Raw genomic sequence first — 72,089 nt, 5'->3', positions numbered from 1 at the left:
TGCAGTCTGTGTGGGTGAGTGAAAAAGACACAGAGGGCCTGTTTAAAAAAAAAAATTTAAAAAAGATCTGAGATGAAATAAAAAGGGAAAAGGGGAAATTGGGTAAATATGCAGAGCCTAACTAACAAGAGTAAGGGTAAACAAATTTGTATGCATGATAGGGAGGCTGAGATGGGGAGGCAGATGGAGGAAGAGAGAGAGTGAGAGGCAAAAAGAGGAGCGAATTCACTGACATCATTGGAGTTGGTTTGTGTCAGCATGCATGTGTTGAAAGTAGATGTGAGTGTACTGGAGCGTGCGCTGGGCAGGAGGGGAGGGCTCAGAGCAAAGTAGTGACGTATTGTAATCTGGAATACCGAGAAGCCCAGCTGTGCAGAATCTGGGCATAGCGAGGGCTTATGTTACGTCATACAAACCCACGCACACACATGCAGAAAAGCACACAAATGCACACGTAGCCTGTCGTGAGTCCTGAAGGAACACAACTGTTACTTGGGAGAAAGGTCAGGAGGGTTAATGCACGTGTGTGTGTACATGCTGTGTGAGCAGTTTCTTGTTCCCTGCCTTATTGTTTTTACTACCTGATATTAGTAAATATTGAGGTTTTGCTTCTGAACCATCCCCTACCTTCAGTGAACCCTTCTTCTTCTACTACTACTTTTTCTTCTTCTTCGTCTTCTCCTTCTTCTTCTTCTCTGCTGATATGCACCCAGGGGAAGGACTCAGTGATGCCAGGTGAAGATGCACAGCCTCATGTTTTGAGCCGCAGTTTGGACCCCTCTCTCTTGCAGCAATTTGCCCAGGGTTGAAATGACTCTCTCCTGGACTGGAATACAGTATGTTTCTAATGCACCTCAACCCAAATGACTGATGGTACAGTCTCTCCAAAGAGCTGGAAGATGCCTATTTCTAGCTCCATGACCATATTTGGCACTGACCTCAGGAAAAGGAAATAATGCTACCCATGTCACCCTCCCTTCTTTGCTGGTTATTTTTGACCATCCCCCTTACAGCTCCCTTAACCCTCAAGCTCTTTTGTACTCCTTTTGATAAACATCAAATGGCCTTTTTAAAAGAAAAAAAAACTCCTTACAAAATGACTTTTATGGTCCGAAGAGTCCAAGCAGGAGAGACTTCTGAGATGAGTGCAGTCATGTACATTAATGTATCCCCAGTGGTTAACCCTTTAGGCTGGCTCGTGCCTCGATAGTTTATTTTTACTCACATGTTACATCAGGGGCATGTTTCTCCTTGGGGTTCTAACAAAATTAAGTCTTGCATAATTATTTGCATGCACCGCATATTGAGCACAAGTCTATTTATAGAACACATTTATATTTCCTGACGCACATTATGTGTCACCCTGATTTATTTGTACTGTCTCAATACTCCTGGTGTCATTTATAAGGACTGACAATAGCAGAATAGTTTGATCATTTAAAAAGAGGCCTTGCGATAGATGTTTTTGAAAATATTCAGGGTCATTTTTCTTTCTTGCATTAAATGATGGGCACAGGGCTGTCGTTTCTCACATATCATTAACACGCTTCAGATAAAAGCAATCCTGATTCTGGTCACGGTATCAGCAACTCTGGTGATGGCCCCAGCTTTGGGATACTTTGCAATTTAAATTAGTACAACAGAGGGCCTGTTGACCTGTTGAGGTGTACTTACTGCAAATTGATTTTCAGTTTGAAACTACGGTAATGGTTGCCAAAGTTGGGTCTGCAGTGGAAGCTGAACCCCCAGCTGACTGTTTAGCAGAGGACACAGGGCACACTCAGACTGGGTAGTGAGCTGCATGTCATACAATAGTCCCCAGAGACCACAAAATATTACTACAGTTATGTGCAAGAGGCATAAAAATATGTTTTGCATGTATTCATAGACAGATAGATAGAATGAATATGCCAAATTACACAAGAACTGGACTGAAAGACAGTGGCAAACCAAATTTTTAATTGTTGTTGCAAATTATTGTCAATGTGTACAGAGGAGGTCAACACTGATTGGCAACAACATAATTTTTTAGCATGACACTGAAGAAAAATTAAAAGCACACAATCAGTCGTGGATTGGCCTCCTCTGAGCCTGGACCTCAACATTTCTGAAGCCAGTGGAGGATCATCTTGGCAGAGAATAGAGCAAAAGGCAACCAGCATCCACAACTGAGTATCAAATGTCCAAGAAGCCTGGAGAACTAATCCTGAAGTCTTCTTAAAGAAATTACAACAAAGCTTGCCTAAGAGAGTTCAGGCTGTGTTGAAGAACAAAGTTGGTCATGCTTTCAAGCATGTTAGAATTGCAAGAAATGTTTCCCCTTGTATACTCTATTTTCCTGTTTGCATATCTTTTAACAGATAACTGCACCTATTTCCTATTTTCCTTGAAAAATATAAGGAAACAAGGGGTGGCTCAAGACTTTTGTATAGTACTGTATTAAAACAGATACTTGCTGGCACAGAAACTTTTATAAAGGCTTTTTTTTAGTAAAATGTTAACCATAATTACCAGCTTATAATCATAAACTGTTACATCATGCATTTATCAGGATTCTTCCACTTGGCACTACAAATGTTTGTACAAGTAATATAGCGGTTTCAGTTTGAATCAAAGTAGTGGGTCAGCAGACAGGCAATAATGTCACAGTATCAGTGTGTTAACTGAGCAGTTAAGTCATCTAGTGGCCGAGTCTCCACTTTAATGTAATCTTTTCTACATTCTCAGTGAATCCATTCGTGTTTCAGGGCCAAATGCAAAGCTTTAACCTAATGAGACCATTAAAATACACAGCACACTGTCTGCCTGATTCCGCCTCGAGATCCTGAAATTGTACCAGTTTTGGAACTTTGCAAGTTTGTAAGTGAACAGAAAGAGGCAGGATGAATAGTGGAGAGTAGGTGAACTCATTACTCAGTTAAAGAACACTAGTGCATTAGTGGTTGCACGTTATAATAGAGGGTCTTCAAACATTTAATCTCTCCCCAAGAAGAACAACTTTGTCCCCAGGAGCTAACTGTACTAAAAGGTTGTGCATGTGTGTTTGCATGTGCTGCCCTTTGATTTGATCTCCTCAGCCTTATCCACCTATCGCCATGGTTGTTGGTCCCAGCGTGTTTTTGTCCTGCGTCTCCCCTCAAGTTTTCAGTGGAAAATAGCATCCGAAGTTGGGAGTCTTTCCTCAAATGACGCCCTTAATACCACAGTGACTGGTTCGTTCCTGTGCAGTATCAACACTTCCTGTCATTAGCGGGAAGTCTGTATGTGACTGAAACAGATGGACACTGGAGAACTATTGACATAGACAGAGACAGTAGGATCATTAATGCTTTGCCCAGAGGAACGAGACCTCTCTCCGGGTCTCTTAAGCGCCTGTTCTATTTTACCCTCATCAAAATCGTCTTGTCAGTGCTAGCTGTCTGAGAGACAGGCTCCATCAAAATAAGAGTTGTATTGAGATATGTCAAAGTCACAGCAGGAGATGCCTGTCAGAGCTACAGAGTTCTCATAGGCCAACGTCACAGGTAATCACACTCACTGCCCTTGTCAAGCATAGGGGGATCTGAGTGGTTTATCTTTAGAAAACACAATCGACCAGGATTCACTCATATGGGATCATAAGGAAGACAAAAAAGTTTCCATGCAACTCCTCCTCCATCTCAGTACGAGAGCAGCAGCGGCTGCTGACGGAGGTTTATAACTTGCCATACGAACACCATGTTTGAACCCACAGTGCTCACGCTTGACTGTGTTTGTGCTCGCAGGCTAGCTGTGTGCTCACATACCATAATTAGCGTAATGAGTTATTTATAGCCAGCTGTGGAATTAGCTGTGGAATTGCCAGGCAGCCGCAGGGCTGATTAAGCCACTTGCCAATCAATTATTTATGGCTTCCTGGAGAAGAGTAGCTTGTCCTCTTTTGTGTGCAGCACCATGGCAACACAACAGGAAGCAGAAATCCTGTGGAGAGGAAGTAGACCCTATGACAGAATCAGCTGTGGCACCCCTGTCTGCACCATGGTTCTCTCTCTTTCTCTCTTATATTCACACTCACTCCTCTAATATAAACCATACTTTTATGAGGAGCCGTCTATGAACTCCCTCGACTCAATAAAAGGTGTTTATGCTCTCCATTTCAGGGAAAATAAATAAACTGGACGGATGAAAGTAGATTATTCCCAACTGTTGAAATGAAGGACCAGACTGAATGTGGCATAGGAACTGTGCCTTTCATCCAGTCACTGCATGAGCAGGTACACAGTAAATGAGGTCCTCGGGGTCATTTTTGCTTTTTTACACTTCCTAATTGTAGGGGGAAACGCTCCAGAAGTTTTGTTTTTTAAGTCATAAAAGGTTTTCTGCTTTGCTCCAATGTACAGCAATATGACCACCATAACTGAGGGTACTTTTTGCAAAAATACAATAGCGTCTGTCACTATTTCCTACAACAAAACTGTTGCAAAATCCTTTCTGTGAGTAAGCATGAATCACTGTCTTGACAATCAGCAGCTAAAGATGGACTGTTTTAAATTTCAAAATGTGAAGTTAAGCCCAGCTGCAAAATTTACCAGCAAAATTTTTTTTTTTAGGATTGGTAAATATGCACTTTAATATCCTTTTTTCCTGTGTGTTCCTGCATGTTTCTCACCTTCCTACCACACAAACTTGCACTGCATCCCACATATAAAGGCAGATGCATTAAGTAAAAAAACAAAACAAAGAAAAACAGTACATAACAGTCCAATTAAAGTCTGCGCAGCCTGTTCTCTTTCACCTAATAAAGTAACCGGACGAATCTACCCTCAGCATGTCAGACAGAGGGCAGAGTGACGCTTTGAGGCGAATTTCAATCAGTCTGTCTCACTCCTACACAGCAAGTTGGCTTCTGGCTGTGTGGGAGGCCCACAGGACATAGCCATGGGCTTCATCTACACAGATCTGCCACCCAAATTGAATCTAAAATCCTCTGCAGTTTTTCCTTATCCACTTTTTTTTCTCCTCTGTTTGTGTAAATCGGGTCCCTGCAGAGACTGCTACGCTTGAACTTTTCAAACTAAATCAGTAAAAGTTCCAGGGAGCAAACAACAAAAACTGCATAACTGAAATCCAACTTGTGAGGCCTTTGTTAGAGTCGACACGAGAGAAAATTGACTTACCAAATGAAATGGTGAAAGTACAATAGGTGACAATTAAAGCAATAAATGCATTACTGCTCTTAAAGGAGAACAGAAAATTAGTAGACAGTTTTTGTTTTTTTTCATTTAAAAGTTAATCTCTCTTGGGATTTCAATTGAAAATTGAGCAAACAAGCATCTGAACATTTTGCAATGTCTTGCAGCTTTCTCACATTTATATATTTCAAAGGTACACTTGGGCACCACTTACATGTTTGCATTCCAGGCTTAAAAGCTATTACCTCTCACAAAATGTGGGTATTACTTGCAGTTAAAGGTGGAGTAAAGTTAGCTGTTCCAAGCACCAATCAAATCCCATTATGCAGATAGGCAGGAAGATGCAGATGTAGCCTAACGCTGAAATGAAAAGTGGTCATTGCAGTGGGTAATCAACCAAGTTTTCATTGAAAAACTTCACACTACCTGCTAGTAACCAAAGCAATCATAAATAGATTTTTGGTGCAGCTCATTCTGTGTGATCAATTTCACCTAGCAACAGCCAACAACCTCCAGCAACCACTCACTATCCAGTCAGGGAATACACAATTTTCCCTAGCAACTGGAAGTTGTGATGGGACCACTGACCGGTCTCTAGGTATGTGCGGCTAAGGCTTTAGTCATGGCTAGCTAATTTCATGGTAACTGCTTATTGAGGCTCCTTTAGCTTGCCTTGTGTGTTTGGAAAAATATGGTTGGCTGTTGTCAATATGACAATATCTTCGGCAAAAATGCCCCTCAATCATCAAGCAACCATTTTTGGATTCTGTTAGAGCTGCAGTTTAAAATAATACGGAGCTCTGGTACAGGTTCTTAGTTCATACACTCCCATATGGAAAAGATATATATAAATCTTATAAAGTTTGTATCTGTCTTGTGTGAAACTTGTATGAAAAGCAAACAAGGGTGAAAACAGATATAAGATCCCTTGAGAAATTATATAATGAAACTTGTATGTTTTGGATACTTACTAAAACAATATATGAAAGTAATGAGAAAGTGGCCACTTTCATGAGTAAATCATATAAGTTTTTACTATTTCTTTTCCATATGGGCTGTCTGAAAGCCATTTTACCCCCCTGCTCACACTCAGGGCTGGGCACCAAAGATGACCATATTAAGTGCATCCCTTCTCAGTGATATCATACAGATCAAACAAGTGTCTGAAATACTGCAGTGAGTGCAATCTGAAGCCTGCATTTTTCCCTGACAGGGATTACTTCCATATACACTGACCTCATTATTTAAACTTAGACCATATTTAAAATGAGTATCTACCACTGTGGAAGAGTAAGTATGACAGAAAATATGAGGCACATAATCAAAACATTGTCTTGTTTCATCTTTATATATCCGTACAAATGACAGCTGGTCATTTTACTGGGGGTTATATGTTGGTCTATGTGTAAAACATAATACCAAAACACATAACAAAGATGAGCCGAATGCCTCCTCCCTCCCTCATTCCACAGAAAGAAATTTTCAGTGTTAAACACATTGCTATCGCAAACTCCCGTGTGTATTTTTTATCACTTCCTCCCTCCTTTTCTCACTTTCTTTCACACATTTCTCTTCTCTAAGCACTATATTCCTCGCCTCAGTTCTTCTGGAAGGACATCTGTTTGCCCACGGAGTCATCAATCCCAGCATGCCTGGCTGTTGCCCAACCTTGGCTATGTGTGTTTTTTTTTTGTTTGTTTTGTTTTCTACCTGCTGTCTGATCTTTTGCTGAACAGTCATCACTTTCTCATTTTACAGCATTTATCGAGAGGATGTACGAGTAGATGGAGTTGATGCAAAGACAAACATGCATTTCGAGCGCGATGACACACAACCGCATTCAAATACAGATATAGCATATTGTTCGCATCGACTCACTAAGCTTTCAGTCTTTTCCTGAGGACTCCACATATATGCACACAAATCAAGGATTTCGTGAATAGGAAATGCATATTCAACAATACTTTCAAAGACCTCTGTGTGTGTGTATGCAGACATATACCTAAACAGAGGAGTGTTATCTACAAGGACAAATGAATGAGTAATGTTTGCTGTTGCAGGAAGCTGAGGTGATAGTGTGTTTTTGCCTCACGTGGTGTGAACATGCAGGCAGTGTACTGGCACAGACATTGAGTGCAGAACAAACTCAATGCCTTTTTTTGAGTTATCTTTATGGAATATAATCAATCAATCAAAGCTTTATTCGCCACATGCAGGTTGCCCTGCAGTGAAATGGAAACACCCCCCCCCCCCCCCCCCCCCCCGACCTTACACACACAACACAGACATTACATGGGGATACAGGTTTACAGTTAAATTTTTTTCATTGCTGTTAACCACTCTTCAGTGTCAACTTTCTGGAAAAATCTCAGAGAATGCAGGATATTATTATTATTATAGTTTTGGTATGTGCTCTCTCGAGAAACAGCTGCACCCAAGAAGCTTACAAACCCATAGCAGGCCTGCACCTGTTAGTGTGGTCGATCACTTTGCAGGCACTCTGCCTAGTTCTTTTTAAACACAGCGGCTTTTATTTTCACGTTTTTGTGTTGAGGACATTGAAAGTTTATCATCCCACCATGAAGCATGGAGCCACGAAGTCAAAGATTTGCTCAGGTCTACGCCATGACCTAAATGATTACTGTTTTCCCTTTGGATGTCCAGCTCATATTTTGATTCATTTTTTTCTCCCTCTCTTTTTATTGTTATTTAGTTGCATTATGTCCTGTCACCCTTCCTGTGTGCACATTTTTGGAAAATTTCCCTCTGCAGTACGCATACACACACATGGACACACTCATGCACTGCCTGGCCTTCACCCCTTACATCATGTTTCCATTGCTCAATGAAAGATGACCTGTACCATATGCAGCCATTGGGTTTATTTGTCACTCAAAGACAAACCTTCGCTCCAATCCTTTATTTCCATCTGTTCCTTCCTGCTTCTCTTTTTATTGTGATAGGTCATATTTAACAGTGAGATTTGGAGAGCGGGGAAAAAAAGCATAAATTGGCTTGACATCGTCCAGGTTGACATCTTAAAAGGTCTGAACCCCTAAGATGTTTGGTTTACTCTTACATACGTTAAAGAAACGCGTCAGCCTCACACAATTGAGAAACAGTAACCAGTAAATGTTTAGCATTCCTCTTCATATTTCCACATCTTATTTCTGTGAATCAGCAATTTTAAAACCATATGAATTTTATGAACCTTTTCATGCAATGTTTATTATATTAACAAGGACTTTATTCAAATCGTATTTGCTTCTTTTCCCCTCCCATCTGAGCATAAATGTGCCTTGCGGGGCTCCACAGGCCGTTTCTGTCAATTTACTCTGTTAATTAGTAATCAATAGCCACCCAAACAGCTGTAAAAAGAAGTGCGCACTCTCATACGCACACATTCACATAAACACATGTTCCCCCTGCTCATTCTGTCCAATTAAATCCATCATAAAGATTCCAAAGCAAGTGTATAATAGGAGCACAATATTTCAGCAGTCATTACCCAAACCGAGTTGGCCTGGTTCTCATTACCTGGAGTCCTTGCAGGAGTTGCCAGCTCTGCACGTGTGCATACACACACACATAAGCACACAAACGTGAATAAATATGCTCATGACTGGCTTCTCGCTAATTTGAGACCTGGTTGAAATGTTTTTGAGTGGAAAATGCTCGGTGTCAGCACGGCAGCTCGTAAAATGTCCTCTAGATTACTGTATCAGCAGCTCGCAGACGTGCACAGAGGGCAGTTGCAGAAATGTATTACATGCTATCTGTTCTGTTTATTCCAGCAATCATACTGTGATTGCATTTGTTTGTGTGTTTACGTATGTTTGTGGGTTTTTTCTTTTACCCTGAGACTCTGTGAACCTGTTGGCTGTCACACTGATGCACACAAATATGTATTTACCTATGTTACATTACAGAGAAGATACGAAATATTGACTTATTCACCGCTGGAGCTCATGGACAGCACAAACTGATGAGGACACTGTTCATATATACACACACTACCACTCACATGTACTATAGGTATATGCAACAGCAGCAAACCCTCACACATCTTGTAATGCATTTGAGGTGGAATGTGAATGGGCCTGTTCATTGCCTTGGAAACGGCAGGCTAGCCGGTGGGGGTGGCAGCTCCACAGAGTAATGATGTTATCTCCCAAATGGGTTCAGTTCAGGACAGACCCCCACACACCTACTGTACATACACACTGAAACGCATATGTCCGCCTGTCTCCTGCATTTTACTTTAACAGATGGCTGAATTCTTCCTGCGCTCCAAGCAGCATGTTGTAAGTGACAGGGTGTAGATGCAGTGAATAAGGTTAGGGAATCTCACTAATCTGATCCAAAGGCATATGGTACTTATAGTACTTTTTCATAATTCACGTGACAACAGCAGCTCTCCTGCAAAGTATTGTTCTGTACAGAACAAAAATTAATGTGTTTTCATTTCTTTATACAAGGTGTGAAATAAATGCCCCCAAAACACACAATATATGTGGGTTTTGTGTTTTGATATTTGGTCATGGGCTGCACATTTACTTTAAGTTTAGGTCACTCTGAAAATTAACTTACACTGAGAAAATCTATGTTACTTCGTGGAGATACAATACATGCCATTTATGTCAGAAGGTTTGTGTGTAAATTGCATTCAGTGAAAATGGATACTTTAGTAAGTATACTTTGCAAGTACCTGGAACCGTTTTGGTACAGATTCAACTCATTCCCCAGAGGTTTTGGTCCATATCGACATGACAGACACTCACACAGTAGAAGATTTATTAGCCACACATACGTGGTGAAAACTACCATTCCACCACATCCCAAAGGAGCTCCGCTGGACTGAGATCTGTTAACTGCGGAGACTGTGGGGAACAGTGAACTCATTGTCATGTTAGAGAAACCATTTTGAGATGATTTGAGCTTTGTGACATGGTGCATTGTCCCACTGGAAACAGCCATCAGAACATTGTGGTCATAAAGGGGTCAGGGATCAACATGGCCAACAACGAAATTCACATCCAAGGTATACCAAGAAAATATCAGAGAACATTACACTACTAACAGCTCGAACCACTCATACAAGGCAGGTTGGATTCATGCGTTCATGTTGTTTACACAACATTCTCACCCAAACATCCAATGTCCCAGCAGAAATTGAGATCAACTTTGCTGCTGATTTGGTGAGCCTGCTTAAATTGTAGCCTTAGTTTCTTGTTCTTAGCTGACAGGAGTGGCGCCCAGTTTGGTCTCCTGCTGCTGTTTCAAGGTTCGATGTGTTGTGCATTCAGAAATGCTCTTCTTCATACCTTGGTTATAACAAGTTGTCATTTGCTCAGAGACAATCTGAGCATTCTCTGACCTCTAGCATCAAAAAGGCATTTTATCTCAGATAGCTGCCGCTCACTGGGGATTTTCTCTTTTTTGGATCATGTAATCCCCAGAGATGGTTGTGTGAGTAAACCCCAGTAGATCAGCAGTTTCTGAAATACTCAGACCAGCCCATCTGGTACTAACCACCATGCCACATTCAAAGTGACTTAAATCGCCTTTCTAATGCTTGGTTTGAACTTATGAATGTACATGTTTAAAATACATTGAGTTTTGAAAAAATAAAACTAAAATCTTTGGATTAATGCATGTAAACACTAAAGATGGCTGTTATCCTGCCCCTGCTACCAAACACCAGAAACTGTGACTGAAATCAACACCAGAAGCAGGAACAGTGTTTGATTGGCTGATTTCTTGCCCATATAACTTAATCATCTGATTGGTAATTGTACACATTGGAGCCTTTGCAAAGATTACGTCTAGAAAAATTTTAATATGCTTGATGCTAGAGATCTATTGATCAATTAAGCAGCTGAAAGACTCTTTTACAAAGTATTGAATCAAGCAGGGTAAATCATTTAATTTGCAACTCTTCTTTTCGATTATTTGCTTATTTGTACAGTTTACAATCACTGATGTCACTGGATGCCTCTATGCATATATCTGCATACATCTGCAATACATTGAATTTGCACTGTCAGACAATATCTTAAAAATGTGTTGGAAAATTTCTCAACTCGGGTCAAAAACATTTTTTTGTTTCTCTGGACATCTTTTTTTGTCCAGACAGCCTGTGTAAGTGGAACCTTGTTTACGCATGGTAAATGGTAAATGGTAAATGGCCTGCATTTGTATAGCGCTTTTCTAGTCCCTAAGGACCCCAAAGCGCTTCACACTACATTCAGTCATTCACCCATACACACATTCACACACTGGCAATGGCAAGCTACATTGTAGCCACAGCTGCACATGGTGCTCCTCTACCTCCACTGTCTGCCAGTGGGCTCTCCATTCTTCGCTACCCCCCTATCCTGCAGCTGCCTCTCTGTTCCATTCTCCACTACACTCCCCCCACCCATTCTGCAGCTGCACCCCACTTCTCATATCTCATTTCAAGACAGCAGAGACTCACATATGTGCTTGTTGTGCTTATATGCACATCATATTTGATCCACTTAATTTGGAATGTAAACTGGTGTTTATTTGCTTCTCTTAGGGGTATTCATTTTGGATTACACTGCAGCAAAATGATCCCCACACCAGTCCTTATTTCTTTTATTTCACATTGCTACATTCCCTTTTTCTCTAAGTGGCCATTCTTCCAGTCACCGTGGTCGAGTTACACTAAATGGTCCCTGCTTCAGCAAGATTGCTCTAAGACCAGTTTGTATTCATGTTCCTTCTCTTCCTTTCTTTGTCCTTTCCTTTCTCATAGTAGTATTAAACTATTTGTTTTTGAAGACGGCAAGTTAGTGTATGTTAAGTTTAAGAGAATTGCTTCAACAGTATGTATTTTTACAGTGTTATATTGCAAATTTCACCATGTCCAGAGTATGAATTCTATTGACTTTCCCATAAAAGCTTGACATTCGTGGTATGAGGAAGAAGTTAAGATGAACAGTCTCTCTGAAATTTGTTACATACCTTTGTGTGGACCTGAGGAGGAACCGTAAAAACTGTGGTGTCACTGTGATGTTTCATAAGCATCACTACTTTGGTGTATGCAAAGTTTGCATTGTCGTTGTTACTTTTAATTTAAAACTATAAACTGTATATAAAAATGGAGGCAGCTTCCAGGTCTGAAAAATGAAGCCAATGCAGAAATGCTGTAATCCAGCATTCTTTCAAATGGCCAGCAGGGGCAATCTCTAAGACTGCAAAAAGAAGCCCGATTGTATAGCTCATCAATTAACACTTCCTGGTGTGTTTACGGTTTCAGTGTCTTGTCTCAGATTTTGTTGAATTCAGCACGGTATGCATTTTATAAATTATGGTCTCTTGAAGCAGGGTGTGTTTTAAAGTTGGCATACAACTTTAAAACATAACCCGTGTTGTGTAATTTACGTGTGACCATGTAGTTCCTCATGTCTGTTGTCTGATTTAAAAACACTAAGATGGTAACGGCAATGAAACTCAGCTACGTCCATCTTTTATATACAAGCTATGCTCAAAACCTGCAGACTGTAATTGAAGCTTATTAAGATTGCCTATGGCTGAATTTCTGCAGGTTTCAGAAGGCTATAATTTACAGACCTTTTCAAGACTGTTATGAATGCAGTTTGTTTCATACCTGTGTATGCAAAAGAGGTAGAAGTAGAATTAGATTGCCAGTATGTCTTTATTACTTATAAAGTTACTTATAAATAAACTTTTATTTGGCAGTTCTTTAGGGCTTCACATTTGATATTGGCAAATGGGCTGGGCTGTTTAGCCATATTTCGTTTAATTTTATCTTACCCATATAAGATTAAAGTAACATCAACAGAAACAACTTGAAATAAATACTCACTGGACAGCAGTTAGAATTTTTTTTTCTAATTCCTTTTGTTGTTTTATTGCAGTGTGAGCAAAAAAGATATTTCTCAAAAATATTTGTTACGTGAAACTGAGTTTAATGCGAGTGCCGAAGTTGCACGTAACATATTTTAGGATGCTTTTTTAAAATTCACATACTAATTGAAATGTGTCTTTTCAAGGTAGCAAAAGTGAATGTGTTCAGACAGAAATGAGTGCATTTTTACTTTTATCATTTATTTAGGCCATTTGTCTAAATTAGTGTCAAAATGACGTATAAAGCAAAGCTTTTTATTGATGCTTGCAGGCAGCAGCATTTATAAGTGCAAATAAATTAAGAGAAGTGAGCTACTGTCCTTGATGGCACATTTCCTAATTTCAAGTGTGAATCTATTGCCACAAGGTGCCAGTAGCAGCAGCAGCAACAGCATTATAATGGAATAGTAATGACACATTCAAATACCCAATGACACAATGGTGATGGAAACCTTATTTATTTAGCACATAACATGTAAACTCAACGTGCTTAGCACAAAAGATAAAATAACTCCTTCAGACTTTATTTTAACAATAACTAAATTAAACTAATATTTTAACTCTACAGGAGCTGCACAGTTTTTTATTGGGTTGAGCTTTATAACCAGCCTACTTATGGCCGGCTTATCTGCTGTCTAACCGCATCAACAATTTGGTGTTCTTGTCATATGGAGCAGCTAATGGGCGATCGTGGCTCAGGGGGTTGGGAATCGCATCTGTAACCGGAAGGTCGCCGGTTCGATCCCTGGGCTCTCTGTCCTGGTCGTTGTGTCCCTGAGCAAGACACTTTACCCTACTTGCCTACTGGTATTGGCCAGAGGGGCCGATGGCGCGATATGGCAGCCTCGCTTCTGTCAGTCTGCCCCAGGGCAGCTGTGGCTACAACTGCAGCTTGCCTCCACCAGTGTATGAATGTGAGAGTGAATGAATAGTGGTATTGTAAAGCGCTTTGGGTGCCTTGAAAAGCGCTATATAAATCCAATCCATTATTATTATTATTATTATTATGAATAAAACCAGCAAGTACTCCTTCAATGCTTTTTTTGTTGTTGTTTGTTTGTTTACTTCTGGTTCACACAACACGTAGGTCACACACCTCCTTCGTAGCTTGGTTGGGCTCAACGGTATGTTTACCTGATGTGGTGAAACAACTTTGTTGCTTTCATCTTTAGTGGGGGGTTTTGCCTATTTTGCAAACATTGTTGGAGATTGGTGAAATATTTGATGATGAATTATTATTATTGTTGTTGTTTTTAGGTACTGAATCATTATCTGAAGCTGTGACACGTGGCTCTTGCTCTCAGATATACCTGGGCTTGAACATAAACACTTGGCATTGCTATAGCAATGATATTACACTTTCATATTATGTAAAAATTTGTACTGACATTACCACAGACAACGTGACTGGGCGATGGCCCAGCCTGTATGTGCGTTTGTGTTCATCTCATTCTTTGATCTCAGGACTCAGGACTCCTTTTTTCTTCTTACCACTCTTTGTTTTTAATCATAATGACAGCAACACATATGAAGTCCTCTTTAATTGGCACCTCACTTAGTGTATAAGTAGAGGGAAAGCTGTGATTTTCAAGTCACCTAAAATGAACTATAAGTCCATTTGAGGTCTTGATCCGACTAACTTACCGCATAAGCTTCTCTACATTTACTTCATATTAGAGCTGGGCGATAGAACGATAACGATATGTATCGCGATATAACTTTTTCTCGATAGAAAAATTAACCTATCACGATAGACCTCGCCACTCTTGTCCTCTTAAAAAACAACAACAAAAAAAACAGCCAATCCAAATTAAGTAGCGCAGAGCCGAACCAATCACAGCCGCAGCGTCACATCACGTGACTTGTTACGTACAGCACAAGTGCCAAGCCGCACATGTGTATTTGTTTGGGAAGCAGCCAGCCACCGTACCGCCCGGGTAATGGAGGAAATGAGTGTGCCGACTAGAAAAATCAACCGAGCGTGACCGAAGGTTACCGAAGAGAAAACAGATGATGGTTCCAATGCCGGAGAGATTGTCGAACGGAAGAGCCATAGAAGTTCCGTAGTGTGAAGGTATTTCGGCTATTTCAAGTCATTCAAGTCAAGCATTTTTTGACGTCACACTGTGCGCCACGTTATTGTTTCGGTGAAATGAATTTCTACAATACTGTTACTGTTAATTCTACTCTCTGCAGTGTTTAAATGCTTACATACACACACACAGTTACTGTCCCTCCACACATACAACTCTGTTCTGCTTCTATGCCCCAGCTTTGTTTACTTTTTCCCACCGAGGCTTCTAGACTTCTGATTGGCCAACATTTCTGCACGGTTAGGAATCTAGCGCCACCTGCTGCTTTGGCATGTTCATAGCAGCGTTTTCCTTCATTTCTCCCTTTATGTGTGGACGGGATTATTTTTTAAAACGAAAACGGAAAATCTCCGTTTTCAAAAATACCCATGTACGTGTGGACGTAGCCTCAGTCTCTGACTGGAAGCGCTAATTCGTCATTCGGCTTTTGTCAGACTAAAGTAACTGTTAAAACTGTTTGAAAAGCTAAGCTATACAACAAGGAGAGATTGAGAATTTCCTTTTAGTTCTCAGTTTATTTGATATTGACAAAAGTTAGTCAGTTTTGTCTGTTCTTCTGTAAAACAAACTAAGATTTATTTTTAGAATTAATATTTTGTTTCTAAGTGGAATTGACAATTTAGTCTGTTTCGTTTGTTCTATTTTGAAACTTAAACGCTTTAGCGGCTGCCTTTTGTGTATTTTGCAATATTTGCCTTTATTTATCTGAAAAAGTCTCATGTTCCTTAAGTACATCTACCCTGTTGAACTTATTATGGGAAATAAATATTTAAATAAAAACAAGCTGCTGATTATTTCACATTTTACTTGTGAGCAACAGCACATTTCAATCTTACAAATATAGTTATTTGGCTTATATCGTGATAGATATCGTTATCGCCTGAAATGAAAAAAACATATCGTGATATGAAAAAATCTTATATCGCCCAGCTCTACTTCATATTATCGATTCCATTTAGTGCTTAAAAGTGTGCACTGTAAGTCTTCATGTGTATGGAAGGACATTTACCCCCACGCACAGCTCAAATGTATGTGGAGTATTCCAAGTCCACCAGCTTTTGCTTGTGGTAACTGCTTCTGCTAATTATACATGTTGACAGTTATTAATATCTTCAATGTCCTCTGTGTGTGTGTGTTTGTGTGTGCATGTCTGTGTTTGTGTGTGTGTGTGTGCATATTTGTGTGTTGGAATGATAATGTTAATGAGCCTCGAGCATGTGTCTCTTAGTTATTTATAAAGTGTTTTGTGCTCAAGGGTACGCACAGCTCCCTCGCTCTCCTGTTACATTCATGCCGCAGTGAGGACGCAGCATACACTCCTGTTGCTTTCCAGGGCTGTCCTGCAGCTGTCAGAAGACCTGTTTTTTAATGTACAGTATAAACATTGCATCTGTTGTTTTCTCAAAAAGAGCTTTTTTTATTATTTTAAATTTCTTTTAAGTGTCTGTGTAAGAGTCAGAGTTGCGGTGCTGTGAGTGAGTGAGTGAGTGATGCTACCTTTGATTTTATCACAAGGGCCACATCCTCTCTACATGTGCGCTTCTTCCTGTGTTGTGTTGCCATAGCGACACTGCATACAATAAAAGGACAAGCTACTTTCCTCCTTGAAGCCATACGCTCTGTTTGTCTTCTTCCTTCTCGCCACACGAAAACAAACAAACAGAGACACACATGCACACCCAGCTCCACATAAACACGCACGCACGCACACACACACACACACACACACACACACACTTGGAAGGACTAAACGGCATAAACACACACATTTGCTTCTTCTCAGTTATAAATGCTCATGTACACCAAAACAGCAATGCAAATGGCATTATTGCAACACAAGAGAGCATCCAGTTACCATTTTATATGATGAGTTAAAACAGGCTGGCATGCCAGTTACCTTACTAGAAAATAGGTCACTATATTGAGATATTCACCAATCACATCACTGTGGATTACCAGATGCAGCCAGAGCCCATCAGGACATTAGATATTGAAAATTAACCGGAGGATTTGGTAACAATAAAAACATTTCTCCTGATGCGTCTGCTGTGTCCAGGCCTGACACTGCTGCAATGCTTCATGCAGGATGGTACAACTGCATGAACGCCGCTGTAGTTTTTTGGGGGGGGGGGGGTTTTGATCGGTTTGAAGACAGAAAACGTGAGACTTTTGGGAGCTAGAATTCACAGGCAATCTGTTTCGCTCGTTTGTCGAAACTTTCAGTCTTGTGGTGAACGTGAGAGATGGCACAAACAAGATCAAGCGTTTCACACAGAAAAAAATTAATTCATTGCTGTGCTTCAAATTGTCACTCATCCCGCCACGTTAACACGGAGAGACAACCACTTAAAATCCCAGATTTTCTCTAAATGTGAGGGGGCCTTAATACCTCCAAATATTTGCCCAAGCAGAGGCTTTAAAAGTGTCCAGGGGAGCAAAGATGAGCCATACCCACACATACCTCTTTTATTTGAAATATTTATACTGTACTCCACTGCTACTCTGTCAAATCCATGTACATGGGGGAGGGTGAGTCTTTAAACTGGCTGCACTGAGGTGGCTGTGCAGGGAGCAGTTAAGCTCAGGGATGTTAAGCTGTCCCTTACTACTGAAATGAAATGATCTGTAGAGGAAAGCAGCAGCATGTCCATGGATTTGAGTGCATGTGTTCAGCAGAGTGGGGCTGCATGCTCATTCACAGCAATGAATGCTGTAGTATTTTTTTTAGAGAGATTTAGATTTAAACAAAATAGGTTCATTAGTTCCCAAACATAATGTCTCATCCATGTCTGCTCACGAGTGAGCTGGTATTAATCCAAGGGTGCCACCGCCAGCGGGTGTCTTGGCCTATAGTGACACATCAGTCACTGTCAGCAGTTAAACTTCTAATCAGAGGGACCTTGCCTGTGTCACGTTCAGCCGAATTGATGGGAGGATTTTTCAACCAGCAGTGTAATCAGAATGAAGATATCAAAAATCTCTCCTAGTAAAGCATTTAATTTTTCAGGGTCAAACTCCACCAGAATAGTTTGAAATATGTGATGATATTTTCAACCAAGCTTATTAGGATGCAGTATTAACGATACTAATAGAGGGGGTAAACAGAATTGTTTTCACACAGTAACAAAAGGAATGAAGATTTTAGCTTTTCAAATAAGACTTAGCTGATTGTTCTTTGTTTTGTTTTTTTGTTTTGTTTTTTTCATGTATAATGGCTCAATTATATCAATACTAGAAAATCAAAGACATCATCAGTAGTAATGCCAAAAATTTTATGTAAATGTTATTTTCTCAGTGTTTACCCTGATATGGGGCATAATTTGTAATGTAAGGAGATATTTTTGGATCTTTGCATGTGTGTTTTGTGATGATGTTATGTTGTCTATGTTTTGCAGTGTACTGTCAAAGTGTAAAGATTTATGATGGCAGGAAGAATAGGTGATGCAGCTGCTGCAGCTAATAGGAATCCTAATAAACTAAACTAAACTAAACGCATGGGCTCATAAGCAAAGCAGTCAGAAAATAAAAAGATTAGTTATATTTGCTGTAGCTCTCGAGTGCAGTCATAGTGACGATGCAAGACATAAAAGAGTGCAGCACCTGATCCTCGTACTGTTTTCACTTTTACTTGTTCGTGCCACTCTCTCCGGAGAGCATTTAGCATGCCATGCAATAACCGCACATCTCAGCTGCTGAATGCAACCACAATATTGTCACACGAACTACAAACAAAAGATGCCTTAGTCAAGTCAGGGATTGAGTCAGAAGGTGTCTCAGTAGGAGAAATTTACATAAGTTGCAAACTGTATGATGCATTCAGGTACCTGCACACAGTAATAAACGTTTTGTTATGATTCAGTGGAAAACACTAAATAAATGCTCCACAAGGGATATCTGTTGGAGTGTGGACAATCAATGTCATTCCAGACATGGAAAATGGATTCACAGAAATCATTTTACCAACATGATCTTCCATGTTTTTGCAAAGTCGTTGCTTCCAGTTCTTTTTTTTCATATTACAGTTTATGGTTTGTTGACCTTCCTTTAACTTTCTGTGCATCCCATGTGTACAAGAACCACATACAGCAAATAAGCAGTCATACACGTTTAAATTCAGAAAGCAAGCAGCACTTTATAATAGTCATACCATAGCACACTGGTTTATGGGGTACCAGCTGAATTCTATGAAATGGTTACTTTATATGATTTCTGTTTTGATTGCAATTATATGAAAAAGTAAAGCAGTGGGAGACGGAAATCAGGGTCAATCATGTGTCTTGGTTTGTTGCATATTAATGCCAACTCTACCAAATGCCCTTTATTTTGCACTTAACGATACATGCTGATAATTGAGGTGCCTGCAGTGAATATTTGTCAACGAAATCAGCCCTCTATTGTTACATTTGTGCATATATCTGACTTGATTAGAGAAGCGTGGCGACGCCTAGGCTACACACAAATCATGTGCACTTAGAAAAGCACCTCTACCCACATTTGCAAAACATGTGGAGCGTTGTACATTCGCTTGTATGCTTTGTTTATGTTGCCGAGCAAATGAAGCGGCAGTGAAGCTTTTAGTTTGGATAAGTGTCAGTTACATGCTGAGATGTCGCAGTCCTCCTCCAGCTTCCTCAGCTGAACATCACAGGCTTCTGTGAATGACTGTCCCATTGTTGTGGATTGTTTTTTTATCTACCGAGCCATGAATGTATCTGCTTGTTCACATCTCACTCTCATTTTTACTGATACTCGCGCTCACGCTGTAACAACACCCCCCCGTCCTGACTCATGATTCATATGCTCTCACGGTACTGTGCTGCTAGTGACTGATTGATTTTCTGGCAGATTTGTGCCCACACACCCACAGCCTAAAGCTTTGCTATGTAATCACACAAAGTATGTTGGAAATCCTTTTTACTTTCACACCTAAAGGTTCATCAGCTCTTGGCCCACTCACCAATGACATTACCTCCGCTTTTGTGCTCCTGGAGAAATCAATCGTCCGCCACTTAGAAGTGAGGGGACTTTAATTAAATAAATGGAGCACATCATTGCTGGAGTTTGGGGAGGGGGGGCTGACAAGAGGAGAATGGTGACAGGGGGTAGAGCATGGAGGTCCAAACAATCTGTCGTTTTAACAGCCCACCCTCAGTGAAGCCACAAGTTAGTCACCCTCTGAAACACCCTGACTCCTGCCTGCACACATACGCACACTCTCTTTCTCACAGTCCATCAGATGTGTGACTAAGCATGCCATTGTCAGTGTGACTGAGGATGAGCCTCACTAGTTCACCAGTCCTTCCACCGCCCACCCTCCTACATACACACACGCACATACACACATAAAGGCACACACACAGACAGAGCCATCCCTGTTTCCCATCTGTCACCCTCCACTCAGCAGACAGCAGTGTCGCCTGTCAAAAGTGCTGGTCATTGATTGCTACTGTAAGGTGGGATGGGCTTTGTAGTATTGAATTTCGAATGACTCCGGTAAGCTATGATGCTGGTGTGGGCAGTGGCAGCTGTTTGGGTACAGTGCTCCTTTTGAAGGGCCCAGCTACCTGAAAGATCCCATCATGGATAGTAAATAGTTAGCCGTGCTGGATCAAAGGCTCATTTATCCCACCTAATTCAAAGTTTGCACCAGCTTAAATGTAAACGATAGCAAATTGATGTTAGCACTTTAATATCTGGGGGTTTTAAGTGATGTGTTAATATAATAAAACAATAGCAGTTAATATATTCATACTTGTTGTGCAATAATGTATATCACAAGTTTTAAAATGCTAAAGTGCCTACTTGTTTCAAAGCCCACACCTCCTACAATATATTCTCTCTGTTAAAAGTTTTAAATTCATTAGGGCTAAACTAAAAGTTGAACCTGAAACTGAGGAAGCTTGTCTTATGTCATAGAATAATAATAAAGTAAATTATTTTATTGAGAAAGTAATAAAAAGTAATAAAAAACAGAGCCTTATATCATGGAGCTCTGAACCACTAATATAGATTTATTTAAGTGTCTCATGTTTGTTTTCAATGGGTCCGTGTCTGGGTGAGCATCGTGTTCCATGTTTTCTGAGAAAGGCTTGCTGGCTGACAACGGGAGATGGAGGAGGCGGAGGAGGAAAACGAGGCTAAGGCCGAATCAAGTCTCCATGTCCCACTGCTTCCTCAGGTTACTCACCAGCCTCATCCATTATTTCTGGCCCTGATCCATTATGGATGAGCAGGTACAATGCCACATGGCTCCGGAACCGATGCTCCCATTGCCCTCCCCTCCCACCACTAACACCACCGCCGCTGCCATCCTGCCAGAAACCTCCACCGCCAGGGAGCTTTTCTGTCATCTCTCTGGGCTATGACCTACATAAATGGGGAGCAGGGACAACGTCTCGGGGAGGCAGAGAAATAACAGAAAGGAAGTGTGGACGATTAAAGTGAATCAGAGCAGTGATTCAATGGGAAGTAGATAAGAAAAGAAGGGGGAAAGTACGGGGGAATGAAAATGATGATGATAATTTAAAACCCTAAAAACAAGACTTTGCATTTATTTTATCTTACTTGGTGTTCCTGTCACTTGACTCCATTTATCATCAGCTCACAACAGTTTATAGCTTAAGCACACAGTCTATCTATAATGATAGCAATTAGCATCTGCTAAACTGGCACTGTGCCTGGTTGCAGCACATCCAAGCACAGAGTTCCAGATAATAGCGCTAATGATGACTTGCAGCCTCTAACCCAAGTCGCCACCACGACTCCTCGCTGTCCTTCTTTCCCTTTTATAGCAAGAACTTCCTCGATTCTGCTGCTCTGGGGAATGTATTTAAGTCATTGACAGTCAAGAGACACTTGTTTGACACTGGGAGGTAAACTGGAAAGAACCCATGTTTTGTTACAGCCTGGAGCACATCACTGTCTTGGCTAATGTTTGCCAACTGGACCTTGAAAACAGCTAGATGTGTTTATTAAAGGAGAGTGTACAGGTCTATAATACATTTCACAGAATGTATTTCACCAACAGTGGTAAACATTTGCTAAAAGTTAAGAGGTTCATTGTTATTCAATTAAGTTTGTAAACTTGCAAATGAGTCTGACAAACACACGGGGCTTTGAGAAACTGTTTTATGATCATATTTTAGCTTGAGGTTAACCAAGCTGTTTTAGTTTATGGGAAAAGTATCCGGAGCCAGCCTCAACATTGTTATGCAATGACAACCAGTAACTTCTTATTCGCAGTTTTTATCCCTGCAAGTGCATGTAGTGCTCATTAACAACCATGTGTCCTGCCAAAGTGTCCTTGAGCAAGATCATGTAAGTCACTGAGGACAACCTTGTCAGAGAGATGCCTGAAATATGAATGTAATATATCCCATCCCAGTTCTGGCTCCCGCTGACAACTCTGCCCAATCTTCCCTCTTTATTTTAGGGCGAGGATAGCTCCAGTATAAGCTCAGAGTTGCCATTACTTATTTGGACCCTGTTCTCATGGAGAATCTGACTCTTCTGGGTGTTTTTGTAACTGGGCTATTGGAGCTAAAAGTAGGGTAGCCCTTAACTAGGTTATATAGTACTCCAACTAGGCTTCGTGTTGTCTGGCTACTCTAATGAGGCTATAAAGTACATTTCTGTAAAGTTATTTAAACTACCAACTTGTCACACTTGGGTTTTAAAGACTTAAAAGTATAATATTATGGGAAATATTTCATTTCTACCAGAAAGGGTTTAAGAACTTGATAAGACTACATGAACATGAGACTGTTTTCTTAACCCTTTGTGTCTCGTGAAGCTGTTTTTGTAAACCTCTGCACTTTTACTGAGGATGATTTTATAAAAACATAATATAAAATTAAAAAGATATGCTAAATAAGTTAGTGAAATAATACTCTCGAGTGCTTATGTGCAGTTTAGTTGTGGCATGTAAGGTTATCACAGCAGAAGAGGAGTAGGGCAACTGAAAAAAGAGTTGCAAAAAGAGTTGCTAAGTCGAACTCTTTTCCTCCTGTAGATACACTGAAGTGTAGGACATTCATGGAAAGAGTACCAACCTCTTATCTAATATCCAGCAAGAAAGCAAATAAGCAGATTTCCAGAGATGTTAAACTAGCTCGCTAAGCTTAGGAACTGTTTGCGCATTTTTGTGAAAGAAGTAAATGGAGTGCACCAACACTAAGTGGTTAGCACATATCATACTTTCATGATTCTAGCATGATTTAGACTGATATGAGTCTGTGCCTGAAAAGAGAGTTTATCCAAAAAAAAAAAAAAAGAAGAGTCGATGGAAAATCATCTTCAGCCTTTCCAAATATCACACCTTTTATTAATTGTAGTTTTTCACCCATTTTTTTTCCTTCAACACTGAATGTGTGTGAGTGGGCCAGTCATCTGCCACAGCAGTATTACTCAGTTCAGCTCACAGGACACTTTCCCGAGTACAAGAAACAAAGGCCAGTCTGTTTCTATGGTTTCTCACATACTGGAGATCTGAGTGGAATTTTACATAGTCAAGGCTATAATAAATAGACTGCACCCACTGACATTGAACAAATACCAATAAGCAGTATGATGATAGAGAGTTCAACTTCAATGCTCCGAGACTAAATGTCAGCCATTCCGCAGATAACAATTTTAGTTATGGCTTGTGTCATTGTGCTGCTCATTAGTGAAATGAAGTGTAGCCGTTTTATCACCAGTAGGATGGAAAAAAGAGCCGTCCGAGAACATGCTTTGATGCTGGAATACCTCCTCCCCAAACAATGTGTACACGCGCACGTACACTCTCTCATCCTCCTGTAGGTCAAAACAGGAAGCCTGCCAAAAGAGCTTTGACAAACATATGCTCCTGTCTCCAAACTTCTGATACATCATGCTAGGGATGGGTGTTTTTCTATAGAGAGAGCACTGGAAAACTCCAACAATGCCCTTCACATGACAAACTAACACAGAGGAAAGTTTCCATTAACCATTGTACAGCTTTTTAAAGTTAAGAGAGGAGAGATGGCTTAAGACTGAGTGAGTAACTCTGAGTGAGAGTTACTGAATATGTGTTAACGATAATTATGGAATTGAAAAGCATGCATGAAAGAACCCTTTACACCAAACAGATCACCATTTAGAGATGACAGTCATCTGAGCCTAAATAAAGCCAAAAAAAAGAATTGTTAAGACTTAAAGAAATTAAACCACAGCCTTGCTGAACTTGTCACTGTGTTCAGTAACTTCATTTTAGGGCACATTGCATTCTTTTAAAACCTAAATAGACTCCTCAAATTGAAGTGATGCATGTCACACCATCACCATGCACCATTTCTGTGGGACTGTTTGATGAGTAATCCTTTCCTAAACCACAAAGCTGAAGCCTTAAAATCTTATACATACTGTTTTATTAGTCATGCTACTGATGATGCTCCAGGAGATGGGCAGAGCTGCTTTAACTCTAAACATTATTTAAAAAACAGTGTAAAGCAATTTCTCCGCCCGATCATGTTGCCTTGCCATTGTAGTTGGTAATTTGTCATTTTAACCATAAAAGTAAACACAGTTCTTATTTGTTTATTTCTGCCTCAGACTTCCTGAAGTTCCAACTCCCTGGTCTCAGTCCGAAATGGAGAATTTAAGTTATAACTGGCTCTGCCCTGTCTTTCAGTCACAGCAAAGTGACTGAGTTTTCCCCAGACAGATCCAGGGCAATTGGAACAGTGGATGGAGGGGGTAGGCACACACACACACACTCACACAGACACAGGTCATTACATTTACCACTAAGCATCTCCATAAGCCCAAGCAGGCATATCTGACATATCCATCTGCTATGGTAGGATCATGCTGGATCTGTCTTTCTCTCTCTGTGTCTCTCTAAATCAGGGGTAGGGGGTTTGCCAGTTGTAACGATGATGGGGATATGACATGTAATCATGGGGTTGGTCACAGTTTGGTAACGAAGCAGGGTTGTGATTTTACCCCCATTTGCATCTCTTCTGGAGCAACAGGTCATATTTGCTCCGGTTTTGTGCAACAAAATGAAAAAAGTGGACACTCCTAAAACTCCTGTAACAATGACTGGTTCTTTATGAATTGTGTATGTTGTTGTCTTTATATTTCTGATGTTGCCTATTTTTCTGGCTATCTCTATTTATTTAAATCACAATTTTTTTAAAGCAATGATTCTCTTTTGCATTGCTTTGCGTGTTCTCAGTTGGGCAAAATGCAACTTTAACTCAAGATAAAGTAAATGCCAATTTTGTGTTCTTAACAGTTGTTGATACTCAATCTCACAGACACATTTCAAACGATATAAAAAAAACATTTGCCACGGGGAAACCACAAAGTCTGGGGTTTGTTCTACAAGCAGGAAAATGTCATTTAAATTCCACTCACATTCACAAATGCAGCTTTGACCATATTCTGTTGTTTGACTCACTTCATGTGCTTATTTGTTATTTAATGTTCATAGTTTTAGTTTGTGTGCCCATTAGAATTGGTTTTCTTCCTGTCTTGTTTAAATAAGTTGATGCTGTAGGAGTTCTTTTCATTTTTCATACTCCATTTCAGCTTGCGTCTCTTGAAGTGCCCTGATCAGTGTAATCATGAAAAGAACTTTGGTTATGTACTATAAACTCACAAAAACACATCAAATATGATACGCTTGGCTTTAAAGGGCTATGCAGTGCATAAGAGTTTCAAGCAGTGGCGCTACCACTGAAATTACTTTAATTCATTCCACTACAGCTTAATGTATTTGTAGTGTAAAGTGCTTCTTTTTTTTACGTAGGGCAAGCAAAAGAATAGTTGTATTTGAATAGCTGTTAAAATATATATATATATATATCACGCATGCGTGTCGCAAAAGTTGCTAGTTTGAGAAAACTAACGCAGGAGCAGGCTTTGATTTTTCTAATAGAGACCAATGTAAGAGCTGCTAAATATGACACTGCGCCGTTCTAGAAACTACTGCTATGTATTGATTTTTATAGTTTTCTTCACAATCACTAAAAATAGAGGCACTTCACTGGCCTGACTTTTTTTTAATTAATGAAACTAGATGAAAAATTATCATTAGTGATCTCAAGGACTGGCACCACTCGTTTTATTTTATGTCACATCCTACCAGGTTACCTGTTTGCCCCTGCCTTTAATGATTTTGCTAAGCCAATGAGCTGCTAACCTCCTTCAGAAAAGTGAGTTGTATCGAAGTTGTCCAACTCTTTTTGGCAAAAGGTTTTGTAAGCCTATTAACAATAAGTCAAACTGTTGCTTAAAAATTATGAAAAATTCACTCGAGTCCTTGGAAAGTGTTTTATATTATATAATAAACAATTATTCTGCATTATTGAACAGATGTGACCTGTTTCATTGTCAATAAAGCCACCTGTAGTCTGTCTCACTTTGCCTACTGCTTCCCTTTGAAACCATTTAACTCTCTCTGTCTCAGACACACATACTGTATGTGTACTGCTTCTCTTTCCTTTGAAAGTCAAAGCTATAGCCTAACCTAGGACAAGGTGTGCATTTGTGTGTCCATCTTGAGTTTGTGTGCACAAATGCCATAGGATTACTTTGCACCAAGAAATTTAGGACTTAGTCTATAACCCTCCCTGTCCTGGTCCTTGTGCCTTTCCCAGAGGAAAAGCCCCCATGTGAAAGGGAAGAAATAGGGTGTAAAGGGCACCAAGTTCCCATTGGATCTCCTCCTCTGTGCCCCATCTGTGCCCAGTCAGTGCCACTCTGATTTGGACATTGCAAAAAGCTGTGTGTCATCTTAAGGAAACAAGCTCTTTCAACATGCCCCTCTCTTGCTCTCTGCACATTCTGTGGGTTAAGCAAAAAATCTGATGTGGCCCTGTAATTAAGTTGCCATTAATTGTTTTGTTGGGTCCCTGGTGGCACTGCTCAGACTTTAGGGGAAGAGAAAAGCAGATTTGCTGATGAGCTCCACGCCTAGCTGAACAACTGAGCGCAGTAAAAACGATTCTTAATTACCGCCTGTTGCCACTAATTTACCCAAAGTCACCTCTGCCAGCATGTTAACTAGCCCTTGCTCTCTAGCTGTGCTTAAATACTCAAGTTTGTTCCCTTTTTTGTTTAATTTGTTTCTTATTTTGAGACTGAAACGCACGCAGCCAGTGTTTAATTCTGCAATATTTTTGTCCTGTATGTTTTGTTTTCCACTTTCGTTCCAGTGTTTTCCATGAGCACTGGAAAACTCTAAATGTGGGCTCTCAGGTAGTTTGTGTGCCTTGGCGGTAATTGAATAAACACTATTTATATGCCCTGCATTTTATGACATGTAAAATGTTCACTAGCCTGAATGAAACACGCTTTCTAGCTTGACCACTAGCTGGGCCAAATGTAAATACAGAAGATATCAACAGAAATCAGAGCATGGAAAGCATGCTCCCCCTCCCGCAACCACACCAACACACCCTTCTATGGCTCGCCATCACACGTTCAAGTTTATATGGTGATGGCATACTATAACCATACACAGACTCTTCCACTCACACAACCTAATTTTGCACTGGGTGGGTCGCTGTCCTTACAAAGTCTGGCCTCAATGGGCACTTGAGGTGAATTATTGTTTGCGAGTGGAAACTTGGCCAGATAATCTCAGTGCTGCTGGCTCAGGGCTGAGTAAGACCACTGTCTCCTTCCCTACGCACACACGAGGCACACACAGCTTTTGTTTTACCATCTCTATTTCCAGTTCACACTTATTTGCTGACTCTTCGCCTTTTACAATAACTCCTTGTCTATGTACTTTTGCTCCATCTTTCTCTTCCTTTTCTATGACCTCTGCTTCTCCTCCTGCTCTCTCTCTCTCCGCTACCCTTTTTCCCAGAAAACTCTGGCCTTTATCCCACAGCCAATTCACCTCGCTGTGGCCGTCCTTGCCAGTGCCGTGCAGTAAATTCCTGGGGTAGCTGGAAACACAAACATGCACAAACCTAAGGCAAGCAGCTCAATCAAGACAGCCCCCTTCACCTACCACCACCACCACCTCTCCTTTCTCAGTTTTCCTTCGCACAAGGGGTCTTTGTCAGTAAGACTGCTCCACAAGGTCTCTCTTGAGATCTTCTCTTCAGCATTTGTCTGCACCATAGGTATAATTCATGTGTCTGTGTCTCGGCTGTTTTGCCAGTCAGCAGAGTTTGATGTTAATCTTATAATTGGGGTCCCTTTAGCAGACATTAACCAATGTTTGGACTCAGGATTTCAGGAAAAATGTGATTACAGTGATTATGGCAGACTAATGATGTGTTAGATAAGAAAGGTTTGTTATTACCCGGTGCAACAGCCATCCCTAATATCAACTTTGTCTGATTAATATAGCTCTTGTCCTTTTTCAATAATGGGTCTAAGCAGTCTGTTACAGTCAAACCTTATAACACTAAAACCAACTTTATTTGACATATTAACATCACATAAAGTGAGATTTATGTATAAATACTTAGAAAGTGGACTTCTGATTAATTTGCAATTGGAAAATTCTTACACATCAACATCCGTGATCAACAGTCTTTCTCTCAAGTATGGAACACTGTTTTTCCTCTTCCTCTTCAAAAGGAGGAAGTCACTCCCCACACCTCTATGTCTAACGCTTTGCCAATGTGCTGAGCCAGTGGAAAATGAGATGTCCGCTGAAGAAACAAAGTGGTGTAGATAGATCGCTGACCAAAGGAAGCAATATTCATACAGCATGTCCTGACTGATAGGGACCCGGCTATGTAAGTCTGCTAATGAGACATCTTCATGTTCACATTTTCCACTTGCCTCACCTCAAGAGGCACATGATCTGCTGGTGCAACACAGGCATTTCCACCGCAGTCATGTGTTTATTTAGAAAAGTGTTTAGGAATTAACTGATAATCTTTCTGTGGCTTCTGTTTTCCATTCCCTTTGGCTTTTTTCTTTGTGCAAATGTCTTAATCAGTTCAGAGCCGCGTGTTGTCTGAAAATGTGATAAGCTGCAGAGTCGGCAACAATGTTCCTCACACAACAGCAGACACATTCATACAGTGCCGGTTGCTAGACGCTTTTCAAACCGAACCTGCAATTATTTGTCAAGCTATGTTGTCTCATGGTGTGTAGAACAGTACCCCAGTAATTAAAGCTCTATGTTGGGATGAACGAATAATCACGCTTACCAAAGCTGTGTTGCTTAACTTTTTTGCCTCCCCTGACTATCCGCCTCAATGCGACCATGTGTTTACCTTTAACCTAAATTATTAAATGAGGTTCTGTTTTGAGCATTTTTGCAATACATGCAAAAGTTACCCTGAAGGCAACGTCCCCTTTTTGAGTGCATTTTGGCATGCTTCATCATTAATGCTTACTCAAACAGCATGAACAAGACATTAGCATGCACAAAAGCTAATGACACTTGACATTTACTGTAGTTCACAAGATGCTCCAGAGCATATGGCAAATTTCCATCAAGAAACTGAGTCAACAGAGAGATTCAGCAACAGCTGTGGGGAAAATGATTGGTCTCCTCAATTTGAAAACTCAACATGGCTCTCAGAGAGTCCCGCTATTTGCATAGATGCAATTTCCTCAAGAATTAAAAACCAGGAGGATTTCTGCAATGGTTTGGTTTCTGGCGTTCGTAGACACACACGTGGTCATTTCCACTCAACTTTCAGGGCTAAACAATTCACTTTTGCCATTAACAACCTGCATCTAGATTGTTTCCCATACAACTAAAAGGCCCTTGGTGCGAGTCTTCATCATATTGCTCACTTCTGTGGTCCATAAGTGTTTAAATGGATTGAAAGATTAAGTGGTTTCAAGTGAACAAGCACGGAGTGATGGTACGAGGCAGAATTCCAATTTATTTTCTGTCAGTTTTAGAAAAGACATTGCAAACATCATTCACAGCCTAGAAAGAAAACGTTATCATGGAAAAGCTTTGTTTTTTACTGACGTTTTGTAATGAATTCTAATGGTTTACAGTTAAAATATGCATGCATGCTTTATGTTCCATTATTCACAAAGGGTTGCCGCAGCATGTAAGCTCCGTGTGTTTTATTTGGCTTTTTTAATGCCGGGTGCCCTTCCAAAAGGATTTGTGTTTCCTCCCAGGATCAAACCTGAGATCTTTCTTGTGAAGTGAATATGTAAACCACTACACTCTATGTGCTCTGCTTATACACATTAAGGTTAACGGTGAAATGAAAGGTTTACAGTTGATTAGCACAAAAACAGGAAGCAGGAAGTAAAGAGCTGTCCCCTCTAAAGATTCTTTCATGCATTTTTGTACAAACTGAACAATATCTTAATTTATGATCTTTCAGATTCATTTGCTACCCCTGAAATGAGCCAGACTGAACAACATGAATAAAGATATCCCCGAAAATCTTCAACTTTCCTCCAGAGCAGGCCAGCTGATTTACAGTCCTCATATATGTTTGATATGGATTGTAAAGATCCATTATGAATCTATATTTGCATTCCTACCATTACCTAAAGTGTGTCCTCTGGTTCAGATAAAGAAGAAGGGCTGATGCACAGACTGATGGACTGAAGAAGAGAGAAAGAGATGCCCTCGGGGGTCAGTGAATGACCTAACATTTGCTCTGGGTTGGCCAACACAAAGCACTGCAGGCTGCAACTTAGGAAGCCACCAAAACCACTGACAGTGAACTGCAAAAATGGCAGACATAAAAATAGATCTTGTTGCTTCTTTGGCACTATAGGGTTTAAAGGCCTGTGGAGCAAAGTCTGTGTGCCAAAGCTTGTTCACATAGAATAGAATAGAATAGAATAGAATAGAATAGAATAGAATTCAACTTTATTGTCATTGCACATGCACAGGTACAGGGCAACGAAATGCAGTTTGCATCCATCCAGAAGTGCTTTAGTGATATAGATATATTACAATATATATTAGCAATAGTATAGATATGTAAGTATACTACAGAAATGGGTCTATTATGGTATGTTATAATGTACACGGTATGAAGTATGTTGTGAATATTCTATAACTAAGTATGTAAAGGCTGTAGTGAGTACAAGCTATGTACAGGCTATGAACAGGATATAAATATGAAAAACTATACAGAATATGAAATAAATAACTTTACAGAAATCTGAGATATACAGCTATACAGAAATGGGAACTATGCAAGTTGTAAACAGTTGTAGGATTAAAGATTATTGAATGTACAGAATGATTATTTACACAGAGCTATACAGTAACACATGAGGCCCGTGTTACTGCTGGGCGTACAGGGGAAAAAACATCAGCATCTAAGCACTGCTGCAGCTGCAGCTACAGCTCTAAAGTTTTAGAGCAGAAAACTGACAGCTCACAATGTGCGAAGGGAGTGTGGGAGCACATGTGAGGCACAGCCATCATTTAGCAGCTTCTGCGAACAACATTTTTTGGGTTTTTTTTTTTTTTTGCCTATCTATGCATTTTGACTGATTGTTCCTCATTCTGCTTTAGACTGAGCCATTAAAGTCAAATCACAAAGACATAAGGCCAAATGATTGCACAAGTCATCTTACATAAATCAAGTTGGGTTTTTTTTTTCCCCCGGCTTCTTCTCTTCCTCTTTCTTTCCAAATCTCTTTTCTCCGCTTGACGTCTGTCTGACTCGGAAATTCTGAAATGATATTTTCCAACTTTTAATTTGCACACAAGCCTAAACACGTTGGACCTTTCTGAAGAGGCAGCTGCTGCCGTGCACTCAAGGCACTCATGTTAATGATAAATCCCATTATGTCCAGACAGCAAGTGTATTACACTGAGTTTTGACCCTGGCCATGGTTATTTTCTGTTTATGATCTACCACAACTAATCTTTCTTTTTTTTATTTTTTAAAGTATTGTATGCTTGTCAAATAGCAGTTTCTATACCTGACTTGGTTTGTGCAAAGTTCAGATGGGTTTTGCAATAACCACCTTGTCTGAATTCTGGATCACAGACTTTCTAATTCCAATTAACACCTTGCACTCTCTGTTACATAAAAAAAAACATATTAGGCAATTACAGGGGACTTGTGCTGCAATTTATTGCAGTACCAAAACGCTGTTAAATTTCTGTCACATCGGTTTAATGGCTCACATTGCTGTTTGCATTTCATTGACAGCTGCCCCAAGTAATAAGGAGGCTGATTGTGCAGAGTGTGTGACTCCCCGAGAGGACTGAAGGAATCGCAAAGAATACACGCATTGAATCTGGTGAAGAGAGAAAAAACGCACTACGTCATGGAAAGAATAACGTCAGGTTTGATTAGGCGTCGAGGGGAAGAGCCTCGTGCAGCCTAGGTGGGGTTGAGTCGCCCGGACAGCAAAACCGATGCGTTTTCGTTACCTACTGTCTGCAGACTGCATCATATGATTGGGGGGGACTGTTGAATAATCCTGTTATTATAAAGCTACACGGGAGCAAAGAAGGAGTACTAGGGGATCATGACGTAACCGTTTCCATAGGCGACTGATATGCTGGCTAAGCCAATGGGAATCCACACCAGCGGTCCATACCCATCCTCCTTTTGACGTGCATCACATGTCCCTGGCGGTGTTGTGACAGAAATGAAAAAGGCGAGGCGAAATGGTTCACCTTGGTGTACTTCCGCCATCGTCGAGTTCCACTTTTACAACGTTATTTTTTGGTCAGTTGTCTCTCACGATATCCCCGATATCGCTTCAGCTTGATTTTAGCATTTTTAAATCATAGAGATGCAACAATACCGCTGTGAGACACGCACCCTTCATCGTGTTGCATTAAAAAACAAATAGGTGGTCTTGGTCTGCATCTGTTCTGTAATTAAACATAAAGAGATTATTATCTCAGCAGTCAGCCACGTGAGTTGCGGCAACATCATCCCGCTTTTCCACCGCACGCATGTCTCATATGATTTCCGGTCAAAGTGACATGGGTTTTCATGAGCTCGAGGGAGATAGGAACTATCTTGGCAGTGTGAGGTTTGCTGGCTTTGGTTGTGACAGCGCAGTGGGCGGGATTATACCTCAGATCAGGGGAGAGAGTCTAGTCTTTGGTGAGACTGAGGGGGAGTTAAAGAGAGAAAGGGAGCTGGGGTGCTCTTCAGAGGACGGAGTAAGTATTATTTTACTTATATTTTTCTCTATTAGCGCGGCAAAATGCCACACAATAATTGATCTTTCCAAGTGATTTTGGATGTTGCATGTAACCCCATAACCGGTTAAGGTCTTCTTTTTTGTGTGTGCACTGATCAACGAGGGCCAACCACTGTGGGTAGCTTGCCTTGGGTAGTTAGCGGTATACCAAGCTAATCTTAGCTATCTTGGAGGGATACTGACATGGGGCGGTTCGTTTTCCAACACAGGTAGCTAATCAGCCCGGGATGCTGCCAGATTCCATTCGCTTGTGCATAGTTTGCTTGGGACTTCTGCATGGCTCATGGCTAAGTTTTTAGACTTGTCAGTCTGTTGGAAGTATCTTTTGTGAATTTCCCCTCTTTGCAGTCAGCATAAGCTAACGCATTAGTGCTAGTTTGCTAACCGTGTGCGCTAGTCAGGACCGCTGTTATTTTTTTTAATAACATATCTGTTGGGCTGCACATTAACGTTTCGACTTGGTTGCTCCTCGCGGGGTCCCGCTGTTAAATAACACTTCAACTATGGACCTTAATATCTTTAATAGAAAGTTGCCTGCATTGCATGTTACATGGTGATATGTCATTCAGCTTGTCTAACGCCTCGCAGTTCCCGTTTTATATGCAGATACCTAACGTTAGTGGAGTAATACTGCTAAACGGCCTGGAACTATATTCCGCGAGCGCTGGGAGTCCACGCGCTGCGGTTGCTCAACACACTCAATACGGGCAACTCGGGGAACCCATAAAACCGCGTTAGTCATTTCTGCTCTCTGTCACCACAGTAAGCGTGTTTTGAACCTTCGTTTATTGACTAACATCATTTTCTGGGGTTGTCATTTGCTGGTGTCGCATTCTGTTGTCCAACACTTTAATTTGTACCGTATTCTGAAGACAATAATTTGACCGCAACTAGTAGGTTTTAATCTCAAGTCCCAATCTCCTAACCTCCTCGAAACAATTACGAGAAACCCATTTGAGCAAGTATGGCTGTTTACCACTCTTAAATGTCCTGGTATGGCAAAACTGTCAGGTTATTTCCGAACTAAGGGGAAAAAACTGCCACTTGTCGTCCGTAACGCTACTGAAAGAACAACGCTTATTTCATACTTACACGGCAATAGAAACTCACACACTGACTGCAGCTCGTCTCTTTAAATTACCTTCCACTTGCCCGTAATGTATCTCGTATTTCTTAGGGCTTCCAGGTACTGCAAGATGATTACGTACGTTAACGTTACACTCTTAATCTTGATTGACGACGTAATATAGATTGGTGCACTCAGACATTACCTGCAGTATCCAGGTCGATGTGGAGTGCAGCCACAGAGCACCTTTTGGTGTCTAGTTGAAGGGATCACTCCTTATCCAATTAAATAGCACCCAGCTTGCTGCAGCGCCAGCAATGTCTTTCAGTGTTTGTATAATGACTTGTGATTCTACATTCTATTATTGTAGTTGTATGAAAAGACGCTGAACATAAAACTCGGTGACACAGAGCGTGCTAGTCACCTGTAGTAGTCATCTGTACTCTGGTCTTGTTAAATAATATAATGACAGATAAGCAATTACACGGATTTTATAATCACAATATCTTGCTGCACAATATTGTATTAGCTGCAATGACAGTTGCTGTGATTCAGTTTGGAGATATGTTTGAATTTTCTAGCTAATACTGCGTTAGAAGTCTATTTTTTTTTTTCAGGTTTAGCTGTGAGTAATGCTTCATTGTAGCTGTCTAGCGCAGCATATAGAAATTGAGTTTGTTTAATGATTCACTTAGATCATCAGTAACACAATCTGTTGCCTTGTCTGAGCCCTTTGAACTCAGACTGTTGCTGTCACTCAAGAATGACAAAAATATCTTTTCTTATTCTTCGCTGTGCCACCTTTTTTTTCCCCTAATGGCTGATTATAGACATTACCCCTCTCCTTGAGTGACTAATATGAGTCAGTAGATATTTGAATACTTTTTTTTTTTTTTAATTTTTTCAAAAAATTGTTATATTTCAGAGGGAAGATCACCTGACCTTTGTGGCTCATTAGTTCATTTGTAGAAAATCAACCTTTCAAGACCACACCTCTACGTCCTTTTCAGCGGTGCATGTTTTTTCTTTCTTTCTGTGCTGAAGAATGTTGTTCTCACCAATCTTACATGCTCCTTGCTGCTGAGATAACTGCTATAGCCACTGTGAAGTAATGCCGCATATCTGGTATACTTTCTTCCAGGCAGTTGTCGCCTGCCAAGTCTGTTCCTAACTCATCATGGATGAGTTCCTCTTACAGCTGCTGGTTCACATGTTCACTTATTTCATTGTCATGCTCTGCACTGCAGACAACTATAAGCCCAACATTAAGACAAATTACTAACATTTGTCCTTAGTGTACTCTGTAATTCTTCAAGTTTAATGTTTATAATTGCTAGTTTAAAGCATTATTTCACTGAGGTGACCACTGCAGGTCATTAATCTAAGGTGGCGTTAAGCCTCATGTAAACCAGCATGGAAAGCTAAATATAGTGTGGTTTTGAACCAGTGTCATGTATTCATGGTAACATTTACCAATGATGGCATTTTACTTATCTTTCTTACTGTGTGTGGATTGTAAGGTCAAGATTATTTCAAGCAGGGGTTTTAGGTTACAGGGTCTTTTAGTCATTCATTACTACTTGTTCATTTAAATCTTGTTTAACTTGGCACGAGAAACAAATTACACAGGTGTGACTACCAGTTATATGCTTCAGTTTTTAATTTCAGGAGATCAAATGTACTATAATTGAAGATTGGCAAAAGTTATTATATACTGGGATTGTGCCTAATTAAAATAATTGCAAAGCACGTGCTGCAAAATAGCCCTGAAGACTGTCAGAAGGTCTAAATATGCTACCAGTCAGTCTGACGGACATTTATGTTAGTTTTGGCATCTCTGCAACATGGTGGGCTCCATGGTTTGACGTGGCAATGATTAAAGGGACATTTTTAAAGTGGGCTAGATGATTTAACTGTATTATTATTATTATTATTTGTTCATTTGAACTTCAGCGTCATTGAGCTTATATAATAGAAGCATACTTCCAGACCTCAACTTCTCTCATCATAAAGCATTGCTGGTTGTCTTGGATGTTATCACTTGTGGCATACAGTATACAGTCCTGCTCTGGTGTAATCTTCTCTACACATTTAAACTGCCATTGTAGCATGCTCTGAAAATCTTGGGCAAGTAATATCATACGGTGGAGCCAATGAGAGAGCAATTCCTGCCTAATCAAGTCAGAGCAGTGTATTTGTGGGAAACAATCACTCCCTGAAATACCACTTGAATTTTTATTTGAATCAAATGCAATCATGTGGATCATGAAATCATTTGTCTGTTCCTTAAAGCTTCAAAACTTTCTTTCTAGTATACATTTTCACTTAGGCTATTTATTAACAGTTACAGCAAGTGGTTTCGTCACAATGAATGCAGAACACATGCATGACATGTGTTAAACCATAGCAATGCATTCTGTACCACAGTTTTTTTGTGAAATATATAATGCACAAGTCAACAATTGTGCATCCTAAAACTGAAATGATGGCAACAGCAATTTCAGACTGCAGCAGATAATGATGGGGCAGCAGGACCCCAGGCCACCGATCTGGTCTGTGGTATCGCACATAAGCAAGAACACAGAAAGCCTCTGATCTTCAAAGTGCCTCAATGAAAGATGCCTCATTTTGGAACATTTTCAATCCTATGCACATGAAATGCTATGCAAAAGCTCAATAAAACCATACCTCTTGCTGTGCATTTACATCTTTGACAGGAGGAAATTAGTAGAAAGCAGTAAAATTTTTATATTCATGTATAGTATTTCTGTGGCCAGTACTATGAAAGAAAAGGGGCATGTTTGATTTGATGATAACAAATTCTGTAGGTAAATGTTGAAATTTTAATCCTGAATTTGTCCAAAAAATTATTTATTTATTTATTTTTAACAGTGGGGGGTGGAGGGTAAGAATACAACTTTAACAACAGGACAGTCTTCCAGCACTCAAAAATACTCATGTGGTCAGTTTCTCAGTTTTACTTATTTAAATGCCCAGCTTTCCCCTCATTTATGTATGTAGCAACAATTATTTTTGACATGCTCTATAAATGTTAATATAAACAGTTTTGAGAAACCGGTCAGTCTTCATGTGCCTAGATGGCCACTATGTACTAAATTTTATAACTTGTCTGTTCTGTTGTTATGTAAGAGGTTAAAAACCGGTCTATAAGAATGTGTTTCACCTGCATTGCTTTTGTAAGACAGCGTCAAACTATTTGTTGGTAAATTTAAGATATTACTGCTTATGCTTTTCAAATTCGTACTGCTTGTTGTATAGCAAATTCTTTTTGTTGGCACAAAGGTTCAAAAAGAAAAGTACAACCTGTTCCTTAAAAGGTTTGAAAAGTAAATGCTAAATTTTTAATTGCTTAAAGTGGTCGAAAGTCTCAACACTAATCAGATCTGTTGCAAACAGGTTGGTAAAATGATTGGGTATAAAAACAGAGAGAGGCTTTTAGAAGTAACACAGACAGGCATTAACATCCTTGTAAAATTGCATTGGCAAATAGTTATAATGAAAACTTAAATTTAATTAATTAATTAATTTAAAATTAATATTTTTCAACATTCACTTGCAAAAAAGAATTTCATCATTTATGAAGCATAATACTATAAAGCACTGAATGGTGGTCAAATTTGTGCCCTCGGGCAGTAGTGCCTTATAATTGTACACAGGTCAGGGAAATTCACAACTAGGAATGAATCCACAAATGTTTATTGAAACTCTACCAGGTGGGGGTTAAAAAAAATGTGTATAGCTGGCTTGTTATCAGTACAAAGTTTTACATACTGCACCAGAATTTTTTTTTTTTTTTTTTTTTTGGAAATCATGTTGTTCCAAAAAACAATTTACATCTGCTTACCTACAAGACAGAACACACAAAGAAAAAAAAAAATGTACGAAGACTATATTTAATAATATTAGAGCACAAATAAATGTTTTTAAAATAACGCGGTAGTCTTAAAGTGTCCATAAATTGATCTATAAATATAATATGATAGACAGTGAAATGCATATATAAAATGTTATTTCTATTTATCCAGCAGCCTTAGTTTTTGGAGGAAAAGATGATTGTTTACTTTCATTTCAAATGCTGTTACGTGTCCTTCCATACATGCAGTAAAAGGAGCTGGAGAGGAAAAGCGTGTTGACGGTGACACCACTGACTGTGCGTTCTCATGAACTGGCAGCCTGACAGCGTTTGAGAGCTACGTAGAGGTTCCAGTCGGTGGGATGAAGTAGCACTCTCAGCTGCAAGCCACACAGCACAAGGATGGCTGGGTGTCTCTGCTTTGTACCCTCCACATTTACATGGCCTGACCCAGTTCGGCAATGGCTAACAGTGGGGGGAGGGGACAGTCTAGGGGAAGCTAAAAATATCACCTCTCGCATTAGGCAGCTCCATTGCAGAGGGATCCCTAGAATTGCTATCCTTGACTTGCATCAAGTTGTTGGCACATAAAGGTATTCAAATTGCCAGAGGGTTTCCTTAACATGGAAACAAAGACATAAGTATATTTATGACACATCCATCACTATTGTCCTGTCTACTTGTTCCCAATTGCTGCAATCTTCTTTGTAGGGGATTCATTGTGACTGTAGTTTTGAATAGCCTTGTGATGTGCATGTCTGTAATTCTTGGGTTAAACCAGCACACATCCACCCTGAGTTATCGGTCTGCTACTGAGGCTTGGAAAGGGTTAACTCTGGCCTCTGTCATTCAGCCATACCATGCCAGCTGTTGGCTTGGAGATCCAATCACAATCATTTTCCACTGTTGTAACATTTGAGCTGCACTGCAACCCGAAACTGACCCAGGGCAGCAAATGTTGGCACTTCTTTCATCTTGGCATTGTTGCTGCATGTTGGGTTAGGGGGTGTGAATGTTATAGTAAGACATGGGGTGGGAGGTGCAGTGAATTACACTGAAAATTATAGGCTTGTCTTGAATAGTCCATATGGTGCTCGAAGCAAGTTAAAGTCCTGCCACTTGATGCAAGTACTTTTGAGGCCATTAACAAATTTAGAAAGTCACATGCTTTCTTTAGGGTACAAGATGGTCTACCCTGAAATTCACCTGTGTCAGGTTGGTGGGATTTGTGGACTTGATCTGGTACAAAGAATTCCAAAACTATCCTGACTACAGCTGCATTTACTACATAGGAAATAATTTCATCCCTGCAATAAAACAACAACAAATGACTTGCTTCTTGCTCTTGGCTAGTATTTTTCAGAGGTGAAGGAAACTAACGGGTGGGAATGCTGCTTTTCTAACATTTCTACTGATCTCAATTAGTACTAGAGGTGGGAATTGCCATACATCCCACGATACGATATTATCACAATACTTAACGCACGATACGATATTATTGCAATTTTTTAAAACATTTTGCAATATTCAGATTCTGTACATAAAAGTAAACTTTATCAATATTCATTTTATCTAATATCAAAGTCTCGCACTCAGTCTTTCTCTCATTTCAGTCAGTTATATTGTTGACAAACTGAACGGTTTGTATTACAGTCTAGTCCAACTTAACTGAATGCAACCATCTGGTACAATTATAGCTATTCTGAACTATGCAATTTATGAAAACTATGCAGCCCATTCAGCAACTGAAGAATTTGAAAGTAAATTAAAACAAAATATAATTTTACATTAAATAAAAAAGTTTTAAACTTAATTAAAATAAAACATGTCTTAAATTAAAATAAGTAAACTGTCATGTTTATTGCTGCCAAAAAAAAGTTAAACACATTTGGACAGTGAAGGAATGTCAGGGTTCTTGCTCAGAAAAAGGAGCTGATCAACATGCTCTGAAGTCAGAGCATGTTGATCAGCATGTTCCAGTCCACAAAAACGTTTTTTGTAACAAAATATCGATTTCTGCTGTCCCTGTATCGATACATTATTAGCAAACAAAATATCACGATACTACACAGTATCGATTTTTTTTCCCCCCACCCCTAATTAGTACCACATACAGGAAGGGAGTGAATCAGTTTGTTGTGAAGTTTTATTTTATTAATGGCCTGTAAAAGCCATCAGTGTTTAGACGACAGTGGAAACACAGACAGCCAGCAGCCATAAGGAACCCAGTTTCTTGACAGAAATTCCTGGGATTAAAATATGTGTCATTTGCTTGGAATGGCTATTGCTGAAATACAATGTCACCTTTTTTAATATATAAATTTATATATTGTTTGACAACACTATAAAGTCTTGCGCTTTGAGTTTGGGGTGTGTATTCATGTCTGTGTATTTTGCCAGAGTAGATTGTGATTATACTCAAGAATAAAAATGAAAATGCCACATCAGGAATGAAGAGCCTAAATCTCTGGGCAGCACAAATCATGCAAAGGTGCATTTGTGTTACTGTTTGAAATGTAGAAAGTGAGAAAAAGCAAGTAAAGTATCCCCAGTGTTATTTCCAGACATGGCTTAATGTTCCCGTGTACCCCCACTGGTGCCTTTCCTAATGGATCAGATGGCTGGGTCCAGATTCCTTGTGCAATGCAAGATTAGTTTGACATGGCTTTTAGTATAGTAGTGATTTCATATAGAAACTGGGCCCATCTTGTTAGATCTCAGCCATAAATCCAGTTTTGTTCCTTCTGAAATGAAGAAATCAATAAAATCAAACCTTTCCTAAAACAGATGTACACTTGCTATGCTTCAGCCTCTGTAGTTTTATTAGGAGGTTGCTTTCTCATCCGAGCTTCTCCAAGACATATTTGTATCAACCTGGTTGACGTGAATGAGCCACATTGTGTTAGTCTGATTAACACTGAATGGACAGCAGCCTCTCATTGGAATGGACTCTCCCATGTAGAGCACCATGGAGGTCCCTCATGCGACAGATAGTCTTAATTAGATTAAACAAAAGGCTTTTCCTAGGGTAATCAGTCAGTTGGCCCTTGTTCACTACGGCACCCCAGGAGTCACACAGCAGGGAAGCCAGGGGCTTTATGACTGTGATTTGTTTTTAAATTTAATTGTGAGAGACTTTCTGTTGAAATGGCAAAGGGACTGATGTAGTCTAGAATAAATAGGGGTGTTTAGTCGAAAAGATTTGACTGTAATGTTGTATTAGAAGCTCTTCATCAGGCAGACTAAACTTGAAGTTATTTAAATTATACTTATTTTAGTGTAGTAGTCATATTCAAGGGTAGCAGGTTCAGGTTCAAGTTACTTTATTTATACCCGTAGGTTGATTTGGTCTGCAGTAGTGAGTCATCCATCCTTGCACGCACATATTCAATACAAACAGAGACAACAGATAAGCGTAATACAAAACACTAAAGAAATTAATAAAAACATAATAATGAATTCACCTGGCATAGGATTGTAAAGCTATGGATTTGTTCATCTAAGTGAAAGCTGCTGCAGTGAAGCAGTTTTTAAACTGTGTTGTTCAACAGTTTGGGGCTAGAAATCTTTCTCTCAAACAGTGGCTCATAAGTTAGTTTGTCAGGTGGTCTGGCAATTTGTTTGAATGAGTTTCTGTTCTTTACAGATAAATGTATTAGACCTGACACCAAGGGCAAGGAGAAAATGGATTCAGTGAGAATAGGATTAAATGAAATCATCATGGTTGTATCATTGTGGAGTTTAGTTTTTTGCACACAGCTTCACAGTTTGCTTCAAAGTTTCGCTTTGAATCAATAATTGTTCTGAGATATTTCTATGATTAAGCACATTCCCTCACTCATAATGGACGTGATCTCTTGTGTATGAGTGCACTTTCTAAAATCGGTGATCATATATTTTGTCTTAGTTACATTTAATTGAAGACTCATTATACCTTTTTAACAAAATCATCAAGTACTGGGCCATAGCTGATCCCATTATCCTGGAGCTGACTAACAGTAACAGAGTTATTCACATACTTTAAAATGGTCCTGTTTTCATACCTGCTCTAACACATATTTGTGTGCAGGATAAATAATGAGCGCAAGAGTGTGCATCCCTGTGGGTAGCCAGTTGAGGAGCAGACTTGATTGGATTTGATCCCATTTCTCCAGACTTTTTGAATCGTGTTAGTTAAAAAGTCAAGAATCCAGCCCAGAAGACTTTTTATTCAGGTCAAATTGCTCTCTTCTGATTAAAACATGAGGATTGGGCTGAAAGCTGAAAACTAGCACAAGGAAGTGTTTAACATGCAGGTTGAACAAGGTTATTGTGACATATACTGCTCCTATCTGTGGCCTGTAAGCAAACTGCATAGGGTCAAGGACATTCCCAGTTTACCTTAAAATATCGATTTTCATGTGGGTTTGTTTGTTTTAAGATTTTCATCATTAATTGGGAAAAGTAGATTTAGAAAACGGGGACTAAAACATCATCATACATTAGGTCCATGCTGTGCCTGTAAAAACCTATTTTTAAAAAAAGATTTATCAGGTCCATGAGACTTCTTACTCATATGGATCAGAAGGCCTGTTTCACATCCCTCGCATCATGTTAAAGTGGTGTTTATGTTCAGGCTTACAACACAGTAGCAGGATTTCTGGTATTGCAAGCAAGATGTTATTATGTATTCACTTTGTCCTCATGTATGATTCTATGAGCCCAGGAATTCTTCCTTAAATGTTCACTTGGACTCAAGTATAGACTGATTAGAATGTGATGATCAAAGGTTCTGTTGATTTTGATAAAATATTGAAGTAATCCCATTTTGTTTACAACAGGTCTCTGTGAAATCTTAATTTTACAAATTTGGCTGGAATGACTTTAAAGACAAGGGGCTTTATGCTCCTATCCCAAGAAGTGAAAAGTGTTACCTGATTTTTGTGCACTTATTTATTACAGCAGGGTGTAAGAGTTTGTACTGTTTTTCTATCCTTTATGGTCAGCTTATTTTCTCTCATCTGTCCCTGGTTTTAGAGTATGTGTATGTGTTCACTGTGTCCTCTGCTCTCTGTAAAGAAGTTAAGATAACATTACTGAAGTCAAACGTAACCCAATAATTTACTGTAAGTGCAGTAAAAGCTTGCCAACAAGCGTTTCTGTATAAAATGACAGGGGAGAATGGGCTGACTACGCAGAGCATACCTTCAAGTGCAAAGCAATAAACTTAAGGTAAACACCTGGTTTAATTGCACTAATCCTTTTTGCTCCACCTTGTAGCTATGGTCATTATAGAGAGATCTTCTGCCGTGCTGGCTTCACGATTTGATATGCACTTTGTAATGTCTTTTCAACAACATTTGTATTTGAAACAGTGACTTTATGTTGTATCAGGGTCTGCTGTTTGTTTATTTATTAATACAGATAAGGTAGAAGACCAACAACAAAGCCTATTATTTATCACAATTCAAAAAATTGCCTTTCACAATCTGTACAGCAGGCAACATCCTTATTTATCAGATGAGGAACAGTTTATATTAATAGGAAAAACAGAAACATGAATTTGAATTGTAACTAAAAAGCAGATAGAAAATGGTCTTGTGGTTTATTGTGCTTGTCCATGAGGTCTGTTAGTTGGTTGAACTGTCATGCTTTGGCTTTAACATTGTTTAACATGGTTATTATTTTGTTATTGTTTGAATATGTTCTGTTTTTAATCACTTTATGCCTCATTCAAGTCCAACTCATGCAAGAGGCAAGAAAAATGTGTAAAAGTGTTGTTGAAGCTCTGTTAACAGTAGATAACCAGTACATAATGCTCAAGAAGCTTTAACCAAGAAAAAGAGTGCTCATTACTAGTCAAGAGTTTTATCTTGATGGCAAAATTATTTTATTGCAACTTAAGTAAAACTAATCAGAATCTCTTGCCAATTGATTAGAGGCAGTTCTGCTAATAACGCAGCTACTTGTCTCAGCTGCCTCCAGCTTGGTAGGTTATATACTGAAAATGAAATGTTTTCCTGGCCAGATATTAGTTAGCATAAGCGCTATGTCAGTAAATGAATTTTAACCCCCCTCTTCATGTAATGGCCCATTTTGGTGTGAATATTGACAAATTTCTTTTTATGTTTGCTCTTCTCTTCCAGATCTGGATGCATGGTGATCTCTGGCTCTGTGGGTGATCCTCAGTCACCATGAAAGAATAGGAACTCAGCTCTCCCAGGGAAATGGCTTGTTTCATAATATCCCTTCTACCTGGCATATGACTCCAGCTGCCTGTGAAGGGCCTGTTGGCTGTTTATGGGAACTGTCACTGTGTTCACACTCTTGAGGATTTAAGAATTTCCAGGACAGCCCTTTTTTTTGGGTGTTTTTAAACCCCTGCTGTCAAGTCAAAGCAGCAACACTTTGCAATAGACTGGGGAGGCAGTAAGAAGATGGCAAACAACTCGTACAGTGGGGTGAAGAACTCCATAGTGGAGGCCAACCATGATGGAGAGTTTGGCTGCACACTAAAAGAACTGCGTGGGTTAATGGAACTGAGGAGCGCTGAGGCAGTAACCAAAATTGCGGAATATTATGGGGATATTCAAGGACTCTGCAACCGGTTAAAAACATCACCAATAGATGGTATAGTAACACTTTTACTCAACATGATTTGAGTTTGATCATTTACAGCATGACAGTTTTAGTTTTGGGAATGACAATGTGGTGCACACATAGTTTAGGAGGTGTGTCATCCACATTATTGATTGCCTTGACATGACTTCCTTGGAAGCTTTCACAAACCAGACAGGTGGCCAGGCAGACTGGCTCTGACCTGGGCCAGTCCTGCTCTATTTCAAGGCCTGTGTGGATATGTCCCACACACCCTCCTTTTCTCCCTTTTCACCTCTCTGACTATGTGTGCAGGTTTCAGACAGACCAGCTGTTTGCTTGGGCACAGTACCAGTCTGCAGGCAGATAAATGTCCCACATGTGGAGGACAAAACAGGACTCTGTAAGGCTTGGTAGTAAAGCAGTGACTTTCTCTTTTGTGACTGTCTTCTTCAATATTAAATTCATAAGCTAATAATTAGAAGAATTGGGGGGAAAATTCCATTTAGGGTATAGTGAAACCCAAGTAGGTTGCTTTTGATGGCGCCTATCTTTTCTTTTTTTCCCCTGCTACTTCTGTCTGTTTCCCTTTATAGACAGTCTGCCTAATCACTAGTATGACCTTGACTGAACTCTTTATTTGTGGGGATTTTCAGTTTGATCCCAGATTAAAATGGCACCACATATTCACTGTAACAGTCCTTTGTATGCAGTCACTCGGTGCAAGGTAAAAGTCTCCTGAGCTTCAGTAAACCAAATAATGGTAAATACAAGCATTTACAAAACTGCAAAGCAACTGTTATTTGAGCAAGTACCATTAACTTACTTTAATCCTTAAACGTTCTTTTTTTTTTTTCCTCTCTTGGATAATACTGCGCATGCCATTTGTGCACGGTGCAGTTTGTCTAACTCCCTTTAGATTTACTAAAGGCAATGGGCCATTGTCTAAACTATAATGAAAAATTGCTGAATAGGAATTTAGCTGCTGAGGGAGCACAAGTTGTCTAAACATGCATGTGGCTGTGTAATGTTGGTGAATATGGAGTCCTGTCATATTTTCAGCATGAGTGACATTGGTTGTTGTGTAAATTGTCCTCCCCCTCTGCTCAGCTGAGTGTATGCTGTAAAAAAAGGGAGAATGTGGTTAGTTGAGGCCCCTTAGCTTTGCATTTTTCCTTATAAATCACAAAGAAGTCCTATTACTGTATTGATTTGTATTTTAATAAATGAAAAGATAAGTTAGCTGAATATTAGGGACATGTTTACATTGTTAAGCCTTCATTTCAGATCTTTTTTTTTCTTTTGTTTTGCCTTCATTGGTGTCCAGCATATCAACGGTCTTGTTTTTAAAATGCTTTTAAGATTTTCAGCTTGTCCAAAACGATGAGACTGAAAGCAAGTTACTTGAAGGTTTCAAAGGGAACAGTCACTTTAGCCCAATTTATTTCAATAAATTGGGCTAAAGTGGCAGGGTTTTTTTGGTTTATTTTTTTTTTAAACAAGACTGTACTGATGAGCTTGACTACATCCCCATTCCACTTGGTATACACCCACTGTTTCAATCAGCACATTTGTCCCTGGCTTGGGAAATTGAGCCATCATTTAAGATTACAGGATCCTGACAATTGAAAAGGGATTTCTAATTAGTTGGGTGGGCATTATTTGAACCTCTGAAGCCAATCCTCTGCTAATCCTCCACTTCCCAAGCTCTTTTCATCCAAAGAAGTTTGAGTAAATGTAGCTGTTAGGAATGTGCACTAATGTCTTGCTCTGCTTTAACTAGTTTGCATAATCTAAGACTTTAAAGCCAGCTCCATTTGCATGAGGCTAAATGTAATTTATCGTGGCAGTACGACTGCTATTTTTCATGTCTGTACATAAGTCTTAATAGACCACCAGAGAGCTCCCTATTCAGTTGGATTTCAATTCACTGATTCAGATTGATTTTGATAATTAACATGCCAGTGCTGTGAGTTTAAAAAGATGTAATTATGCTTTCTCAATTGTGACAGTGAGAACTGCCAAAAGCTTATTCAGACAATGCACGAAAAATGGTTTTTGACAAATTTTAACCCTTAACCCATTTGTCACTGTACTGTAGTGTACTAAAAAAAGAGGTGGAGGCATTTAAGCTAGAAAGGGTTGATGTCTTTTTAGATGGCAAGTGTTTTAGTGTGTGTGCTAAAATATTTTCTTACTGAGAGAGTTGAAGGGAGCGATCTCGCTAATACACGTAGCTGTCTGACCTGGTTTCACTTGTACATCATTTTTTACTTCCCCCCCGTTTCATTTTTGCTTCTGTTTCTTTTTTCCCCACACCGATAGCATAATTAGATATCATAGTCAGCAATAACGTTTCAAAGGAAACTCTGTCTTGTATATGCTTTAAAATATACTAAATGCTCACAGCAGCCCTTCAGCTTGTGAAAATGGTGCTATTGTTGTCTTTGGTATTTGTGGGGACTTAGTCAAGCCTAAAAAAAACATATAGTGATGTCATCTTCGCTTAGAGATGGAAGTTATTACAGTTGGGGCAAGAAGGTGTTGAGCTGCAGTAATGGGTGTAGGTGATATCATGCCACAGTATATAACAGTTGCTAAAACCACAGCATTTTTTTCTTCAAACCAAGTAGCTTATTTTCTTTGCATATTGAGACTCATCAAATTGTCATGGCCACTTTTAAATTAGTATTATTGGCAGTAATCCTCACAGTTATCCCTTGTTCATTGCTATTTTCACATTGTCTGATACTTGGGTCCCAGGGTATGCATCCAGTTGATCTAATTTATAAAATCTGACAGCCTATTTGTATCTGTCAGTTTGAACAGGAAACCCCCTTATTCAGTGTCAAGGTTCGGACTGTTAAGTCGTAGTCTTTCTCTTTGTAATTCAGGAAGCCTGCATATCTTGTCTTCATGTCTAAATTCAAAGTGATATGCTGAAGCGTTTTGCCTGGGAGTGGTTATAACAGCTCTCAGGCTTGGTTTGGTTCAGTTCAGCGAGAAATTAGGAAGTGTGCTGATACACATGTAGTCATTTCTGGCTTGAAAACTGATACATGAGCACAATTATTTTCCTGTTTTGCTTTAGTTACTAAAGGTGTGCAGAGGAGTTCTGTTTCATTTCAACCCAATTCTGTAAAACTATGGAGATATTGATTTTCTAGTTAGACACTGTGCCTTTTGTTATTTGTAGTCTCAAAATTTCCTGAGTGATGTGATGATGGTACTTTGATCAACATGTAGTACCACAGATTTCTATTTTTTAGGGCAGAAATTGGATGATGATATCCTTTGAGAGTCTCAATGCTCAGTTTATTAATCAATGCTGTCTTAGAGCAGATAAATTCCTACATGCAGCAACACCTAAAATCCTCTCATGATTTTCTCTGAAAAGGCTTTTGGAAGAAATTGTTAAAATGATAGTTATGAGGGCTGTTATAAACAACCCTATTTTAGTGTTTTTTATAAGAGAAAGAGGCGTGTAAAATTACAAGAAGTGGAAATAGGTTTTTGTCTGTTGAAGAGTGTGAAGTGGACTTTAGATTCACACAAAAGATTATCTCTGCAAATTTACACTGTACCTGGAATTGGTGTTACTTGCTGTCACAGAGAACTGCGGTCCTGGAGACACCTGCTGTTGTAAGAGCTGCCATATAGATGGTGGTTTAACAGATGTTTAGCTCTTTCTGTTGCTAGATTGCGTCAGTGTAATGGTAGAGGGCATGCAGTCAAGAAACTGAGATTAAAGTTTGAAGATTGATGAGGTTTAGTCTGTCAGCATATAGTATAGCTGAAATGCACTCCTTTTCTTTATTGCCCCTGTAAGCCCCATGGCTAAAAGTAGGCCTTCGGTCAACAAGCTCTATCTACAGGAAGTAAAACTCACAAGGTTTCCTTAGATTAATCTAATTTGGAGAAAAAGGCAGGACCTTTATGTCCAGATGACTCTGGTTCTCTCACCCGCTCATCTTTCCACGGCGTGCGACAGCTGGCTGTCAGCTCTGGCTGCTTGTTGCTCTCCCTATGGCTCCTGAGGCACACAAACTTGCTGCCGCCTGGGGCTCCCTTGCACCCGTAGACATCCCAAAGTGGAAGCAGGCTGGCAGGGATGAATGGCTTCTCTTGTGAGAAAGGCTTGACATTAAAAAAAAAAAAAAACATCCCCTATTTAGGGCCTGACTCTTTATTTATCATTTATAATTATTTTTATTTTTGTGTTTTTATTTAAACTTGAAGGAATCATTGGTTAAAAAAAAAAAGACATTAAAAAAAATCAATCAGTATATGGTTTTTAACATGACTATTCATCAGTATTGTAATCTCAACTATCTTGATTACTCCTCTTGTTTCAATTGCAAACTACCTGTCACCGTCAACTAAACTCTAAAGTGATCTTACCATAGTAGGTTATATTAACTATTATACATACAATATTATTATATTATATTAACAGGTAAAATACCATTTAAGGTCTTGATTACTTTTCTCATCCTTGAGAATCCATAAAACTGCTAATTAATTTGACAAGGTGGTTACCTGCTCAACTAGTCGGGAATGTCAACCACCAACTAATCATCATGATGAAGCACGTTAAATGTGGACGGGGCTTAACTTAAGCAGAGGTGATGGAAATCCCATAATCCAGTTATCCTAATTGGACTCAGATGTGCTTCATATTATATTAATGTAAATAGGTTGATGGTTAACCTTTTAGCAACATAAAGAATCTTTTTATACATTTTACTCACAGTAAAACAGTTCACCAGGTTTGATTCGCCTCCTTAGCAAATGAATCTACAAAAGGTTGTACAGTGAACAATCACAAGTCCTCTTTTCTTGATTGTGTGCATAAAAACGCAAGTTCGGAATTATTTCTCAGGCTTAGTTTGTTGAGTCAATGATGCTTAGTTGTGGTTCCCATCTCATTTAATTGTGACAGACCCAGGGTAAAGGTTTACCTTGACCTCTTACTGATGACTGAAAATGACAGTACTCAGATGGGTCAGCTTGCACAAGCATCCAAATTAAATGGTTAATGATTAGCTGCTTGACACTGGGGCTAAAATGATGCAAGAGGCCAAGGCCAACCTATTTTCTGTTTGTGAATCAAATGGAGAGATGACACCTTGATCGGCTTCTGTCACTTGTATTTATTGCTATAATACAAAGGGAAAATGTGGTGTAAAGTTGAGTGGGGTATTAGCTGTCAGCGTGTTTTAATTAGAGGCACAGAGAATTAAAGGAGATGGTGAGAGACAGCCACGGAGCAGCAACAGTCAGCTTTGCTGGATAAACCCAGTCACTATTTTTTTTTTTTTTTTTAATGTGTTGTGCTGGTGGTGAGTCATTCTTCTCACCTCTTTTAGAAAAGTATGTGTTAGGTTGTAATGTCAATTAACCATTTAACTAGTAATACAGGATTATTTTCTTCTTTACACAAGTTTTTATTGACCTGCTTGGTGAGTAGGAATGAGGGAAAAAAACGGCAATACCCTCTTTTAATTAACTCGCATCTGAAATCAATGGAAACAATTTGGAATTTTATGAAGCAGTTCACTGAAGTCAGCATTTTTTATTGTAGTTATTTATTTAAGTAATTTATTCAGGAGTAAAGTTTAGCCCAACCATTATCCTACTATATTCACTGATTATAATGAATTGGCAAGGATAAAACACAAATCAACTGTAAATGTATTTAATTCAAGCCTTTTTAAAAAAAATGTTTTTAGAGCCCAATTATGTCATCAGTTAGCAAACTGACACACACAAAACAAATATCAAGGTTTATATTTTAACAGGAAAAAGCATTTACTTTGGGATTTGGTGTTAATGTTAACTCAGTTTTCTGATATTTTATATGCTACTTTATTGGCATTAGACCTATTCTAGATTATTAGTGAAATCTAGAATTGGTGGGACTACCATAACTTGATGGAAAATGAAATCAACACGATGTATCACTTTTATATCATGATACATATCTGTTATTTAAAACGTCTTCATTTAAATAAGGTGTTTATTCCCTGATCAGAGTACATTTCCTAGAAGCAAAATTTAAGGTCTTTCAGTCAGGTCTTTGTACCTGCATGATGGATGTGCGTAAAACACTCACAACATCACTTGCAATGAATCCAAAGTATTTCCAAACTCTTCCAGAGAAGAGTCTACAGAGATTAAATTCTTAATTCAACAGATATTTGGTTATGAAATGACCACAAATGACACGTCCATTCACTGTTCTTTCACCCAGGGCCCAACAAGGGCCTGGAGTTTGCACTGCTCTCCAGGTATTCAGTTTCCTTTCGTGGTCCAAACACATGTATGGAGTTAGGTTAATTGGTAGGTGTGAATGTAAGTGTAAAAAGTTGTCTTTCTCTCTGTGTTAGCCCTGCAACAGACTGCCACTTGCCCAGTGTTTACTCTGCCCCTCACCTTATGAGAGCTGGGTTACGCTCCAGCTGCCTTACACCCCCGAATTGGATAAGCAAAACAAAATAGGGAGGGGGTAAAATCTAAATGGAGAATTCCAGGAACACATGAGTGTATAGAACATTATTGTTGAAACAGTAGTTAGTCTCGGTGTTCACACACAAAGTGTTGGCCTGACAATGACGTTCTAAACACAATAAGTGTTGCTGGAGTTTTGACTTCTCCAATATTAATAAAAAAAGAAAACCCCATCAGAATCAGCAGTTTGAACTGTCTGTGCCTACAGCATGAGATCAGAAGAACAATGTATCTTATTGTCTGTGCTCTTGTCACTGTGCTCAGTTTCCAAGGCGGTGTCATGGTTTTTATTATGCCTCTGGTCTGCTTGTCTGTTTTTCTGTCGTTTCCTCTTTCTCTCCATGCCCTGCTGATCCTTTTCCCTGTTAATACGCTGATACTGCCAGGACAGCTTCCGTTTAGCCATCAGCATCTCTACTCTTTAATAGTCTCGGTCCTTTACACCCTCACCCCCGACCACCCCCGCCCACCCCCATCTGCCTGTCAGTAGCAGTTTCACACAGTCACTCCTCCCCAGCCCTCAGGCCTGCTCCATCTCTTTCCCATAAACACACACACTCTCTCTCTCCATCCAGTCTGCACCCCCACCCACACACAGCTAGCATGAATAGAACTGAAAAACTGTCATGCATCATCAAATGTGCGAAGGCCCTTTTGAATATTTGACTCTGCCTTGAATGTTGAGGCATTTGAATGGGTTGCTGCAGAAAGCTCCTTCTCTGTACACATGGATGACTGGGTCTCAGGGCAGCCAGACGTATAATGTATCAGAGAGATGACTCCATAACGTGACAGTAGTGTGTGAGTATAGGCACCTGTGAGTCCATAGCTGATTCAACCCCTAGTCAGTTGGTCATTGTGTTGAAAACAGCAGTTTTGGGGGATTAGATTTGACCATAGTTTTCACATTCCCTGGCGTGTCTGAAAGAGGTGAAAATGTTTGACATACCCACAGAATGTGTCATTGTTTGCAGGCATTGTGTCCTCCACAGTGTCCTGTCAGAAATGCTGAATCCTTTTGGAAATTATGCTTTTGGAGGCCTGCTGATGAGAGCACAGCTCACTGACTCTTACTTCAGTGAGACACGCTCCCCCCCCTGTGAACTGCAGCAACTCACCCATCTGCGCTCCAATTTTGTGACACATAATTAAGGCCTTCTCTTTCTTTTCTTTTTTTCTGATGTGAATAAATATTTCTTGTTTTGTGTGAAATTCCCTGATGGGTTTAAAACTAACATTTTATGAATTAACAGGTTTTTTTTCTTTTGGTTATCTGTCTTTGCCTACCTAGGTCTAAGCGGACAGCCTGCAGATATTGAGAAGCGGAAAACAGTGTTTGGGGAAAATCTTATACCTCCCAAAAAGCCCAAAACGTTCTTGCAGTTAGTGTGGGAGGCACTACAGGATGTCACGCTGATTATTCTTGAAGTGGCAGCCATAGTTTCACTAGGCCTTTCTTTTTATAAACCTCCAGATGCAGAGAGAGAAAGTAAGAAACCATTCATTACATTTATGTTTTATCTTCTTTTTCTAGATATTACTTATGTTTGAAGTCTTAATTATGTCTCTTGTTAAATATATTTAGTGATACTTGCAGTGACATGTAATGATGTGATGGCATTTATTTTTCTCAGAGCCATGAGGTGATGTGTTAAGTTTATGCTTTGTATGTTAATGTTTTTTTTTTTTCCCCATCCTCCTTCAGACTGTGGAAAAGCTGCTGGTGGTGGTGGGGATGAAAATGAGGCAGAGGCGGGGTGGATCGAGGGTGCCGCCATTCTTCTGTCAGTTATCTGTGTGGTGCTGGTAACAGCATTCAATGACTGGAGTAAAGAAAAGCAATTTAGAGGCCTCCAGAGCCGCATTGAGCAGGAACAGAAATTTACTGTTGTCCGTGGAGGACAAGTTATTCAAATTCCTGTGGCGGAGATTGTGGTTGGGGACATTGCACAAGTAAAATACGGTAAGAGCTCAGTTAAACATAAGCCTTTATTTGATGGTTAAAAAAAATCAATCTGTTAAGAATGTCGATATATTGTGGAACCTATGTTTTATTAAGATGTTTATTATATGGGCCATTAAGAAAACAGTACTGCACATTTAGGTCATCCTTGGTTCAAGGTTTTAGTTTTAGTTCATCACAGATTAAGATGAGGATTTCTCTTCAAGTTTAACTTTCCTGGTCGTGGGAGGAACGCAACAGCCAGCTCACTAATGATTTAAATCCATAAACCAGTAAAAAGAACATTACTGACATAACCACTAACCTCTGAAGAGACGAGCACTAAAGTGTTTCACATGACTCGCTTAGTCATAGAATCTTTGAGAGCCTGTGATTAAGGCATCAATTTAAACTGTTACTAAGATGTTGTTTCTCCAAATTAAAGGCTTGTTTGGCTTTGTAATGTTTCAGGTGACCTCTTGCCTGCTGACGGAGTCTTCATCCAAGGCAATGATCTGAAGATCGATGAAAGCTCACTCACAGGGGAGTCTGACCACGTCAAGAAAACACTAGAAAAAGATCCAATGCTGTTATCAGGTAACATGAACCTCCTTCTCCTTTTACTGGTTCGTACTGGGAAGGACCGAATTTTCAGAGGTTTTATAGATTATGTTGTCCAATATATTGAACTGCTTTTAAAAGAAATTTTCTGGAATACTCATTGCACTGAATAAATGATCCAAAATTTTATTGAAATCAGTAAGAACAGGTGATCATCTGGATCTTCATAAATAAACTGTTATAATCCAGAAATTGAAAATAATTGACCATCAGATATTTGTTAGCATTCAGCTCAGCATGAAACTTGTGTTCTGTTGAAAACATGTTTGAAACTGAATTGGTTCCTGATCTTGCCTCTCAGTGCCGGAAGTTATCAGCCATTCAACATTTCCAGCATTTTTTTTTTTCTCTGTCCATCCTATGTCCCCAACGCCCTTTTAAATACAGTTCATGGCTTTGTCACGAAAAACGTGTGTAGGGAGAAACACTTTTGTTTAGTTCATCTGGCTCTCTCCTGGCACACCTCCAAGGCACAGGAGTCATGTGTGTTTGTGTTTTTATGCGGTGCCTCGCTACTGCTCTTTGATTTCCCTTAGCACGGCCCGTATCCCTTCTCACGAATGAAAGAAAAGCATCTTCTAATTAACACAGGAACCTTTAAATGCTTTCCACTCCTCGGCTGTCAGAGCCTCGTGGGTCTCGCTCCTTTACTCCGACTTTAGCTTGTCGTGTTTTTTTGATATTTGATGTTTCTGTGTGGGGTTTTTTGTTTTTGTTTTTTTAAATCGTGTCTTAAGAGGAATGGAGAGCCAGAGATGCAACACTGTTACAGCCTCTCAGAATTCCATTATTTCACACAGACTAACAATTGGCTTTTGATTAAAGGCTGTTGATTAAAGGTTTGGAGTGTATCTGCAGTAGTGACTTATTCTTTCTGTACTTTCAAGTGCACTATTCATTTGTATTTATTGCCTGCAATTGAAAACCTGCATTTAGTTTCTCGTGTGTATATCATCATACTGCTTGAAAGCCTGGCTAAACCACCTTCTCAACAAAGGAATCTAGCGTAAAATTTTCACTGAACCAAAATGAAACATTCAAAGGAACAAATAAAGATCGGCAGGGACAAAGCTGCCACCATTGTCAAAGCTGCCACCATATGACTGAAAGAAGTCATATGGAAACAAAGACCAGGGCATTTATCCTAGGTACTGTTTCCCGATGTCATTTACTGACACTTTGTTTTCCTTCTTCTGTTCAAAGGCACCCATGTAATGGAAGGCTCAGGGAAAATGTTGGTCACTGCTGTGGGTGTCAACTCTCAAACTGGAATTATCTTCACTTTACTCGGAGGCGGGGAAGATGATGATGACGACGAAGAGGAAAAGAAAAAGGAGAAGGAAGAGAAGAAGAAACAGAAAAAAAGTCAGTATGCTCCTCTGCTTGTTGCCCTTATAAACTCAGCACAAACACAGACACACAAAGAGCATTGTCTTTACCATTAGTTTTATAATCTGCAGAAAAATGTAGTTATAGCAGGGTTTATATGAATGCAAAAAGCACTGATTTGACCTTTGTTTATATAAAACAACTTTTAGAAGTTGTCAGAGGGTCACAGTAGACGACTTATTTTCTGCCAACCAAATCGGCTATTTGTAGCTCATCTTATGTATGATGGTAGAGTTCTCCTCATTTAAATCAGTAATTTGAAGAATGATTGGTCTAATTACTGTATAAAGAGACATTTATCAGTATTTTCTTATACGATTAATTAGTTTATTTAATCCTTAAAAATCCTTATGTTCCTAACTCTGTGTTGCATTCTTCTACAGATAAGAAGCAGGATGGTTCTGTAGAAAATCGAAAGAAAGGTGAGTAACTTGCCCACACACAGACTGACATGCTTAACCACATGTAATTGCCATACAGCTTAGTGCCTACATTTAGGTATTAGCCTTTAGCTTCATCAGTGGGTCCCTCCCCATTTAACAGTCCTGAGGGTAGGTTACAGCCCCAGTCTGTTAATAATTGGCCACCATAATTTCATGCAAGTAATGAGGAATTACATATTTTTGCATGACCCTATGTCAGCATATACTTAGTACGGGCTGTTCTTGGCTCTCCATTGTACTGTCTGGTCCTCCTGTCTGTCTCTCTCTCTTCTTTTCTCGTCCTTCCCTGGCACATTGCACTTCGAGCAGCAGGTGCTACTGAATCCAGTTATAGCGATTAGTGATGAGGAGATTAAAGCCATGCAACAATTCTGGGGCCAGAACATCTGCTTTCCCACCCATCTCTCTCTGACTCTCCCTCAGGCCCCCCTCAATTTTAATTTCTATTGATGTCCCAGACTGAACTATTCAGAGTCAAACTCTGAGACTTGCACTGGTGCAATTTCAGACCGATAACAATGATAATGAGACTCTTTAGTGGTAACTCAGCCAGCGAGCCAGCCTTGTTCTGCTGGGACACTATGATCAGTAGTGCTTGGGTCTGTGACCACAACCCTGGCGCTGGTCCCTTGTGCACAGATTCCCTCTGCCTGCCAGGAATCAGCAGTAATCCTTTAGACTGAGATTACACCGACCATGTAAGTGCAGAGCAAGCCACAGTCCACAGCAGCTGCAGTAGCCCAGTGCTCTTGCTTCCTGCTGCATGCATTCGCACACAATACCGTGCTATTGTCCATACCATTGTACCATAAATAGAGCCTTTAGTATCCCCAAATTGGACAAGGGCTCCCCATGCTTTAAAAGAATTGTGTACTTTGTTTAAGACTTCAAAATGTTAAGAGAATATTTCAGTTGTCCTGCAGGAAGTGCCATAGCGTCAGTGCCCAGGAAAGCTAATGATTTTATCATGGTGCGTGACATGACAGAGACCAGCCCCTGCTGGCCTGCCAGCTGCCTCTTCTCCTCCTTTTGGCATTAGAGGCTTTGTGTGTCCAAGGTTACCTAGTTAGATGTGGGTATGGTATTCCCATTAGTTCTGCAGGAACAGAAAGTGGCCCTGAGGGAGATTGAGAAGAGAGGTTTATGGGAATTTACCTGCAGAAGGAGGAAGAGTAGGAGATGCCTCAAATAGATCTGTCACTAGCTAGGTAACCTGTTCTTTAAACCTCTTGGCGGAAGTATGGTAAATAATTCAAAATCTTTCAACTAACTTCTGTGCCGTCAGCTGACAAACATAATTACAGTGACATTTCCACAGTTCCTGGGATAACAGGGAAGCAACAAAGCATGCTATAATTTTGAGTGATTTTATTTAATCAGTTAACTTGTGATACAGTGCTCTACATATTCTAAATATTCTCATCATACAGCAATTTTTGTGATCCCGTTTCAATCAACTTGTTCTGACTTGTTACCTGTAAAGTCAGATAAACAGATATTTTATGAGGGGCAGAGGAAATCTAGTCCAGGCCTGTTGTTGAGCTAGATTATATGCTATAGACACGAAATATAAAAACTGTTCTCGAGTTTTCTAATATTACCAGAGAGATGAATACGTTTATTTGACCTGTATCAACCTTATTCACCCACAGCTGTAGAATGCAGTTTTTATTTCTGGTCTTGCAAATTGGAAGCAAATATTCAAATGTAGGCTTGACGTGGCACCTGATCGTGAATGAATACTCTGTGTTCATAACTGACAAATCATAACTGACAAATCAGCATACTTTCATTTCAGTCGTTGCTTTTTCCATAAATCCTAGAGTCTTTCTTAAATTAATTTAACACAGTATTCCTTTATATAATTATTTAAAACACTCAGCACCAGTAATGGCCAGTGCAGATTTGGAATAGCCAGGCCCTTTTTAACAACCTTGTCTTGTTTTCTCTGCTGCAGCTAAAGCCCAGGATGGTGCTGCAATGGAAATGCAGCCTCTGAACAGTGACGAAGGAGCAGATGCAGAGGAGAAGAAGAAAGCCAACCTGCCAAAGAAAGAGAAGTCTGTTCTCCAGGGAAAACTGACCAAACTAGCAGTACAGATTGGAAAAGCAGGTGAGTCAGTCAAAATCACTCGTTCTGGCACAGCTGAGTGCTGTAGATTGTAAAACATTTTATGTGCTTGTACTCTCATGCCCTTGTGTTCACTCCAACTTTTTTTGGGTTGTACGTCTCCAACTGTTTATATTGTATAATCACAATTACACCCACTATAAGCAACATACTGCTAAATGTGTCCTGATAGGAATATAACTTAACATCTTTCTTTTCTCTCATGTTTTGCCTCTAGGTCTGGTTATGTCAGCCATCACTGTTATCATCCTGGTGGTGCTGTTTGTAGTGGATACCTTCTGGATCCAGAATCTATCCTGGGTTAAGGAGTGCACACCTATTTACATTCAATTTTTTGTGAAGTTCTTCATCATTGGTGTCACTGTTCTTGTGGTCGCTGTTCCCGAAGGCCTGCCACTTGCTGTAACAATCTCCTTAGCGTATTCTGTTAAGGTGAGACTCCTAGCCAAGTGACCTGTGCACGAACTAACCACCTTACACTTGAGCCTATTAAAACTAGAAGATCAAGCTGCTAAAATCTGGTTAACAACTTGAGGAAAGGGGATCATTACTTGGCTTTAGGGTATTATTTAGCCAACATAGGGCTTTAGTTAATCAAGGAGTTAGTCATTCAGTTGTAAAATCTCACCACATTTATTTCATGAAACAAAAATAAAATGTTTTCATTATAGAAAATATAGCTTTCAGTGTTGTCAGACTTTATTTTTTTTATCTTCCTACAGAAAATGATGAAGGATAACAATCTGGTGCGTCACTTGGATGCCTGTGAGACTATGGGAAATGCTACTGCCATCTGTTCTGACAAGACTGGTACACTCACCATGAATCGCATGACTGTGGTGCAGGCCTACATAGCTGAAAAGCACTACAAGAAGGTCCCTGAACCAGAGAACATCCCCTCCTCCACTTTAGACATCCTGATTCTGGGCATTGCAGTCAACTGCGCCTACACTACTAAAATCATGGTATGCTTGTAAAAAGCAGCGTACCTCTAAAATTGACTGTGTAGCACATTAACTTTGTCTTCACATTTTTCTTTTTTTTTTTCCTTTTAGCCTCCAGAGAAAGAAGGGGGTCTGCCACGACAGGTGGGTAACAAGACCGAATGTGCCTTGCTCGGCTTTTCTACTGAGTTAAAACGCGACTACCAGGCTATCCGCAACGAGATTCCTGAAGAGAAACTCTACAAGGTCTACACCTTCAACTCAGTTCGCAAGTCTATGAGCACTGTGTTAAAGATGGCTGACGGCAGCTACCGTATGTTCAGCAAAGGAGCCTCAGAAATTCTCCTAAAAAAGTAAGAGACATTTTCACTTTTCATGTTCGTTCACATGTTCTGCTTTTCTATGATTTGTTTTGTTGTTGTTTTTTTGGCTGGGGGATTGTATGGTTTAATATTATCCTCTTAGATAATAATTCCTCTATGATTTCTTTACTGAAGAAGCATGAAATCATGGATGTCTGATCAGCTAAATGAAAGGTTGTTCCATAGCTCTTTTTTTTTTTTTTGTACTCATTCGGCTGGCCAGACTTTGCTGTAAATGATATGTGTAATGGCTTAAGCAGCTAAGAAGTTCAAGTGCATCCCACCCAAGCCCCTTACGTTGTGACTTAAAAACAGGCACTGAGAAAATGAGCCGGTAACAGCTCTGTAAGCCTCTTAACCAAGCAGGCTTCTTTTTAACCCATAGAGGGCTTAGTGTGACTTCTTACTGCTGCAGCTCACCATTCAAATGCTTTGTCTTCTCCTCTTCTCTTACCCTTTTATTAAGTCTAAATGACATTTTTTACATTTATGCGTCTGTACCTATCTCTGTCTTTATCCATGTTTCTTAACTCCAAGCCATTAATGGCTTTCATCTTTGGATGTTTCGCCCTCCTACACGTTCTTTTTCTTTCTTTTCCTTTACATTTATGATTTAATGTGTCGTCTTTACACATTTCAGGTGCTATAAAATCTTGACAGCTAATGGTGAGCCAAAGGTGTTCCGCCCACGGGACAGAGATGACTTGGTTAAGAAAGTGATCGAGCCCATGGCCTCAGAGGGCTTGAGAACAATCTGCCTTGGATACAGAGATTTTCCTGCTTCTGATGGGGAGCCTGACTGGGACAATGAAAATGATATCCTCAGTGGACTAACCTGCGTCTGTGTGGTTGGCATTGAAGATCCTGTTAGACCAGAGGTTAGTGGCTACACTAATGTTAGTGAGTTTATGCACAAACAGTTTCACTTGTTTGATTGCTAGTAAGGAAGCTGTCTACAAAGGTAGAGTATTTATCTGCACTTCATTTGAAGGTCCGTCTTTTGGCTTTGAGTCAGAACCCATTGCTTGATGTGGCACATTGAACAACTTCACTAGTTGCAAAGTTGCACTCAAAAAGAAGTATTTAGAATGATTGTTGTCCAAACGTGTATGAAGGAGAAACGGCCACACTGCTGATACTGGCAGATTGCTGGAATTGGTGACACTATGATGTGTCTATCATTAAGAAACCATAATTAGATCAAACATTAGAATACGTCAATTCTAGTTGGCTGACAGTTCTATGGAAACTGCTGTTTGCAGAGTTTGCACTCAATTTGTGGACCAACCATTTTAACTAAACTCAGCCACATCAATGACTCCATTTCAGGTGGTTTGGAAGCAACACAAAATAAATGATGGGTGAATGTAAACAGTAAAAACAATAGACCTAATTTAGCAGTCTATACTAGCTGAGGTGAATCTAGTTTCCAAAAATAAAGTGATTCAAGCTGTTGGTTTAAGTTTTTTGAGCATTTAACAAGCACATGTAAAAGAGCTTTATTTGTCAGTTGTCAGCTTTATTCATCTACTGGACTGTTGGGCACACACACTTTTTAAGCAAAGCAAAAAAAAATATTTCTTTAAAGGGAGCGCTTACTCCAGGAGGACCCATTTGTTATATCAATTTTATAATTTCCATATCTGTATGTACACAAGGGTTTTCTAGGGTCTGAGTGACATAAATGTTTGTCATCAGGGTGTACCTGAGACTCGGTGCAGATGTCAGAGTATTCTCTAGTTTGCATGCAAACGTATCCAGGCAACTTCTACACCTCAAAGGCGCTATCTGTACATTGCATCCTACAAGTAGACAAGAAAGCACAACTATGCTTCTGTGGTGTTTGCAACTGTTTGTGGGCGTTGGTGAGGGAGTATAATCCTTGCCTGAAAAAGTTAGGTCATTTTCTTGCTAGATGCTTCACTGTCGCTCATTTAGTTGGCTTTCTGCCATTTTATGTACTGGACAGGTGTGCTGGGCTTGGTTCATATTTTTTTTAACGAAGGGGCCCATTATTTCCAAATCTCATCCTTTCCTACAAGTGTGTGTGTGTGTATGTATGTATGTATGTATGTATATAAAATTTAGTTGAACACTTAGATTGATGATCCCTAGTGATATTTCTTTTTTCTTTTTCCTGTGCTTTTGTGCTTCCCTTCAGGTTCCAGATGCTATCAGGAAATGCCAGCGTGCTGGCATCACCGTGCGGATGGTGACTGGGGACAACATCAACACAGCTCGAGCCATCGCCACCAAGTGTGGCATCCTACAGCCTGGAGATGACTTCCTCTGCGTGGAGGGAAAAGAGTTCAATCGCAGGATACGCAATGAAAAGGGAGAGGTGGGCCACAGCAAAATAGTGTACCTCAGAGACTGTTGCAGATGTGCTGTTTGGATTCTATTAGGGTTTTGTCTCATGTTTCTAGATTGAACAAGAACGCATTGACAAGATCTGGCCCAAACTTCGAGTATTGGCTCGCTCTTCCCCCACAGACAAACACACCTTAGTCAAAGGTAGTTATGTTTCTCTGACATGGGTAAAAATGGAAAAAGTGAACTAATGTGTTTGTTTGTTTTCTTCTTTTGCTGCTAGCCTTTTTTTCTTTTCTTTTTTTCCTTTTCTTTTTTTTAGGCTGTAACGGTTTTATTTTAAAGTTTGACATTTTTCTGTTCTAGGTATTATTGATAGCACAGTGGTAGAACAGAGACAAGTAGTAGCAGTGACAGGAGATGGTACGAATGATGGTCCTGCCTTGAAAAAAGCAGATGTTGGTTTCGCCATGGTAAGTTACTTGTGTATAATTTCTTAAATAAGGTTTAATCATAAATATAAATTGGGTCATTCTTAACATCAACATCTTGCTCAGTATCCCATGGTAACTCTGGCAGTCAACTAGAAAGAAGTCAGAATTTAGGCCACTTAATCATCTTGTTAAATATTTGGTGGATAGCTGGAACAGATTCTTAATGATCATCTTGTTGTCTCCAGGGCATTGCTGGGACAGATGTTGCCAAGGAGGCATCTGACATCATTCTGACTGATGACAACTTTTCCAGCATCGTTAAAGCTGTCATGTGGGGTCGAAACGTCTATGACAGCATCTCCAAGTTCCTTCAGTTTCAGCTAACGGTCAATGTGGTGGCTGTCATTGTAGCATTTACAGGAGCATGCATCACACAGGTTAGCACCTAGATATTGTAGGGTTATTTTGTTTTTGATTTTTTTTTTCTTTATTGCGTGTCTGAAGAGTTATTTCACTGTTATGCTCTGAATGGAAATTAACTTGGTACCACGGGCAACACATTGAAAGAGCTGAAGCAGAGGGAATGAAGATCCAGCAATAAACTGAGGAGAAATAAAGGCTTTTATGTATAATGTTTGGAAATTTGGAAATTTGTCCTTGTGGAAATGCAACAGTATCCAAGAGCAGCTTACCTGGCTCTCATGTCTTCGTTCATTACGAAAAAGATTTGTTTGTTTCCTACCTGCCATCAATCTTACACCTCATAACAAAATATGTACTCCTCAGTGCAGCCACTGCTCCAGCTATTAAACGTGTAATTTGGCTCGTGGGGATCGAAATGTGTTTAATAGATGATCTGAATTTCCATAACCTGATTTGGCGACTCGCTCTCTTGCACTAGGACTCTCCACTGAAAGCTGTACAGATGTTGTGGGTCAACTTGATCATGGACACTTTTGCTTCACTAGCTCTGGCCACAGAGCCCCCTACAGAAGCCCTGCTGCTAAGGAAGCCATACGGCCGCAACAAACCTCTTATCTCCCGCACCATGATGAAGAACATCCTGGGTCATGGAGTTTATCAGCTAGTCATCATTTTTACATTGCTCTTTGCTGGTAAGGGTTTTGTGTCTGAAGATGTTCTCTGTACCCTGCACTGTTATCCAAGATTTTCTTTTTCTTGACTGGGATATTTTTTTTTTCCCCCCCTCTGTAGGAGAGAAATTGTTGGACATTGACAGTGGCAGGAATGCACCCCTCCATGCCCCACCCTCAGAACACTACACCATTGTCTTCAATACCTTTGTAATGATGCAGCTTTTCAATGAGATCAATGCCCGTAAGATCCACGGTGAAAGGAATGTCTTTGAAGGCATCTTCAACAACCCAATCTTCTGTAGTATTGTCTTGGGTACCTTTATTATTCAGGTACAGTAGACTAAGACTTATCTGAAGCATCAGTCTGCACAGGTGAAATCTGAGGTTTTACACTTTGATTAAGTCTCCCTCTCTTGCTCCTTTTTTTATTTTATTTTTTTCATAGATTGTTATTGTGCAGTTTGGAGGGAAGCCATTCAGCTGCGTGGCTCTGACGACTGACCAGTGGCTGTGGTGTACTTTCTTAGGCTTCGGCTCTCTTCTGTGGGGACAGGTATGAAAGTACAGCTGAGCTTTACCTTTTGTTGGCAAGGTACAGAAATGCGGTATTACACTGCCCCCATGTGTCAGCTCTAATCTAGTAGGTACAGGGTGTTGTCAGAGACGTGTAACAGTACATTATGTCCCGCTGCTGTGAAGAGATTAGTAATTAGTAGTTGATTGATTTTTTTTTTTTTTTTTTTTTTGGGGGGGGGGGTAGCTACCACAAACACATGTGGTCATCAAAGTTATTCAGTTTTATTATTTTAATTTGACCTTTAAGGGGATTATTAAAGTTATTTCTTTTGCAGTTGTTTCAATTTTGAAAAGTTATTTAAATGTAGTAAAATATTAGTAGTTTAATGGTACATGTTTTAAAATTTAAATATTATACTTTTTGAGTTCTTTACCTTTTATACATGAGTTGAAAAATATAGTTTGTTTTTTTTCTAAGGATTGAAGGGTGAGATCGCTCACTGCAGTTTATAGTAATGACTGGAGGTTCATAACGAATGTTTAATGTTGTTCTGTTTCACATCTATCCTGATCAGCACTTATATTAATATCAGTTTTGCCAGCTGGCGTCACCAGCTTTACATAAATGGGACTACACCAAGTCCTATAAAAGCACATAGCTGAGAGTTGAGGAACTGAATTGAATAAGTACCAAGATTGTTGGTTCCAAAGCAGCGATTGCTCTGTTCTTTTCCTTAAAGGCCGGTCGGTCCCCTAAATAGACGCTGACAACATGTGTTCACACACCTGTTGGTGCATGGAGTTCAGCAGTCTTCAATTCTAGGCCGCGTGACACAGTCGACTGGGATCTTTTGGCACATCGGTAGATTCTTAATGCACCCTCAGTATCTTAAAAGCTGAAGACTCAGAGAATTACATATTTTTGAAAATACATATTTAGGAGAAACCCTTAGTGTTACCAGGCTGTACAGTTACAGTTAATATGGGTAACATTACCGTAAGCTTGTTTTGGCTGCTGTCTTTTTAATAAGGGGTTGCCATACTGGATGGATCCATTTTTACACCAGATGGATTTGTGTGTTTTGTATATTAGCCAAACAGTGTGGAACCCTCGTAGTGGATTGTATTCCCACAGACCAGAGCAATGGTTAATGTCCAGAGCAATGTCGGGGGTTTTGTTTTTGTTTTGTTTTTTTGTTGTTGTTGTTTGGTTTGGGGTTTTTTTTTTTTTTGGGGGGGGGGGGGTGTTATCTGATAACTTCTAATTATGACATTGTGTGATTTAAAATCACCAGACATGTGTCTGACTCATCTGCATTCCACTTTGTGATCTTTGTGGCTAGTGCTTGAGGAGTAAAGTTTTTGCCTTCTTGTTAAATTGACTGAACAGCATCTGCATGTGATCATGTGCAAGGATCCTCCTGTTCATCAGCAGTGGGAGGGGCTTGGAGCCCAAGAGCAAACCGCATGTTATTGAACTGGCCATCAAATTTTCATGGTCACTGTCCGCTTAATGTCGGCGATGAACTTAATCACGGCAGAACAAGCCATGATTAAACTGCACGGGGGGCTAAAACTTCATCAGGAGTCACGGTTGCTCACTTGTATCCTCATTGTCTTCCAGGTTATCTCTTCAATACCCACCAGCCGCTTAAAATTCTTGAAAACAGCAGGCCATGGCACCCAAAAAGAGGAGATCCCAGACGAAGAGTTGGAGGAGCTGGAGGACATGGATGAGATCGACCATGCTGAACGGGAGCTTCGTCGAGGCCAGATCTTGTGGTTCCGAGGCCTCAATCGCATCCAAACTCAGGTGACAAGTCTCAGCAGTTTCACGTGCAGCACTCACCACCACACCCCAACACCAAGGGAATCAAAAGCCATAAACCCTTTAACTCTCTACTGCTCTTCCAGCTTAAAATCTATTTTGTTCTTTCTCTTGGCATTCCTAAAGAATGGCTTGTGCCCTTAAAAAAAAAAAGCCTTTCTCTAATTTTTCTGTTCTGCTTCTGAGCTAAAGCAGGGTCCTCTGCCTATGTTTTTGTTTTTTATTTGACTCAGTCTGACTCTATCTGCTAAATCTAGTTTGAAGGTACTGATGAGAAGCAAGTGAATTGGATTGGATGGACAGCACGATAGAACAGCTGAATGTTTAAAGAGTATTGGCATGGCTATAGCTGGAAGTATGGAAGGAATCTGCAGAGAAAAGAGTGAAAGTGAGGTCAGATTTTTGGAGTTAGAGCTCCCTCCGATCAGTGCCTTTAAACCCAACCGTCCCCCTTTTTCCTCTCTCTTTTAATTATAATGTCTAAATCCAATTTCAAAGTGCCATTTTTTTCTTATGGTTACTGGTGCCTTTTCTTTATTTTTCTCTCTTTTCTCTCTCTCCTCTGGCTGTGTTGTGTTTTTATTTCCTCTGGGCTTTTTCTCCTGTCACGCTGTCTGATTCTTTGCAGATGGATGTAGTGAGTGCGTTCCAGAGTGGAACTTCCTTTCAGGGGGCTCTAAGGCGGCAGGCCTCCAACTCCAGCCAACAACAGCACGATGTAACCAATGTTTCTAGCCCTACACATGTAGCCTTTTCTACTACTACCACTTCTGCCACTGCCGCCAACACCGCTTCTGCCACTGTGGGGTGTGAGTGCGTGTTCTCCTCTAGTGCATGAGACTTTTATTTCTTCTTCTAACATCTTCCTTCTCCACTCTTCTTCTCACCTAACGTTGGCACTTTTCCTCTCTCATGCTTCTCCTAATGTTCTCCCCTGTATTCTTTAAAAAAGACCTCAAAACCACATCTTCCATATTGCTTCGATAACACTGCTCTATATATATGTACCTTGTAACCAGGTCGCTTCTACTGTCGAGGTGTTATCTCTGTGTCATCATGTTTTCTGTTCTGCTTCTGCTTTGGTCTCAGAAATGAACAAGGTTTACTGTTATTTCGGGGGGGTGATGTGTATTTACTATGATTTTTAAAAAAACAAAACAAAAAACAAGTTCTATTCTGAGTTGACAGTCTCCAGGTTTGTCTGCAGCTGCCTCAGTCTGCCTTGTGCCTCTGTAGCACTCATGGGTCTTTGTCGCAGCTCTCTAGTCCCTAGCTAGGTAAATGTTTTGAGTATATGCCCATGATCACGGTCTAAAAGAGTAGACACGAACTGAATGTCAGTGGTGAAAATAAGACCTTGGCTTTTCCAGAAGAAATGGTTTGCCGCAATAGCATCAAGTGGTAATAAGCTGTAATTTACTGGTGTCTTTGGATGCACTGCCTTTTAACATCACGCTATTCATCCGCTCACATAGGAAGGTCACTGTGCCGAGACTGGATTTGGTCATTTGATGGTGGTGTTTCCAAACTCCTTCCTTTCGACCCTGTGCCTGCTGACAGTGACACTTTTTGTTTTTCTCTTTCAGAGTTTAAAGACAGACCACCTGACGAGCAGGGAATTTTAAATGTTTTACAGATGTCACAAAAAGAGTAAAATGGAATAAATGACTGTGCTCTTGAATGTAAACTTGTGGGATTTTTCTCAGGCACATCAACAGCAGAGCCGATGTTGTTTTTGCCTCTGCAATATTGACAAATCGTGCAGTGCTGCAGCAACATTTAGTTCTATTTTTAGGTGCGACTTCTTCAGATCTCTGGACCTGACACTTATGGGTGCTTGTGGGCATGGATTCTTCATTATTAACCTAATATTTTCCTTTCAGGTTTCCTTAAAATATTTGAACAATTTTCTGTGTGTGAAAGCTTGTTTGTTGGCAAAATGTGTCCAAAGGGCAGGTTGCTGCCAAAATGACCTAAAAACAATGAATACCACTGACTCCCCACGTATTCTTCTTTAGATTCTGTGAAATGTGTCATGGGCTATACTCAAAGGTTTACTACCATTGAACACAAGGTAGCGCCGCGCTCTGCATGGGTTCAAAGTCTCTGGTCTCGTTTGTGAGTTCTCTCTCTTTGTGCTGTTTTTGACATGTATACCAGCTTGTAGACATGCTTGGCTGCTGCAGCTTTCTTTCTTTTCATTTTTTTTTTTTTTTTTAACTCCACAAGCATAAGCTATAACTGACCACCCCTCTTTTTGTCTTTCTGTCTCTCTCCTCTTTCTGCCTCTCACCCTCAGTCTTTACTTTGTCTCACTCTCTCTTTCTGTCTCTCTTCCACTCCTTTCTTTTCTCACTCTCTTTGTCTCCATCTGTCCTTTTCTCCAGCTGTCCTTACTTTTTGATCAGCATGCCCAACAACAGTAATTTCTTGTGTCCAGCTTCTATCCCTTATTTTCTCTTTTGGTGTGTTCTTGTAGAAAGAACGCCATTCCCCTCATTTCATTTCATTTATTTATTTATTTTTGGTTCCCTTTTGCATTTTAATTAATCAGACACAGGACTCTACTAAGTGTTTTGTGAAATACTAATACAAAAAACACATTGCATCAAGTTTGACACTGGTTTGTACTCTCCCTGAGATATTGACCGATTTCCTGAAGTTGCTTTTTAATTACTCTTAAGACTAGTTTCAGGTTTTGTCTCCAACAGATTTAGGTTTTCTGTCTCTCAGAAAGTCTTTAATATTCAACCAGCATTCGATTTGCACACTTCGCACATCTGATCAGTCCAGCCCATCAGATTGCAATTGAAAGCCTTTTATGGAACAGTGATGGCTTGAAGCGTTATATTTTCATTCGCTCCTTCTGTACCAAATACGGCATAAAGATTAAATTACTGTGCAATTGCAAAATGCAAATGCAGTACTTCATATGGCAGCTTGGAGGCTGGCTCAAAAAAGCACATAGTTTATGAACAATCCCCAATTTTAGGGAAGAAATAAACATGTTAATAAGCTGGTACAAAGACCAGATCAGATTTGAACTGTTCTCCCTGTCACAGTAACTGTACGAGGCTGTTTACTATTGTTAGGCTGGTTTGAGTGGACTTTATGAGTGGACAATATCAAAGTTATTGGCTTCGCTGACACCAAAATCTGCGTTTGTGCAGTTATCTCAAAAAAGTCTTTATGTGAGTGGAATTTATTAGCACCAATTAACAGGCATCTGATCTGTGCAATGCATCCACACAGTCTATAGATGGTGCTGATGTAGCTGGGTTGTTTAGCTTATACCGTGCTACTTCACCCACTCCTCCTTTCCTTACTTCTGACTTCCCAAAACAAGATTTGATCCCAAACAAAGCTCCAAAATGCAGCTCCCATCAAGTGCATACAGCTGTCCTAATTCATTAGCTTAATTCCATTGTACCTTTTACTATGGTACAGCTACTATGGTCAATAAGTGTGTGTGTGTGTGTGTGTGTGTATAAAGTGCATACAGACGTACACACAGTATTTACACAATACATGTTGCTGGAAGTGGGAAATGTATTCCCTGGGTTCCCTTATCTTTCCTCCTTTGTGCAGTGCTGCACATATGGGACTCAAGGGTTCTGAGTCACCAGGCAATTAGCATTGTAGCAGGAGGATAGTGGAGTGCAACATTAAACACGGGCACCCACACAGGCCACAGCAGCCACCGGATATAACAACTTTCCTGATGGAAACTCTGAAACAGTACTCCTTATGTACAGTCTGTGCATACATCTGTCTTTGGGATTTAAAGCAATATCTCTGGAACGCTTCAAATTGAAATGTCTGCAATACCAATAATAACAGGTCTAAGTTCTGGAGCGGTGAGTTGTATAGCTTACAGCATTGCTGTTTACATGTCACTGTCCCTCCTGGGCTTCTAGAGGGTGAACAACAATCCAAATTGCACTTGGATACAGTACACCACCTGGAAGATTTTCCTATAAACTGTCATTAATCTGCACTTCTGCAGCAATTCACAGTGCTGCTTACATTAAAACCCCCACTTTTCTTGCAGCGTAGAAAGTTGAGACCATTTTTTTTTTATTGGCGATATTAATCTTTAGTGTTCACTTAGATTTTTATTTAGTATACATTTTCATTTTTAGTCTTTGGGTATTTTTATATTCACTGAGAGACAGAAATGAAAGAATATGGGCTGCTCCTGTTTATACATTAAAATACAACTAGAACCGTAGATGATGGTTGGAGACAACTATTCATCACCAGATTAGTATAAAACTTTACTACTAGAAATAACAGCACACCTGCACGTTTCTCTGGGAGTCCGTCCCCCTCCCCCCCTCACAGATTTCTGGTTTTGAAGCACCTAAAAACTCACCTATTCTGGCCCAGTAAAACCTAAATCCGTGGTTTTTATCTGTGGTGTTTTCCAGGTTTTAAAATAGAGCGGCGCACTCTTATCATTACCGAATGTGACTAAATACACCTTTCCTGCTCCCTGTCCCTTCTCCTTCCCTCCAGATCCGAGTGGTGAAGGCATTCCGCAGCTCCATCTCCCTCTATGAGGGGTTGGAGAAGCCAGAGTCGCGATCATCCATCCACAACTTTATGACCCACCCCGAATTTCGGATAGAGGACTCTGAGCCCCATATCCCCCTCATTGATGACACAGACGCGGAGGACGATGCTCCCACCAAGCGCAATTCGGCCAGCCCGCGCAACGCTACCCCCACACCGCCCTCACCCACACCTTCGCCTGCCACCACCGTTGCCCCCACCACGCCAGTCTCTCCTTCCCCGAACCAGAACAATAACGCTGTGGAGAGCAGTAACCACCTCCTCCCCGAGGGCCTCAAGTCAGGAACCCCCTCAGCCCCAGGGAGCCCACTACACAGCCTGGAGACCTCGCTTTGATCTGACCCAGCTCCACACGTCACCACCTCTTTTCTACCCGCCACCAAGGAGCTCAACTCAGACAAATCGAACGGACACTAGGAGCGTCGAGACGAAGGGTTAGACGGAGAGCGGCGTCTTGTGTGAGCTTGGCTTGGGTTGGACTTAAAGAACAGCAAACATTCAGAGGAATGTACGGCTTGGTGTGGATTCTTTGGTCTTCTTTTATTTTTGGTTATTATTATCCCACTGCAACACAAGGACTCTGTCTTCACCCCTCCCTCCTTGGTAACACTTGTTTTTCTCGGTAACAAGGGGTGACTATAAACTAAGATTGAAAGTGACCTGTTTTTATTATTATATTATATTTTAATTGAGAAAGGGAGGTGCTCCTCCTGGCTTGAAGATCGTCTGTAAGAGTTATGAACGAACCTTTAGCTTCTCTTTTATCTGAATGGTGTTGTATATTTATCTCTTTGGCCCTTGCTCATTTTGAAACTTATTTCTGCTCCATCGGCTGTTAATATTTTGAGTTATTTATGTTTTTGGAGGGAAAAAAAGCAGGTCTGTTTACAAAGTTTGTAGATACTTTTTTTCTGTTTGTAGGCAAAGAGCTTCCTGATGTATGATGCAGAAAACTGGGACAGATTAAGAAACGAATGAGAGGATTATTTCAGATACTGCTGTATTTTCAGGAAAAAAAAGGGGTGTTTCTATTGAAACTTAACTATTTTTGCCTGCAAGTTTTATTTGTTATATATTTGTAGATAAATATAGAACCTTCTAGCCAAACCGATAAACACTAAGGCTTGTATAGAAAAAAAGAGGTCCATCTGACGAGGTGTTTTCACAGGAGACGGGACGGGAAAGATAATTAAGGCCTCTAGTCCACTAACATCGCTATAAATATTTAACTTCTTCCATTTCTTCGCTAGTTTTCATGTGCACAAAACCTTCTGGAGTTCTGGATTCTCTTTTTCAGTCATTATGTTGTGTTCAGGAATTTCCACATGTTGAAAGGTTCAGTTATTTAAAGGGAGTTTAGAAAATAATCCCAGGCTCTTATTTATCTTGCCGAAAGCTGGGAGGAGGAAACAAAGTCTTACCTCAGAGTCAGATACAAGGTCCTTTATGAAGCCGCTTAAGCGTAAAGTAGGAGTTCTTCTTTCCGATTTGGAACCATAAAATGAAAATCTCTTCTTTTAGCTGGTATGTTGCACTCACAAGCATAGATTAATTTGACGAAGGCCTTGTGGGTGCGTTAACGCTAAAACATGTTCTGCCAAAAGCACCAAAATGACTTTAATCAACTTTTTTGTTCTCTTTTTTTTTTTTTTTTTTTTTTTATGACCGCTGCAGTTCAAACTAGCGCTGTATTATCTACTGAACGAGTGTGTCTATTTCTCAGTAAGACCTTCACATAGGCTAAACGTCAGTGTGCCTTGGCTTCAGTAATAATTTAGACAATCTTGGTCCCATCATTTATCGCCTTTAGGAGACTCCTTATGGGGGGAGAGAAAAAAAAGACCTCCACAGCTAAAAGCAGGACCAAAGTCATCCTCCATCTAACATGTGGGGACAGCAGAGACTGATTTCCTCCCTCTGGATGCTTGATAAATACGGACACTGGTCTTTTTCTTTCTTTTTTTCCCCTAAATGGTGCATTTTATTTATATTTTTGAATTTTCTCAGCCCCCCTCCCACTCCCCGCCAATGTAGAATACTGACATTTGTTTACTCAGGCATAGAAAAAGTATTTAATTTAAATGAGAGGGGAAAACCCCTTTTTGCTTCAGAGCTTGTGTATTTAGATAGCAAAAACATCTTCATCTTTGGTCAGAAACAAAGTGAACCATTTTTCATATTTCATTCTCTTTACGCTTTAGGT

General features: G+C 39.9%; 1 protein-coding gene across 4 annotated transcripts; it reads left to right on the top strand.

The window, feature by feature from the left end:
* The first annotated feature begins 33,094 nt into the window (after window positions 1–33,094).
* On the top strand, window positions 33,095–70,815 carry atp2b1a (ATPase plasma membrane Ca2+ transporting 1a). 4 transcript variants are annotated; one of them, XM_080886087.1, is made up of 22 exons: window positions 33,095–33,227; window positions 44,334–44,817; window positions 52,586–52,783; window positions 53,000–53,257; window positions 53,708–53,833; window positions 55,061–55,222; window positions 55,630–55,668; window positions 57,647–57,802; window positions 58,038–58,252; window positions 58,543–58,785; window positions 58,876–59,117; window positions 59,767–60,004; window positions 61,288–61,467; window positions 61,553–61,640; window positions 61,803–61,909; window positions 62,116–62,307; window positions 62,772–62,985; window positions 63,086–63,297; window positions 63,413–63,520; window positions 65,108–65,296; window positions 65,940–66,029; window positions 69,830–70,815. In XM_080886087.1, the coding sequence occupies exons 2-22, from the start codon at window positions 44,625–44,627 to the stop codon at window positions 70,220–70,222; spliced, it is 3,843 nt and encodes a 1,280-aa protein (XP_080742213.1). In that variant the 5' UTR covers window positions 33,095–33,227; window positions 44,334–44,624; the 3' UTR covers window positions 70,223–70,815. The 4 variants fall into 4 exon arrangements, with proteins under 4 accessions (XP_080742213.1, XP_080742216.1, XP_080742215.1 ...); XM_080886090.1 differs by lacking the exon at window positions 65,940–66,029 and adding an exon at window positions 67,330–67,385 and having other exon boundaries at window positions 69,830–69,920; XM_080886089.1 differs by lacking the exon at window positions 69,830–70,815 and adding an exon at window positions 67,330–67,353.
* The last annotated feature ends 1,274 nt before the right edge of the window (window positions 70,816–72,089 follow it).

Source organism: Rhamphochromis sp. 'chilingali' (assembly GCF_963969265.1).
Source record: "Rhamphochromis sp. 'chilingali' genome assembly, chromosome: 7".
Classification (NCBI taxonomy): domain Eukaryota; kingdom Metazoa; phylum Chordata; class Actinopteri; order Cichliformes; family Cichlidae; genus Rhamphochromis; species Rhamphochromis sp. 'chilingali'.
This window is presented reverse-complemented; position numbering and strand designations above follow the sequence as displayed.

What these genes read in the sequence shown, in the direction of transcription:
- atp2b1a (XM_080886087.1), top strand. Translation starts at nt 44,625, where the DNA reads ATGGCAAACAACTCGTACAGTGGGGTGAAGAACTCCATAGTGGAGGCC. An exon ending in AGTACAGATTGGAAAAGCAG is followed by an intron (nt 57,803 to 58,037) that starts GTGAGTCAGTCA and finishes TTTTGCCTCTAG; the next exon opens with GTCTGGTTATGTCAGCCATC. An exon ending in AAGATCCTGTTAGACCAGAG is followed by an intron (nt 60,005 to 61,287) that starts GTTAGTGGCTAC and finishes GCTTCCCTTCAG; the next exon opens with GTTCCAGATGCTATCAGGAA.